This window comes from Amia ocellicauda, chromosome 1 (assembly GCF_036373705.1).
Source record: "Amia ocellicauda isolate fAmiCal2 chromosome 1, fAmiCal2.hap1, whole genome shotgun sequence".
NCBI classification, from domain to species: Eukaryota; Metazoa; Chordata; class Actinopteri; order Amiiformes; family Amiidae; genus Amia; species Amia ocellicauda.
The window spans coordinates 8,130,736-8,191,683 of NC_089850.1; the positions used below are offsets into that span (position 1 = coordinate 8,130,736).

At 39.0% G+C, this 60,948-nt stretch overlaps 2 protein-coding genes across 4 annotated transcripts; one reads left to right on the forward strand and one right to left on the reverse strand.

Annotated features, from left to right (window-relative positions):
- Positions 1-6,406: 6,406 nt before the first annotated feature.
- Positions 6,407-32,032, forward strand: LOC136758064 (testis development-related protein). Its single transcript, XM_066712446.1, has 4 exons — positions 6,407-6,778; positions 12,228-12,275; positions 25,511-25,623; positions 30,093-32,032. Exons 1-4 carry the CDS (start codon positions 6,692-6,694, stop codon positions 30,460-30,462), a joined length of 618 nt encoding a protein of 205 aa, XP_066568543.1. The 5' UTR covers positions 6,407-6,691; the 3' UTR covers positions 30,463-32,032.
- A 738-nt stretch (positions 32,033-32,770) lies between these two features.
- On the reverse strand, positions 32,771-58,585 carry fbxo25 (F-box protein 25). Of its 3 annotated transcripts, none has more exons than XM_066712558.1 (11): positions 58,491-58,585; positions 57,917-58,066; positions 41,426-41,529; positions 40,712-40,761; positions 39,991-40,083; positions 39,159-39,252; positions 38,649-38,833; positions 37,877-38,056; positions 37,104-37,247; positions 36,075-36,101; positions 32,771-33,644 (listed from the first exon to the last, which is right to left on the reverse strand). In XM_066712558.1, exons 2-11 carry the CDS (start codon positions 58,048-58,050, stop codon positions 33,555-33,557), a joined length of 1,101 nt encoding a protein of 366 aa, XP_066568655.1. In that variant the 5' UTR covers positions 58,051-58,066; positions 58,491-58,585; the 3' UTR covers positions 32,771-33,554. The 3 variants fall into 3 exon arrangements, with proteins under 3 accessions (XP_066568655.1, XP_066568599.1, XP_066568730.1); XM_066712502.1 differs by having other exon boundaries at positions 37,877-38,059; XM_066712633.1 differs by lacking the exon at positions 36,075-36,101 and having other exon boundaries at positions 37,877-38,059.
- Between the last annotated feature and the right edge of the window lie 2,363 nt (positions 58,586-60,948).

Sequence of the window (60,948 nt, forward strand, 5' to 3'; positions counted from 1 at the left end):
ACTAGTTGACTCTCTTTACCTAGTTGTATCTTTTCAACAGATACAGACACAAGGACACCACAACATCAGAGATCAGAGATCGAAAAATATGCTGTGACATCATGGGGGTGCTAACTCTGGAGCTGCTTTGCTGGAAGTCAATGGGGGAAATCAGAAAAGTCATGAAAAAATCATAAAAAAATAACATTTTATGCATATTCGATTGCCCCATCACCCTATTTTTCTGAAAGATCAATCTGTTTGTAGTCATAGAAAGGTTTTTTCACCACCCAGAACTGTCACAATTATTTTAGATTATTATTTTATTTGGAGGACTGCCATATAATCTACAGTGGACTGTGAACTGCGTACGTGCGTTCTCCAAAGAGCTTTTCTGATTTCCCCCACTGACTTCCAGCAAAGCAGCTCCAGATACTGTTTTATTGGAAAGTATTTTACATTTCAAAATTAAAACCTTAAAACATTTTAATACTTATGATTAAAAAAAATTAAAAAGACAATTCTAAAATCACTTAAATTTTTTAAAATCTTGTGATTTAAAATGTGATTAAAATTAACCAAAATACATAAACTCAAATAAACATGTGCACTAAATCAATCAAACAATAAACTTGTGATGAAAGGCAATACTGCCAAATGAAACATCATTAAACAATAAGGTCAAATGCATTGAAATAAACTGAAAATGCATCAGACAAATCAAATAATAAAACAATAAAATAAAAACAAAAACAAAACAGTATGATGCATTTCAAATTAAAATCCAAACGGTCAATGCATTTGACAAAATAACAGAACAAAACAACCAAAAAGATACCCAAACAAAACTAGTGCATTTAAAATCAAAACATTCTTTAAAAGCAATTAAAATTCATTTTTAAATTCATTTTTAAAAGCAATCATTCATTAAAAGAGGTTAAAAGATCTTGAACTCGGGCTCCAGCAGGGGGAGATGGCCATCACCGGAGGTGGGTCCCATCACGGGATCCTGAGCTCAACCAGATCTTGTATGTGCCAGTTCTTAAAGGCTTCCTCCTTGCCCCTCTAATGGACCTCCACATTGACATAGTCTCTTACTAATACCATGCCCTTCCGCGCGATGACAACTGGGTCCAGCTCCTGCTTGTTAAACAAACAGATGTTCCGTCCCTTCCACAGGGCCTGTTTCACTGCACAGACGACACACCACCAGCACCCAGATATGAGCCTCTGTCTCCCTTCCCAGGCAACCCTTATAGGGGCAGGTGTCAAAGAGGGCCAGGCCCCTTCTGTGCATGAACACTCGGGTGGGGAGGCACCGACTCACAGCCATCCAGGAGACATCTTTCTGCGTGTTTGTGAGGCAAACGTGCGTAGCGTTAGCCCAGATAAACCGGCAGGTTTCGGGAGGGAAATCTTCTATCCGGCTGGTCTCCTGGGTAGATCTCATCTGACTACAGATGGTCTTATAATCCCAGGAGGCCAGCACGACTTTATGGAGGCCTACTTCGAGCGCAAAGGCTCGGAGCGCCCTGTAGAATGGCGGGGGATCCCACAAGTGTGGCCTGGTATTATCCATGGCGCAGAGGCTGAATGGTCTCAGGCTGCTGGCAAAATAAAAGCGGTTCATAAAACTCACTTTCTTGCCAGCAGCCTGGATGTTCTTGACCACATATGCCAGCTCCTGCGCCTTTATAAGCCGCACAATGTCCGGGACCCCCCTGCCTCCATCCAGGGTACCCTTCCCCATCTGCACTCTTTTCAGCCTCTCCATTTTGCTCCCCCAGACAAACCGAAATATAATTCTGGTCACTAATTTTGCGACGACCTTGTCTGGGGGGAAGATCATGCCAATATAGAGAAGTATCGGAAAGACGATGGCCTTTAAGATCAGCACCTTACCAGCCATCGTCAAGGTCCTTGTGCTCCAGCCGTGGATCTTCCTTTGAACCTTGGATAAGGCTTCCTCCCAGCTCCGGGTGCCCGTGTTGGTCCCATCGATTGTGATCCCCAGAACCTTGATGGACGACTTCACAGGGAACACGGTCGGCGGGCCCCGGCCGACAGGCCATGCCTTGGAGAGGTAGACCTCGCTCTTGGCCTTATTGACAGCGACCCCCGTCGCCCTGCAGAAGCTGTCCAGCAGTTCCTCAACCCTGGCCACGGACAGCGCGTCCATGCAGACCACGGCCACGTCGTCCATATAGGCCAGGGCTTTCAGTTGCTCTCCGCCGGAACCCGGGAGATGGAAACCTGTCACCTGGACGTCCCGGCGGATCACCTGCATGAACGGCTCCAAACAGAGGACGTACAGCAGGGCCGACAGGGAACAACCCTGTCGAACCCCCGACCTGACCGGAAATGGTTCGGTCAGGTGGCGGTTCACGAGGACCCTGCTGCTTAGGCCGCTGTAGATGATCTTCACCCACTTCCTCAGGCTAAGAGCGAGACCCATCCTCTCCATCACTAGCTGCAGGTATTCGTGGCCCACTCTATCGAAGGCTTTCTCCTGGTCCAGGCTGATTAGGACCAGGGGAAGCCCTCTCTCGTTCGAGTAGGCCACAACAACCCTGAGCAGCATGGCGTTGTCGGCCGCCGATCTCCCCTGGGCACCACAGACCTGGTTGGGACCCACAACTTGAGGGAGTGGCCGCTACAGCCAGAGCATCAGTGTTTTGGCCAGTATCTTGTAGTCGGTGCACAGGAGGCTGACCGGCCGCCAATTCTTCAGATCTCTTGGATCTCCTTTCTTATGAAGGAGAGAGAGAATACTCTTCTTCATAGAAGGTGCCAGTCTACCCTCTCTGTACACCAACCCCAAGACCTGGGCCAGATCTTCCCTAAGCACCTCCCAAAAGATCTTATCGAATTCAGCAGGGATCCCATCGGGACCCGGTGTCCTTCCAGAGTTAAGACTCTTTATCACCTGGGAGAGTTCAGTGGTGGTGATCTCTGGATCCTCCTCCGCCTCCTCGTCCCCCTCGTTGCGGGACTCCAACAGGGACAGAAAGTGATGGATCAGATTTTGATCCACCACCTTCTGATCGTACAACTCCCTGTAGAAGTCCCGCACCACTGTCTCAACAGCCTCTCTGCCCTCCACCTCCTGCCCTGAGGAGTCGATCATGGAGGACATTGAAGGCCGCCTCTCCTTCGTTTTCTTCAAAGCAGCTCCAGAGTTAGTACCCCCGTGACGTCACGGCATATTTTTCAATCCCTGATTTCTGGTAAATAGAATGAGCTGAATGTAGCACCCCCTTGGGGTTGTGCCAAACTACGCCACCCTCTGGTTAATACAGGAGAAGAGGGGCTCCTGGGAAATGACAGTACGTTTAATTAGAAGTCCATTCAAATAAATGAAGTCCAGCAAAGTGATGTAATTTGGTTTGAACAAGGCTAGACCTTCTCATGGAAAGTTTTGAGCTGGCCATTTCTTAAAGGGTCACCATCCCTTTTCCTCACAGTATGTATGTACAGACGGATGACAAATTAAAGGAAAAACCTGAGTAAATGCGTGGAGGAACAGAATGAACGCAGATGCCTCCAAACAGATGTACTGCATGATACAATTATGCAATTAACATCCTATCCTGCTCTGTGTCATGTATAAAAATGAGCAGACCCAGTTGACCTTGATTTTGGATCAAGATGGCAAGAGGAAAGGATCTAAGTGACTTTGAAAGAGGGGGCATTATTGGGGCATGAATGGCAGGAGCTTCAGTCACAAAGATGCTCAACTGGGTAGTGTTTCAATAGGAAGAGTGACTAAAGTTACATCAGCATTTAGATCTATGGGAAAGACATCAGTAAATAGGGTTGGAAATTGTGGTCGAAAGTGTACATTCATGACCGTGATGCTCGTGATGCATTACTGCGATATGTAAGGAAAAACAGAAAAGCAACTATTTCCCAGGTGACAAAGAATGTCAATGCAGGACGTGATCAGACTGTGTGAATTATGTGAATCATATGCTATGGTCTTCGCAGTCACCAGATATCAACCCAATTGAACACCTATGGGAGATTTTGGACCTCCATCATCAAAATACCAAATGAGGGAATATCTTCAGTAGAGTTCAGAGACTCGTACAATCTATGCCAAGAGCATTGAAGCTGTTCTGGCGGCTCGTGGTGCCCATCACTTTACTGAGACTCTTTATGTTTTTTTCTTTAATTTGTCACCCGTCTGCATATACATATAGATTGCAGTGAAGTACTTGGATTAGATTTTTCAAATTGACTAGATTAAAATAGTCTGCGGCCATGAGGTTTCTAAAGCAACATGTCTGAATTGATGAAAAACAGCACAATATATATATGGTGAAAAAAATATATATTAATTTCTAATATAGGAAATAAATATTGAGTTTAAGCATTTTAATTAATTTGTGAATCTCAATCTGTAAACAATACATTTTCTCTTTGTAACAAAATGGTACTTCTATGAATCAGTCAGAGCATGTGAATTGTAGACCATAGCCATTAGGCATTTACCATTGCAGATTAAAAAAAAAAAAGCAAAAACAAGTTCTTTGTGTTACACAATCAAAGAGACATATACATCACTTATAGGGATTCATAACTTACATTTAAACTATGAAAGATGTTCATGACATATTACAATTTACTTATAATGTTCTAATCATAGACTCAGTGTGGTGGTATATTATTTCAATGACCCTGTATTTCATGCTCACACATTATTTTTATTTGAGTTTTTCTTGTAATTTAATTTTAACATTGTTTCAGTGTCACAAATTTGAATCCATCTTCAAATAGAGGCCTGCTTCCGTACCCAGTGTGACATACGCTGATCAGCCATAACATTATGACCACATGCCTAATATTGTGTAGGTCCCCCTTTTGCCGCCAAAACAGCCCTGACCCATCGAGGCATGGACTCCACTAGACCTCTGAAGGTGTGCTGTGGTATCTGGCACCAAGACGTTAGCAGCAGATCATTTAAGTCCTGTAAGTTGCGAGGTGGGGCCTCCATGGATCGGATTTGTTTGTCCAGCACATCCCACAGATGCTCAATTGGATTGATATTGAGGCCACCTTCTTCCATTGCTCCGTGGTCCAGTTCTGATGCTCACGTGCCCATTGTAGGCGCTTTCGGCAGTGGACAGGGGTCAGCATGGGCACCCTGACTGGTCTGTGGCTACGCAGCCCCATACGCAACAAACTGCGATGCACTGTGTGTTCTGACACCTTTCTATCAGAACCAGCATTCACTATTTCAGCAATTTGAGCTACAGTAGCTCGTCTGTTGGATCGGACCACACGGGCCAGCCTTCGCTCCTCACATCCATCAATGAGCCTTGGCCGCCCATGACCCTGTCGCTGGTTCACCGCTTTTCCTTCCTTGGACCACTTTTTATAGGTACTGACCACTGCAGACCGGGAACACCCCACAAGAGCTGCAGTTTTGGAGATGCTCTGACCCAGTCGTCTAGCCATCACAATTTGTCCCTTGTCAAAGTCGCTCAGATCCTTACGCTTGCCCATTGTTCCTGCTTCTAACACATCAACTTTGAGGACAAAATGTTCACTTGCTGCCTAATATATCCCACCCACTGACAGGTGCCATGATAACGAGATTATCAGTGTCATTCACTTCACCTGTCAGTGGTCATAATGTTATGGCTGATCGGTGTATGTGTCACACACAAACACCTGGGAAATTGAGATTCCATTTAATCCAGTAGGAGTCTAACCTAGCAGGCACAGGACACACAGCAGGCTACACCCTAAGCAGCATGTCTTTGGGAGGTGGGAATAAACCGGAGCACCCATGCAGCCACAGGGAAAACATGCCAACTCCACACAGGCAGATACCTTATTTAATCTTATTTCTGTGCCTGTTATATTTGAATAAACCTTTTTATAGAATCTGTAGAACTGTTGTCACCTAAGTACCTCCAGTGTGATTAATTGTATAGCCTTAGAGCAGATTCATATGTTCTGTTGTGTACTCATTAAGAAACAAGGTGCACCGCGTAGAGTTGTCATGTGTTATTAGGAAGTATGACAATCAGAAATTGGGAGATACTCAAAAGGTATCTGAAACATGAAATACCTATACAAGGGAATGAAAGGAGGGGGAGGCAGTTGTGGGGGAATCGCAAATACACATTTTCTTTCATATGATTAGCAACTATATTTCCTGTGCAAGAGGAGCTTGGAAACAAGTTTGACCGTATAAACGCATTATCTGATAAATACGCATGCACTGCAAAGTTTAAGGTATGTGAATTTAGAAATAAAAAAGTATAATTGTACCTTTCTGTATTAATGTTTAATGTTATAACTACAGCCTAATTCGCTCCCATCACCTCCCAGCTACAACCCACCGCCACTTACCACGGCAACCGCAGGGCCAATGAGCGGGGGGCTGCCAGCGAGGGACGTGGCGGAGGGACGGGGGGGCTTAAAGGTCACAGGTGTCTCAGTAGAAACTTTGAAACAAACTAACCATTTTGCGGCAGTGACTGCGTGAAAAGTAATCTCTCCTGCGCAGCAGCATCAGGGTGTTCATGGCCGGTTTCCAACAGCGCAGGAGCTGAGCTGCGCGCCGGCGAGGCTGTGCTGCCCGGGAGCCTCTTGTGACACAACCCGGGATTGAGCTCCGCGGCTCGGGGAAGGACCCGGCTGTCCTGCGCGCTTGGGCTTCACTTTTCACAGTCCGGGAGAAACTCGCAACACCGAAATCATGTGGAAAAAAAGCAAAAGCAAGGTGTTAATAGATGATGCGTCGGAGGAGGACGACACCACGTTTCAACGGCAGTACACGAACAAGGTAAGACAGGAACAAAGGACCGTGAAAAGGGCTCCCAAGAGAACTTGTTACTGTGATTTATGTTTAGGATTGAGTGTGTGTGTGTGGGGGTGATCATTGGGGTTGTGTATTATGGAGTGGACTCCTATGTATACATATTAAAAACGCAAAAGCGAGTTGCAGGACAGCATCGCACAAGTTGTTAAAGTCTGACAGCGTCGCACTTTTAATGTTCAAAATGCTTCCGTCCTTTGTAGGCTCCTTCTTCAGAAGTTGCACTTAGTATTTTTAATTAGTAATTATCAAGGTTCCGGAGTAGATCTGAAGTATTATGTATTTAAGCCACGACAGCAGTTGGTTTAATTGAACACAATTGGGTTAATGTTACTGTGATTTAAAAAAAAAAAAAAAAAACTACATTAGTTGGTTATGTCTTTCGTAGTTTCTGACAATCCATTTTCGTTAGAAACTAAACTAAAGTTGAAATATTAAAATGCATAACAACCCTACGTAGTGCGTGTGCGCGCATGTGCGTGCGTACATACATGTGTATGTGTGTATATAAATATACTTTACCTTGAAAGTCCACAAACATTAGTGGATGTATGAATGAAAGCCTGTTTACGAGCAATTGCTTAGTACCCTGCAGGGGTTTATTGTGTTCATCCAGGCGTGAGACCTCATGTCAGTTCATGTCCCATCTGGGGTCTTTTATAGGGCAATTTCAGGGCAGACTATATTGTATTGACCTTCGGTTTAGAAGGGGAAATCAGTGGGAGCTGATTTGCTTTCTGTGTTTTCATGCAGCTTACCTTTTTTAAATAGTTATATACACACATACACACATTGTATGGATGTAATTATATCTATCTATGTAGATCAGGGATGCACAACCTGCAGCCCATGACCACTTCTCCCATCCCCCCAAAAAATAAAAAATAAATAACTTTATTATGTATCAACATGTTACTCCCTTATTACATTGTTGATATTTATTGAATTATATTGCTATTTTTAAATTTAAAATCATACCCGGACTTGCAGCCCACTGATTAATTTAGGTTGTGGCCCCTGATCTAGATAGATAGAATCACACCAAATAATCTTGAAGTGTCTTCCAGTAATGCCCTCAGCTAAATTACCAATGGTAAACTAAATTACTTGGGATGAAGCAGTGCAGCCATTTTGTGCATAGGCACTGTTTGCCACCTAGATTTGGTTATGAGTTGGGCAGGAGATTGGCATGGGAAATGAATGTTGATTGAATCAATATTGAGGGAGTCTGTGAGCGACTTGCTTAACCTGTATGAATTGCTATAACTCTACCACTTTTACCTTGTGTAATTGGATGTTTATTGTCCTCAGTGTAGATGGAGCCTTAGTAATACAGACAACTAGTGATTTACATCCATAGATGTCTCCAAATCATGTATCTTTTTGGTCTGTACTTTATTGTTTGGTACTAAATTGAAGTTTTTGTTCCCTAACATTGTTTTGATTAGGTTAATTCCTGTTTGTGTAAGAACACCCAGTATTGTAAGAATTACGTAGGGGGATTTCAAATCCAATTAACTAAAAAGGGGGGGGGGGGGGGGGTAAAGCAGTGCAGTACTTGACTTGGTTATAAGATTGGTTTAATCCCAGCTATCTGATGGATTTTTGGGAATTCTAAATCTGGAATGTCTGGCCTAATTCCTAGTTGTGAAATTCAGTTGGAGAAGCTCTAATCCTCAAACAGTGGAAGGAGCAGGGGAGGGGGGGGTTGAGATTAGTCTAGCCCTGATTTTTATCACCCCCCCCCTTTATAGTTTGTGCTCTGTAATGCAAATGTATCTCTAACATAGATTTTTGTACAGATTTTACTAAATGATGGAAGTTGTAATATAGGACAAGTCAGACAGAGTGCATTTCTATCCTATCCTGACTTGTGTCAGTAAATCTTAACTTTTGGTCATTAATCTGTTGATAGTTTTCCTTTTTTAATATATATGTATAATATATAAGAAGTAAAGATTCTTGAAACCTTTTTTCTTCTCTGACTCTCCCTTCTTCTTCAGGGCAATAACCATGCAGTAGTACAAGATGTATATTACTCTGTCAAAATGTTATCCAAAATGAGAGCCTGGATTAAATCAGAATTTTGATACACTTCCCAACTGCAAATTCCATTATGTTACACCCCCCACCCCGGTGAAGGCCGAAAGGCTGAAATGTTAACAATGAGATTATAATAAATAGTTTTTGGAACTTTATTAAATGTGCAAGTTATATATTTAACCCCCCCCCCCGTTACAATTTGACCTGTTACATAAAATTGCTATTTAAATTAGCATAAAATTTATGTAGGAATAAAGTATGTAGGGTTTAGATGTAGACTTGGAACAGATGGGTTATGAGGAGGAGACGTACCATACTTACAGGAATAATTTGTAACAAATTGCTGATCAAAGGCACTATATAAATACTATTAATAATTAATAATAATAATAATATTTGCCTAGGGTTGCAATTACACCCAGAACACCCTGATTATGATTTAAGCTAATTTCATATAATTTCTGCAGGTAATTCAATTTAAAAGTTGTAAAAACCCCAAAATACACTTAAATAAACTTGCATGTGTGTTATTGTGATTAAAAAAAATGTATCTTTCACAATTTAGCCAGAACCTTGGCAGATTTACAAATCGCATGTTTTGCGTAGAATCTGCCCATCGGCTTGATTTAAGAACTTGCCCATTGATTTTGCTGCCAGAGGCGGCACAAGGACAGATGGTAGAAGCTTAAGGTGGAAAGACGCAACAGTCTAGCAATACTCACAGCATTGTGATAATCACATAATAAATCGCAGGGAAAAAAGTTTGTATTAGTTTTTTTGTTGTTTTTTTATTGACCTTCAAAATACTCGCCCTGGAATAACAGATGACCTTAATTTCTAGCCCTGGTTCTCGTTCCATATCTGGAGGAGTGCTGTTGTCTCCCCCTTGGACGATAAAATGCCACGTCCAGCATTGGCCATGACTGCTTTGATTTTGAGTGCCGCAGATGAACTCCAAAATTCCCCCCAGAGGGCAGCCAATTTCCCCCTTTTTTCACAATTCCCAGAGAATTGCATATACAGTATTGCTGTACTCGTGTATATGGGCCTTAAATGTCCCATTAATTCATATTAACTTGATATAATACTGAAAATTGTAACTAATGTAACTGTAATATATGGGTGTCTTACTGATTAATACTTCTGTCCCAAGAAAAATATTGGCAAATGTTATTTCTTATGGTTAAATAACTGACTTATACAGTATTTTATAAAGCAAACTTAGGAATTTTTATTTTGCGGTTTACTGTATACTACAAAACGAACATGGCATCTAACTGATGAAATACAAACCCATTCGTTGCAACTTGCACTACACACAACTGAAGAGAGCGCTGGCGCTTAACTACAGAACCCAGTATTATTGGCGAGTGGGGCAGTCCATCGTCACTTTTCGAGGGCAAGCTTAATATTTTAAAACATAATGCACTGTGGGAATATTTAAATGAAGAAAATAACCCCCCGTTTTTTAATTCAGTATGGTAAGTTGAGAGGGCCAAGAAAATAATCAGAAAAGCGATTTGTGAAAGCAAGCGAACCTGGATCGTTTAGTGTTCACAATGCACAGGTTAAGTGAACCACACCGCGGACCTGAAACGAACCATACTCGGACCACCTCCTGAGATGGTCTGAGTTCGGTTTGCTTTAGAGGGGTCGAAGTTCGTTTGGAGCATTCATAGAGCATTTGGCAAAAATGTCATGCATCCCAGTTCACTTAAAACAGCTGAAAAGAACCAAGTGTGAAAACACCCTTAAATTCCTATGGATTTATTTGAAGCAAAATCTAAATCAAAACCCAAAGTAAGTGATTAGGCATTGGTGTTCAAAAGATTAGCAAAAAAAAAAAAAAACGAACAAAAAACAATGGGTAAAAAGTTATTTTAATGAAAGAATGCCCAGCAGGCTTAATCCTTAAAAAAAAAAAAAAAAAATCCAAGCAGACAAGTACAAGATTAACAAAAATGTTATCCTGCAGCAGAGGTGTTTTATTATGTAGCCCAGAGTGCTTTGAGGTGTCTAATATCCAAACTAAAGTGTTATAGTATTATCTTTTTTTATAGAAATATTACTTATTTGTGTCTTTTAACATGTTTTTATTTATGTATGTATTAGTACCTCTGGGTAGTGAGGGCAGGATCCAAGATAATTAGAGGCAAGATCTTGAAAAACTGCTTTGTGCTCCCTGTTCACACATCTTTTTTATCAGAAACTCTACACTTTAATATCGTGAATGAGCTCCGCAACCTCAAGCTTTTGTGGTGTCTTCCTGTTTGCCCTTTGATCTCATGTGGTGGCAAATTCTAAAGCAGGGTTTGTTCAGACTTGTCTTAGGCTTGTGTTTTAACAACTTCAAAGAGCTATCCTGGTGGATTGTTGCTACATTTTCAGTAATGCATTAATTGTCACACTCTCTTGATTGAATGCATTAAAAAGTGACTCTAAGTTCTTAAGACAGTATTCAGTGGGGTTTGTTTGTTTTCCCAACAGACTGCTTAATATGTATTATAGAATAACTGAGTTTTTAAACAGGAAGGAAGGGGAAGAGGTCATGTCTGAACTTGAACTGAACATTGCAACTGCCCTAATCTAATTTTAACTACAGTTAAAACTGCATACAGATATGCAGTGTTTTCTTGTATAATTTGACCTGTTACATAGAATGTAAACATTCTTTATATATAGGCTATGTGTGTGTGTTCCACTTTTGAAAAGCTGGAGGTACACCTACTGAACATGACGGTCTGCAAGAACACCTCGATCTTAATATTCTACTGTGCGTGCCCTATGCCAAGTATATTGCAGGCTATTTTTATTTTATTTTTTAATAAAGAGGCTACACATTTTATTCAAGCCCTGACCTTCAAGAAATCTTCCCTGCACCACCTTCCAAATATGTTCTGGAGAAATGATACTGTCCAAATTCTTCTGCAGGGTGCCAAATGCTTTTCAGATAACACCACTCTAGTGTTTTACAAAATTGTATTTCTATAGTTTGCTACACATTTCATATACTTTTTAAATCGTTTAATAGAGCTTTATGAAGGCATATGTTGCTCTCATTTTTATTGTGGGTGTTGTTTTGAAGCTGTAGATCAAAATAACTGTTGTGTACTTGTTTGTTCTGTAGGGTTGTTAAATAAATAAATAAAACCATAAACATTGAATTGTATCAAACTTTAAAAGACTTTGAAAAGGTATGCAAGCCTAAAATGAGATGTTAGAGTCTCAGAGCTGCCTTACAGTTATGCTGTGTTTATTTTAAATGTTCCATAAATAGTAATTTTATACAGGAAGAAGGATGTGTACAGCAGTTTGTGTGTGCGTGTGTATGCTGTTGCTACCATACTAATTGTTCAATGGCTTTTGTTTTCAGAATAAAGATCCAGATGGTGAAGAGGAAACTGCAAGCCCTGATTTAAAGGTAACAGTCCTTTTGCTTTTGAGTGTTGTGCCAAATATCTTGACGGAATGGCATTCTCTCCAATGGTTTTCATTGAAACGTTGATCTGAATCTTTCATAGCTGGGAAGCTATTTTTGTTGGCTTTTTCCAACCTATTTTGTCTGCTGCTTGTTGTTCCCAGAGTAGCATTGCATTTCCGTCTTGATTGTTGAAACTTCTCACAACACACTAGAAATTGACATTAATCAACACAACCCTCTCTTTTTTTTTGAGGGGTTGAGGGGAGGGCTATCGTTTTGAGTGGAAGAAATACAATTTCAGTACTTATAAAAGTGAAATGTATTATGTACATTTGTAACTCTTTGTATGTCTTCAGTGCTGATACTTTTTAGGCCATTTTTAATAAAGAAGCAAAAAAAAAAAGGGCAGTGCATCATATGTGCAATATAAAGCTTGATGAAGGCTTTGGAAATGTAATATTTCTGTTAAGATTAGTTATGTTATTGTGGTTCTGTCACGGTGTCAAATGTGCTCCCCTAGTTATCCCCTAGCTACTGTGCCAAAAGCTATTTAAGTACCCCTATATCGGTGAAGGTCAACTCTGATAGTTGTTGAATGCTGACATTCATTACTTCATCCTATATTGTGAACTTTGATCACCAGTAGACCTAGACCTATATGTTTTTCCCTCACCTCAGTATAATAAAACATGAATGTCTTTTTAGACCATTAATATTTTTAAAATCCTAATCCATCTGTCCCAGAGTGTAATCTATGTATTAAATAAAGATATTGGTCCCTGTGGTTTAAGCGGTCCTCTTTTCTTCTTGCCAATTTGAATCTGAACACCACTTAGCCACAGTAAGACATTAAATAATGCTTTTAAAGCTCCTCTTTACCTACATTCCCTAAGTTATTAAAACTAACAAAACAATAGAATTAAAATTAAGTGTGTGTGTGTGTGCACACACACTACTGGTCAAAAGTTTTAGAACACCTACATTTTTCCAGTTTATTTGCAGTTTAATGTCTCAATGTGCTCTGAAATTAAAGCATAGAACAAAAACAACTGGAGATAAAAAAGAAATCATGGAATCGTGTTACGACAAAATGTAACCCCTTAAGCTGACAAACCCCTCTGGTACCCTTACAAGGGCACCAAATCCATGTGCTTCTCTTTAATCCCATGTGTACTCTTCAATGTTGTGTTGTTTGCCATCCCATGAAAGCTGAGACTCAGCTTTGAAACGATGTGAAGCATTCTCTGATGTGTAAAAAATAGTTTTTTATACCCCACCCCTTGCATTTATGCCTCCCCCCCAGGAATACAAAATCTCAGAAAATATTGACAATTATGACATTCTGGAACCAGTCTACTGATGAAAACCAGACCATCCACGTTTTGGTTGAAGCAATACACCCCCATGGAAAACTCTGTTTACAGGTTGTTCTGAACAAATCAAGCCTATTTGCAAAGAAATATGATTGAAACTGAGTGATCTGTGACATGAAACTAAATCGGATGTGTTTGAGAATGAATCGCGCTGGTAGCCAGGAGAAGACGCTTTCAAATGATGTGCGCATTATAGGAATACACTGTAACTTTTTTGCACAGGAGCTGTGTGTAACACTGCCAAATAATGCTTAAGAGGGTGTAGTAACATAGTATACAACTCTGAAATGTACATTGTTTTTCATAACCTAAACTTTTTTTTTTAACCTCTGGCAGTTTACCATTTCAGGTTATTCACTGGACTTCAACTGCTTAAATTTCAATAAGAACTGGACAAATGGGAGTGTTTGTATATGTGTATATAATATACAGATGGTTTTTCCTTTAATTTGTCACCCAACATAAAGTGTCTCAGTAAGGTGTTGGGCCACCATGAGCCGCCAGAACAGCTTCTATGCGCCTTGGCACAGATTCTACGAGTCTCTGGACTCTACTTGAGGGATTCTTCCAAAAGATACATGTGTAGGGCTGGGCAATATACAGTAAAAAAAAAAAAAAAAAAAAAAAACTATATACTGGTATTAATTTACGGACCGGTTTGTACTTTTACTATACCTTCATATCGGTATTTTAAAGTTTTCTATTCTAAATTGAATAATTTACTAATTACCGTGTCATTCAGTAATGGCATTTAGCTACCTTAATCGCGTTTGCATATCCCACAACTTGCTGCGCCGGCTGCTTAAGACTGCTATCTGACATGATACGCATCGGCGATAGTGTTTATGCAACACAGATTTCTGCAGATCTGTGCAGATTTGCGTGGCTCCACCAATGGGATCAGTTGGATCCTGCAGAACTGCGCAAATCTGCGCTACAAGAACAGGACCACCTTTATTCACAAACCCTGCAGAAATCGATATAAAAATAGTCCTTCAATTACATTATTTTAGTTTCTATTAAAAAAAAATTGAATTGCCAATCATTTAAGTAACAACTTAATTATTGTGCATCATTTACATTATATTTTTAAAAATAATTGATTAATAAAACACTGTGGATGCTAATTACAAGTCTCGATCTAGAATTCTATATCTATTGTTTTGACAGTGCTGTTCACAGCTTCATTGTGTAATGAAAGGTGACATTCGCCTCTGCTAACAAGGGGGCAATAGTAGTTTTCATTCAGCTTAACACATCCCTCTTGATTTCTGCATAATCTTTTATCTCACAGCCACAGCTCTCCTCTCGCAGCAGCTTCTCCATGCTGTGCTGGGCTGTGCGATTCTGCGCAGATTTCTGTGGGCGGGGCTTAGTGGCGTCACGCAGAAACACTCCAAGAACACGCATCTCTGAATCTCTGCACAACTGCGTTTCTCAGTGCGATTCTGGTTTTGGAGTGAATGCTGCCTCAGCCAGCTATCGAAAATAAATTCCACGTGTATTGTATGTAAACATAAACAAACAAACGTGATGAATGCACAGTGAATGAAGATGAGATGGAAGAGAGCAGTGTGGGTGAAAATTCACAGCACAGTGACCCAGTGAATCTGTCCCAAAGAAAGTGTGGACATGATTTGGTTTCACGACAACTGACAACTGAAATGTAATTCAATGTCAGTTGTGTCCGATTATTTTTGGTTCACAGTATAATTGGGTGAACGTTGTAGGAATTACACCCATTTTTATATGTGGTCCCCCCAATTTTAGGGGCTCAAAAGTAATTGGACAAACTAACATAATCAGTATAAAATGGCAATTAAAGTCATACCGTCAAAAATCTGGAAAATACCGTGATACTGTATTTTGGCCATATCGTCCAGCCCTATACATGTGGTTGAATCTCCCTTAGGTGTACAATTGGGTTGAGATCTGGTGACTGTAAAGACCATAGCATTTGATTCACATAATTTTCATACTCATCAAACCATTCAGTGACCCCTCGTGCCCTGTGGATGAGGGCATTGTCATCCTGGAAAAGACCACTCTCATCAGAATGGAAATGTTTCACCATGGGATAAAGGTGATCACTCAGAATAACTATGTAATGATTTGCAGTGACCCTTCCCTCTAAAGGGACAAGTGGACTCGAACCATGCCAGGAAATTACCCCCCACAGCATAACGGAGTCTCTGGACCCCCTCACTGTAGGGGTCAAGCAGTCAGGCCTGTCCCGTTCTCTTGATGTCGCCACACATGCACTTGCCCACTTGTCCAGAACACTAGCCAGTTGAGCGTCTTTGTGACTGAAGCTCCTGACATTCGTGCCCCAATAGTGACCCCTCTTTCAAAGTCACTTAGATCCTTTCCTCTTGACATCTTGATCCAAAATCAAGTTCAACTGGGCCTGCTCAGCATTTGTATACACGCCACAGAGTATAATAGGATGTTAATTGCTTAATTGTATCATGCAGTACACCTGTTTGGAGGCACCTGCATTCATTATGTTCCTCCACTCATTTATTCAGGTTTTTCCTTTAATTTGTCGCCCGTCTGTATATACACACACCAAAACAATCCTCTCTGGCACTTTGTGATACATTAATGTTTTCATGTTCTGAAACCTATCATGCTATTTAAGTGATTTCTTCATGTTTTTGTTTGAATACTGCCTTTTTCTCAGGATTGCAGCCTTTTAAATGATTGATTTTTGACGCTGATTACTCAATTTTATTTTGAATTCTCAAAATGTGTATGATAATCCTGGAGTGACAAAACATCCCCGGAAAAAAATGTGTAAACATTGTAACATACAACACTTTTTTTGTTTGTTTTTAACTGAGGGTTACTAAGGCCAATGGCTCAAACTTTTTCACACTGTGTCCCAATTATTTTGCAGACCACCACAATAAGAACCAGACAGCCAACATTCCTTTTATTGCATTTAAGAAAAACGTGTGCATAAAGGAAAACATTTAAGTACCAATAAAAATGTGACACAGATTTAATTGAAGAATTTTGAATTATTTTCTTAATATTTAGAGTTGTAACGAAGTTTGAATCTACATTTGTTGACGTTGGATAATGTTGACAGACATTTTTAGCAAATCCAAACTTTGTGCACATGCATGAAGCCTCAAAATAAGAGATCTTGGTAAACTCTTGCATAGTTTGGCAGTGTACTGAACATTAATGTACAGTATACTCTTTGAATTTCCTGGGTTTATTTCAAGGAGGCCTACATTTCAGTTGCTTTTCATGTTGTCTTATGGAGATGTTTCTGTTGTAGTTTGGGCGATACACGATGTTATATCTCTTGTTTAAATCTATCTTTAATCATTAAATATGCAAAACTAACAAAACACATGCCAGGTTGTCATGGTAAATATTTAGTTTTACCTGACTTATATTATACCTGAGTATATTAAATACAAAATAACAATACAAAAATGCCTCTAGTATTCCTGTGAAAACAATGTGCAAAATAACAAATACTTGCTGTCAAGCTACATTTTGATGAAAAAGAAGGGAATACAATCAAGCCTGCAGAATAGACTTCATGAAGCCGCAGAATGCAGCACATTACAGCGCATGTCGCGTGATTACTAGTACTTGTGTTGTTATCTATTGTGACTACTCTCGGGCCACTACTCGGTTTCCCAGATACAAAACAAAACCTAAACAAAGGAAGATACTGTCTCGGAGTCGGTATAGCAAAGCAGGGGTCAAATGCGGAATTGTAGTCGTCAGTCGGTCCAGGTTGGGTTTGTTATTTGGGGTCTCGCACAGGCAGTGAAAATCTGGGTAATCAATTCGCCTCTCTCCTCGTCTCTTTGGTAACACACCAAACACCCTCCTCGCATTTCCCCTCAGGTACTTTGCATCATCTAAACTGAAGTGGAGTCCTTTTATAGTCTGCCGGTGTGTGTATCCTGAAAAAGGGATATCCATCGGGTCCTTACATACCTCCCGTTCTGCACCATGCCCCGCACAGTGTCACACTATCTATAGATTGATAGATAGGTAACATCTCAAGTAAAGGTAATCATGCAACGTGTGTATATATATATATATATCTAATATACATAATTGGACAGTGATACAATTGTCATCAATTTGGCTCTGTATGCCACCACAATCGATTTGAAAGGAAACAATCAATATGTGCTTTAAGTGTAGACGTTCATCTTTATTTGAGGGTAGTTACACCCAATTTGGGTGAACGATGTAGGAATTACACCCATTTTTATATGTGGTCCCCCCAATTTTAGGGGCTCAAAAGTAATTGGACAAACTAACATAATCATGAATTAAATTGTGAGTTTCCATACTTGGTTGCAAATCCTTTGCAGTCAATGACTGCCTGAAGTCTGGAACCCATAGCCATGCTGGGTTTCTTCCCTGGTGATGCTCTGCCAGGCCTGTACTGCAGCTGTCTTTAGTTCCTGCTTGTTCTTGATGTGTTTTGCCTTCAGCAAGTGAAATGCCGCTCTATTGGATTCAGGTCAAGTGATTGACTTGGCCATTGCAGAACATTCCACTTCTTTGCGTTAAAGTCTTGGGTTGCTTTCACAGTACGCTTCGGGTCATTGTCTATCTGCACTGTGAAGCGCCATCCAATGAGATTTGAAGCATTTGGCTGAATCTGAGCAGATCATATAGACCTAAACACTTCAGAATTCATCCTGCTGCTTTTGTCAACAGTCACATCATCAATAAATACAACGGAATGCATACATGCCCATGCCATTACATGCTTCACAGATGAGGTGGTATGCTTTGGATCATGAGCAGTTCCTTCCATTCTCCATACTCTTCTCTTCCCATCATTCTGGTACAAGTTGATCTTTGTCTCACCTGTCCATAGGATGCTGTTCCAGAATAGTACAGGGTTCTTTAGATGTTTTTCGGCAATAATCTTGTCTTCCTGTTTTTGGGGCATACCAATGGTTTATATCTTGTGCTAAACCCTCTGTATTTACTCTGAAGTCTTCTCTTGATTGTTGACACAGATACACCTACCTCCTGGAGGGTGTTCTTGATCTGGCCAGCTGTTGTGAAGCCTTTTGGTGTTCCAGTGCGTTCTTTCTTTTTAAGAATGTACCAAATAGTTGATTTGGCCACACCTAATGTTGTTAATGCCACACTTGAAATCAAATCTAGAACTTATCTGCTTACCTGTAATTGAACTAATGAGGGAATAACACACACCTGGGCAGGCTTGAAATGTAATGGATGGAGTTAGATGGAACAGGTGCATACAACACAAACCATGCTCCTTTCGCTGATTTTACTTCCTGCTTACATCATCAAAATGCAACTGCTACTAGCAAGAGCTTTGAAGCTGCTATACTAAATGTCCAGCAGGGGGAGCCTAGAAGAATATTAAAGGAACGGCATAATATGTTCAGTTGCATATACACCGATCAGCCATAACATTATGACCACTGACAGGTGAAGTGAATGACACTGATAATCTCGTTATCATGGCACCTGTCAGTGGGTGGGATATATTAGGCAGCAAGTGTACATTTTGTCCTCAAAGTTGATGTGTTAGAAGCAGGAAAAATGGGCAAGCGTAAGGATCTGAGCAACTTTGACCAGGGCCAAATTGTGATGCTAGACGACTGGGTCAGAGCATCTACAAAACTGCAGCTCTTGTGGGGTGTTCCCGGTCTGCAGTGGTCAGTACCTATCAAAAGTGGTCCAAGGAAGGAATAGCGGTGAACCAGTGACAGGGTCATGGGCGGCCAAGGCTCATTGATGGATGTGAGGAGCGAAGGCTGGCCCGTGTGGTCCGATCCAACAGACGAGCTACTGTAGCTCAAATTGCTGAAAAAGTTCACGCTGGTTCTGATAGAAAGGTATCAGAACACACAGTGCATCACAGTTTGTTGCGTATGGGGCTGCGTAGCCACAGACCAGTCAGGGTGTCCATGCTGACCCCTGTCCACTGCCGAAAGCGCCTACAATGGGCACAATATTAGGCAGGTGGTCATAATGTTATGGCTGATTATCAGATATTATTAATTACTTTTATTTTAGTATTCTAATTAAACCGCTAATTCTTAGTGAAGCTGTGCCTCCGTTGCCAAATCGGACGAGGCGTGTGCATGTGCATGTGCAATATATAATGTTTAAAAAAACAAAGTGGTGATAATGTTTAGCACCAAATTTGTATATTAACATTGGTCATTTCTTTCTCCGTATAAGATTTGGATCAAAAGGCTCAGTGCAAAAGTTTTCCTCTCTCCACATAAGTTACAAAAAAGCAATGCAATTATTTATTTTTGTTTAGTGGGGGGATAATTCACATCTTTCATGTAGGAAATGGGAGTGTTAGTGTTAAAACATAATTGCCTAATACAAATAATCTTGGGGCTGGATGAGTTTCTGGAATGGCTTGAAGGCATGTTGTGTAGCCTAGGAAAATGGCTGTAGACAGACAATGCTAAAAGCAAACATGGATCTTGGGTTGGAATTAAGAGACTGGGAGGTTTTGTTAAAACTCACTTAACATTGTGTGACAAGATGTTAACAGAACTCTGGTATTGTGTTAATGTGTCTGTGCTAAACAAGATCCAAATGAGCTGCATTATCAGCAGCTGGCTTGTATACTGTAATATCTGCTTGTGGAAATGCTGCCTTTTTTGGATATCCAAGCCCCTACATGCGTTTTGTTGATTTCAGTTAATCGAAACCAGCCGATTTCGATTTTGCAGTCTTTGCTATTAATGCTTTGTAATACTGGCATTGCATATTGATTTTTGTATTGCATACGTGTGTGACTGTGTGTAAGTTATTGTGCAATTGAGACCTTAATAGTGTGTGATTAGTGTTTTCTTGTAACATGAGATCCAAATCACATAACTGGGTAATGTGATATTTAGTTTTAGCGCATAGCAGCAATTAAAGCCTAAATGTTTGCTTTTAATTTTTTAATACAATGCCTTGAATTGACAAATAGTATAGGTAGTAATTATACTTGAGTTTCAGGGCACTTTAAAGGGCTTTTTAATGTGCCAGAGAGAATCATCTATGTAAACAAGGCCACACACACTTCTGAGAGAGCTTTCCTGCACTTTCTAGTCATATTTTGTAGCCAGCTTATGTTCATTTTAATTTTTGTATCAAGTATCATGGGAGGATGTTGAGCTTAAGAACCTGCCTACAATCGCAGGAATAAATTGTTTAGAAATTGCAAAACGGGACTTTACCTAGTATACTGACAATACCACCACTGATCATTATCTTGCTAGGAATTGTAAACTTCAGCTGCCAAAGGGTTCTCCCATATTTAGTTTTCAAAAGACACTGCAGTTGTATTAAGGATGTTCAAGCTTTGGGCATCACAGAAATTGCAGAAAAAATAAGCAAATGATCAATAGGCCTATACCTTTTAATTGTAAGAATTTGGTAGAATACTGGGTTGTGAGCTAAGCCCTTCTGTGACAGACTGGTGGGAAAACTGTTCTCTGCAAATAAGCGACTCTTGTGGTTTCTCAGCTGCCTTCTTTTGACCAAATGCATATTGCAGGTCCCTCCAGTTCAATAATGGTTCCAAATTGGGGCATAATTGAATATCTGTAGTGTAGAGTACATAATAGTACATGCTTCATTGATATCATTATTCTGGGAAGATCTTAGTCTGTAGTAAATATTATACTCTTAAATTAACATAAGAGTCAAAGAGCAAGAACAAATGCAAAAGTGCCAAATAAGGAGGCAATTTGGGGCTACTTGTTCATTTTGTTCCTTGTATTGTAAGGACCTATTTTAGAGAATAAGATTCACTTAAGAATGGTATATAATCTAGTGAATATGATTCTATAACACCCAACTGTAACAACTGTTGTGTAAAATGCTTTATTTTCCTTCCTATACATTCTTACACCAGAGCTTTCATATAACAATAGCCTATGTTGTAAATGGTTTCCTTTTTTTTTGTGTGTGTATTGTGGTTTCCTGCTGCTTGTTTTACAGTCTTGCTAAATGCACAGTCAAATAACATGTTTATTACTTAAAAGCCCTGAAACTGTTTTTAGGTGACAAAACTTTTCCGTTAATGCCCGAGATCTGGTAGTACTGCCATAAAAATGCATTTGATTCATGTTAGAGGGGATCAGTCTCTTGCTCTTCCTCCTCTCCTGGTTGTGGCATGGCAGGTATCTGAAATGAAATTTGCTGGTATTGACTGTTATTTTAAAACATTTGCAAAAAAATCATCTGGTGGTGGTTCATTTTTTTTTTTTACTTTATTTTTTACTTTGGTTGATCAGGGTATCCGAAGGATTATCTCACTCTGAAAACCCTTGTGTTAAGCACAGCTTCACCTTCATTTGCTATGTTTAGAAATGTGGCCATTATTAAAAGGAACCTGAACAGGACCCTTAAGTTTCTTTAATAAAATGTACCCTTAAGTACTTTTTTGCAACCATTAGGTGCATTTACACTGCCATTTCTGATCCGGATCAAATGCATCGGGACATTTGATCACGATCAGTGGCGTTACGTTTACACTGCCATTTGATCAGGATCAACTTTCAGCCACAATGGGGGTCCTCGCATGCGCACTAGCAGGTATACCAAACGTCATTATATGCATTTATTAAATTAGTCCTTTAACATGGATATATAATATAAAAATACAACTTTTATCTTTTGCAAATTATTCTAACAAGTAAAACCAACGCGCACACATTTTTCGCAAGCGAAGCATTTTAAATACATATACAAACATTTTGTGCAAATCTAAAATAAGTTACTGCCACAGTCTCTAAAACAAATGCCGCCGCAGTGCATGCTGGAACGTCAGCCGGTCGAGTGTTTACACTGCCAGGATCAAATGCTACCGATGCATTTAATCCGTATCTGTACCATCTCCCTGAGAGGTGCATTTCATGCGATCGCCGAGCATTTACACAGCCATTTCTGAACTAGCTCAAATGCAGTGTAAATGTGCCTAATGACTAACTAATTAGGGAATTACTAATATTATATACTTAGGTTGATCACGTAACTTCCGTTAAGGGATTTAACTTAAGATGTTTTATGCCACATACTTAAACTTAAGTACCAGATGAAAACTATAGGAAAAAAATCACTTAAGTTGTTTTTCTGCATCTGGGCCTTAAATGATGTGATAAGATCGCTGCATTGTGGCGTGGGAGAACCGGGTTTAAGTCCCCGTTGTGGCCGGTGTAGGAGACAATAGTTTCCGGCCATACAAAACTTCCCACCCCCCTTTCCGGTTCCGTCTCGTAAATTTCTACGCAATGCTGAGCATGCGTATTTTTAAACCCGAAAACTCATATGAGCAAACTTCATTTCCCAGCAGCCTCTGCGTATTGACCTCAAAATCTCCGGGAATGTTTTGGAATAGTGCAGGTAAACTGCTGTAATATAGTAAATATTAACCGAGTGGTAACGCGGTGAAATAGAAACGGCTTGTTTCCTAGTGGCAATGTTTTCTTTCATACTTTTGACAGTTTGGTCCTTAATAGCATGTCAAACAATTAAATGCATTTTACAGCGGCTCACAGATGATACATTTAATTTAATAGTTTACAGCATCAGAATGTATAGAAATTGAGGCCCAATATAAAACAACCTTTAATGTATTAAATTGACATTATAGTGATACGTTTAATTTGGATGATTTTAATTAAATATATTCACACCATTAGTTACATGTATTACATACAATGAGATGTAGTATGTTGTATGTCTGTATTGTACTTATTACTGTACTTTATTAGTCAAAAGCGAGGCAGGGTGGGGTGTGTTATTTTTAGATGTACAATTCATTATTATGGCTACAGACACGCATGTGGAAAGTATGTTTCTGTAATGTATTAATATTATAGGTCACATTCTAAACAAATCACTTACACACCACGTATAATTTTCAATTTCAGAGTATAAAAAAACAAACCAGTTAGATAAATAATCTAACATAAATGTGTATTCATTTTATAGTATCATATCTTATTTAATAATTGGCATCCACCATACTGCTGGGAAAACAAATATTCTACTTTAAAACGTAAGTGCAGTTTTTGAGGTCAATAGGCAGTGTCCGCTGGGAAATTAAGTTTGCTTATATGAGTTATGAGTGTTTAAACACGCATGCTCAGCCTAGAAATCTAAGTTGGGAGGACGTTGTGTGTTAAGCCTGATGTTACAGTTCTACCTCCGTGTACATGTGCGAGGGTCCTATGCAGATGTTCGCACAGCTGTCTGCCAACATACTGGTACGTAAGGTTGACGCGTCCATACGGGGCAGTGTCGCATTAACGCATCCCAGAACTCGTTTTCTATGGTTCACCTAGGGTTGTAATGAATTTAAATCAACAAATACTGTTAATGACATGTTACAGAAATGACACACGCACGCAAACTGGCAAATCGCATCCCGTTTGTGCAGATCTATATTGTCTTGCTATATAGTTGGCTAGAGACTTAACACTAGAACCACCACAGCCGCTTTTTCAATTCAAAAGTAAACCTCTCTGCATATGTGAATTACTCCTGCATATCCGTTCTTATGTTACTAAATATTTGAATGAAACGTCATATAGGTGTTTCAGCTGTAAACTCCTCAAACTTAAGCTATAAATACTTACTACTTCAACCGCCAACCCGCAGTTTATGCAGGCTATACTGAAGATAATATATAGCCCACAGTCTGATGTTTGCAATCCAATTAGTAATTGTGAAAGATTTATAATCATGTTGATTTGTGCAACGTGATTTTCTACACGCATTCATTATCATCATTGTGTTGTATTAGATTTGCCTGTAGCTTATTGCCTGTCCTGATTGTCTCAGCAAGTTTCTTTCCTGTGGAATTCAGTCTTGATCACGTTGCACACCCAGGTCTCTGGATCAATGCCTTGATCAGTCACCTGTTTGATAATTAGGCCTAATGCAAATTATTTTCTATCAGGAGTGCGCGTCTGCTTTAGCTGAGAAGCCGCTAAAGGGGAAAACTACAATCTAATCTAGCTTTGGATTCAGAAGGAAACATTGAAGACAAAGGAAAGGTTTTCGGTTTCATTTGCAAGTGGGCAGTGTGAGTAGTTTACAGTATCATTTGTGAGCACAACACCCGTTTGCTGTAGCGATTTTATAATTTAGTGTTTTTGTTGTTTTTAATCTACCGATTTTAATCAACTAATGCTCATTGATTAATCGACTGACAGCCCTACTTTATTATACTTGATTTATCAGTTAAATTCCAGTGTGAAACGTTACGAAAGACTCAGGGAGGTTTGTGCAATGAAAGGTCTACAGTCGCAGCTGCAATGCGTGGGAGGCAGCACATTGCACATTACCATTCTTTGTATGCTCTTACGTTTATTGTATTTATTTTGTATTTTTGGACCAATCTAATTTGTGTAATTTACCTTAAATGTAGAGTGCTTTTTTTGTGTCTATTCCCTAGCCATAGCAAATGAGTTTTCTTTTAAGGAAATGCATTAAAATTCATCCTGAAGCAACTGATTATAAAAGCAACTGACAGTCCCTTAACCTTTCAGATTCTTATTGGGTTATGCTGTTTACATTAACCTCCTGATATGTCATTACCCAGGGTCTGATGCAAAGCCTTCACTGTGTGAAATTATTAGATAAAGAATATATACTTGTCATTCAAAGCCCTCTTAATAGGTTTGCAGCAACTGCTTTCCCATATTTTGAAACCCTTTTAGCAATATAAAGCCACTCATTTTAAAGATTGCCAGGTGCAGGAAGTTCAGTTAATATCTGTCAGACTCCGCAGGAACACTGGGGCAGCGGCTACTCTTGGACGTATCTAGAAATAACCCTCTTTTTATTTATGTTTTCTACTCTCTTCCACAGGAGAAGGGTAAAAAATCCAAGACTAAGAAAGAAAAGAAGGAAAAGAAACCACTTTTTGTTCAAGACGATGAACACTATCTGTTGACTGGAGTCACACCCACAAATGGAAAAGGGTAAATGACCTTCAAAATGTTTCCATCGGAATTAATTTAAGTGTGTATAATCTTGACTTTTATGCGCCTGGAAAAATCAAGATCTTTTTTAAGAAACTGAATGAATACTACAACTCCATTGCAGTCAAAGGGGTTTCAGGAATAAAAGGCAGACAATAAGAACTATACTGACATTCACATGTGTGGTGTAATATGGAATAAAGATAAGAATTGGAATAACCCATTGATCTGTGTGAAAATTTACCAAGACCAAGATCAACAAAAGTAAAACGCAGAAATCTGGGCTATGCACTAAGCAAAAACATTCTAGCTCAAGATAAAAACAAAATGAGTGCTTAACTGAGTGAGAAACTTATCTGCGCCTCATACACCTGTTTTGATTTTTGATTCTGGACAGTTCTTTCTAAGAGCAGTTACTTTTCCAAATGAACTGTGAATTAGAATTGAATACACTTTGCCTTGGACTTGGAAAATCAAGTCATCTTTTAGTTCTGTGCCCTGTTATACTGCAGCCACTTTTGCACACATACAGGTATCTGTCAATGTAGTGATCTGTGCTTCATGTAGGAAAATGCTGACTTTTCTAACAATATATCTTCCAAAGTACCATTCCTTGTTAGAGGAAGCGAAGATTCTTCTAAGATTATATTTTAATGATCCTATTTTCTACAGGCCAATTCTTACATAGGAGTAATTGGGGTTAAATGCGGTTTCCTTTTTTCTTTTTAAGTCCCAGTCAATTTTGTCTTACACTTGGTATGTTGATTGATTAATACACTTCACGTCTGGATCATATCCAGTCTATTTTTGAATGTTCCCAAATTGTCGGGATGTTTGTTCCAGATTTTAAACAACTCTGTGTGAAGAAGCGTCTCCTGTTTTCTGTCTTGAGTTTATATCTGAGAAGTGCAAAAGCTATAATTACAGGAAGCGTATGAAATGCACCCTTATTCATAATAAAGTTCATAAAGCCCCAAATGACAGATGAACACACTTACACTCATTCCTTAATATTGGAAATAGTATTCCTTATAGGGTGGTGTGTATATTAGTGTTAAATAATGCAGCATGGCTGGGAGCCTTGTATCAAGGAAATGCCATCTATGAAGCTGACCTGAGAGGTGAGGTCAAATAAGATGTTTCTATAATGGTTATGCTGTAAAGCATGAAAATGCATGTTGCTTTGTGGTCATGTGTAACCTGTTGCATCAAAGAAACCTCAAACATTACAACTGATATTTATTTATTTATTTATTTAATTAATTAATTAATGTATGTTCACTTTACCTCCCTTTTTTTTAATCCCCCCTTTTCTCCCTAACACCACACATTTTGGGGATAAAAAAGCATAATGTTTTTAATTGTGTTTTTTTATGTCTAACTTTCATCTGTAAGAGTTGACAAGTGTGTATGAAGGTATAAGGTATAGTGGTTACTTGGCTGCTTTATAAAAGGCGATGGTGTCTCCAGTAAAGTTATTACACTGAAGGGCACAACCTTGGCCAGATTATTTTCTTCTGCTGGAGGTGATGTTGTATGTGGATATTTTATTGAACTCTTCAATAAGAAATGCATGTGTTTGTGTATGCCAAACTATCCAAGAGGTCATCTACAGTGTATGAGAGAGAATTAAAACTAGTGATGAAACCACATTCCTTTCAGACTGATTTATACTCCCCCACTGTCCTTTCCTTGCCAGCCCTCAATTTTCTCACAACAGTGCCCAGTTAATCTTGTTTTGAATAATATTCTAAGCCAATAATCCAGCTGTCCTGCCAGTCAGTTCAAGATTGCACCATTAAAGAGACACCACAAACTTTGCCAATATCCACCATTTTCAGCATTTCTCCATCTAGTGGAAACTGAGCTTTGAGAGAGACTTCCCTGTATGCCAGTATTGAAATTGCTGGTCCAGGAGGCTGATTTAGTGTGCATCTCCCCTCAGACTGGGGCCAGGGCAATGACTTTTTGGGCTTACTGTGACTTCACTAATGCGGAGAATGAAAACCAATGTCTTTTCCCTTTTAAAATAATATTACATAAATAGGTACACTGTACATATTGTCTGTGATTTAGCTCACAAGGATCTTGCTCATGAGTACAGGTTGTCCACCATTGTTCTAGACCAGTGCTACTCAACCCCGGTGCTCGAGGACCCCCTACCCTGCTGGTTTTTGTTCCAACCGGGCTCTGTTACTTAATTGAACCCTTAATTTAACAAATGTCCTAAATCAGAGCCGTTTCATAATTTTAAACAGTAGGTGTTGTAAGGCAAGTATAACATTTGTATAAGGAACTTAACTTAAGGAACCAACTTTTTATCAGTTACACAAATTAAACCATCAAATGTTATCAAATTTGTACTTCAATTAAGGGTTCAATTAAGTAATGGAGAGCTCAGAATCACTGACAACACTGTTACCTTCAGATTAGTGAAGACCACTATCGAAGGCATCTTTTTTTTTTTTTTCTGCAGGCCTTCTCCGCACAGTCCATAATTTTTATTCATTTTGTCAAGTGAGTTCATACATCAAGCTGTGTACGCCAGGTATTTGAGTTTGAGCCTTTTGCTGGGAAAGCATTTCAAACATTCAGGATGTAAAAATGAGCCTACCATGCACCAAGGTCACATGTTGTGTATTGCATAACACTTATTTTTATTTTATTATTTGAAATCCCCGATATGGTACCGTAGCTGTGAAATGTAGCTTTTCAGCTGTGACTTGTTTAACCAGACCGACCAAGACTTAAATTCTTACCATTCTGACAATGCCGTGTCATTGAGTAAATGCTAATGATGATCTCGGAAAAGGTTTCGCAAAACACCATGAGAAACCACCAAATGGCAGCAATGCAAAAATATAATGTAACGGCTTTGAGAAGTCTACACCCCTGTTGTATCAATAACTTAGTGCTGCTCCCCTTTACAGGGAGAATTAAGTGGAACTGGGGCAAAATCCCTTTTGTTTATCACCGTGCACAGCAGTTAACTGACTGCAGCAAAAGCAGTGCAGCTGAAGGTTTATCTTGTCTGTTGTCTTTATATGAGCCACAGAAGGCTGCCTAATCTGCTAATTCATTTGGTCTTCAGTGAGCTGTCAGCTGCCAAATCCCAAGAATATTCTCGTTCTCTCTCTCGAAATGGATATGGATATGTGTCCATTCAGATTCAGATCATTCAGATGTTGACATGGGGGAGAGTGATGACAAAAGCAGTGAGCACAGTCAGAGTGGACAGACAGCCCCTGAAACAACTCTTAACTGATGCCTCTGGCCACTATCCTGTCCACCACATCCAGCTAATGATGCCACACTTCACAAAAATAATTGGATTGCATTGGAGATCAAATTATTTTCCCAAGAGTCAAGTTTGGTAGAATTTGTGCTTTTACATAATTTCTTACCTTCACTTTTTGCTTGGTTTTATGCTCCACATAAACAAATAACTTCTTATCTTTATCTTGACACAAGAATGCCAAGATAAATATGTGGAATATCTGGTCTGTATTTCTCCAGTTCCCTGTCCAATCAAATTATTTATGTACGATTTCTAAGTAGTGCACTTGGTTTAAAAAAAAAACAAAAACAGATTACTGTGTAAGATGACTGTGAAATTATTCATTTTTAGTTCAATTTCTTTTCGATAAGCTTCTGTGCAGTCCCATTTGCACCTTGCTCACAGCAGCAGACTGGGCTGCCTGTTGTGTTGCTTGCACCAGGTGTTCAGCATTCCAGTGACTTGCCAATATCAGGCAATTACTCCAGTGCAATTTGATTGAATTATTAGTTAATGCTCTACTCTGTTATGTGGGTTTAGTGTCTCACAAGGCAATCTACAGAACCAGCCTCTTAAGGAGACCATGATGTAGGAATTTTGTATTCAATGCCACGTTAGGGCTAGTACATGAAGTGATAAGTAGGTAATTTATCATTATGGTGATGTACAGGAAAAAGTGGAGATGCTCTTAAAAGCAAAACCAAGCTGACAGACGTTGAGTGCTTTTGATTTGTGTAGTATACAATAATTAATTTTATAACAGTATATTGTATAACTGTATAGAAAGATTATTGTAGTTACCACAATAAGAGCAGATTGCTATGGTTACTCGGTGAAACAGATTCAGATCACCAGATAAATTACACCCTTTCACTGATGCATCACACAGTTGGTACCTGGGGCTTAAAATCATGTTTCAAATCCCTCTAGACAGAACGAGACTTGTCTCACTCCCACTACATACAGAAAACGTCAAAGGTATAAATCACGTGATTTTTAATGTTATCGCTTAGATTTTGTAAGTCGCCCTGGATAAGGGCGTCTGCCAAGAAATAAATAATAATTAGTTCTCATTGGGCATTGGGAAATAACTTAATCATTGCTGTACAGAACTTGTTCAGTCTTCGTACCAAATTGTATTATTGGAACGTTTGTCTTTTGGCCTCGCTCTAAAAGCCAACGTGTCTTCCAGGTCCACCAAGAAGAAGAACAAGGAAGATGAAAAAAGTAAGATGTACCTGGAGAAAAGCTACTGCTTCTGGGACAGTGTGACAATGACGATGAAACAGATCACCCCCACCAAGAAACTGGATAAGATCGAAGGTTGGGAGCCTCCACAAGTCCCCGAAGTCATAGAAGAACACATGGCTAGAGACACGTTTGCACAGCTTGCTGAAGCAGCCTCTTGGCCCGGACTGGAGGAGGACACATCAAATTATTCCAACTTGACCGACCCAGAGAACTCGGGCTCAAAATGGAGCATCAAAGCGAAAGGAAAATTCGCCGGCATGAGAAGACGGAGCAAGGGGAGTGTGTCTGAAAGTTGGGAAGGACTCCGATAAGTTCTTCGCCACTTTAAGATGGTGATCGCAGAACACCTGCCTGAATCTTTGCTGCCTATTAAAAATATACAAAATTAATGATTCTCGTAAAATTTAAAAACAAACAAAAAAAAATAATAACCATTGCAGCAAAACCTATAAAGATTGCAATCTGAAAATGAAAAGCCTTATGCTGCCTTTTTGACATGTCCACTGGCCTTTATGATATTAATTATATTTCAACATGCAATAGATTTTTTTAAAATTGTATAACCCCATGTAAAATTTTGTGTGCGAATACTGTCTACCTGCTGTTTTGTGATCTTATTTAAAAAATGTTTTGTACATGTTTTGGTTTGAAGTCCTCCTGGCAGAGGTATTGCACCCTACTTCTCCTACCTGTAACACTACAAAGGAGAAATTTACAGGTTTTCATTTGGAACATGAAATGTATTGTAAGATTTAACCTACCATGTGCTTCTCCCAAGCTTATTGTAAAATGCTTAGCTTATGATATTGTATTTTTTTTGACTCCCAGGAACCTTCTGAAACCTGAATCTTGAAAATATTTTTATACTATAAGGGCAGTTTTTTTGAGCATTAAGGTGGTATTTTGATGCCTGTATGTCATTTTATTAACCTTGTAGAGTGTAGAACAGAATTACCACTGCTAACGTATTAAATAAGTGCAGTATATTTGGGGAGGAGTCGGCTTGAATCTACCAATATCCATAGCTCTGTTTCCACGGAAGAACAAAAGGCTATTGACTGAATATTATCAATCAAATCGCACCATTTGTTATTATCAGACATAACATAACTTTGAAATCCTTTAGAAATGTTCCATTGTCTAGTTGCAGGAGCTGTAAGGACTGTCACGCCTATGTTGGGTGATGTTTTTCTATATACCATGTAAAACTACTGTCAAACAGGGCTTCTCCATTGTATCGTTTTTCATGATTCACATTTCTATGTCACTAGTCACCGAGTAAAGGATTTCACTTTCCTAGGTCCAGTGTGCACAATTTATTCAGTTTAAGCTCTTGCTCTGATAATAGTGCTGTGATTCTTAACTGCACTTATTAACTTTCTGTATGACATAAATACCCCTTAAATGAAGGCAAAATATGCACTTTCCCTTAAATGTATCCTAAAAACACCTCATGACTGGTCCACCAATCTGAAATTACAACACATGTAAGAACTAGGTCACTGTGCCCTAAATTCCAATCCATTCATGGAAGTCTACACAATTGGGTATTCATGTTCTGTGCACAGCAGAGATGCTGATTCATGCTGATGCTGATTCATAATGTGCAATTCTGTTCGCATTATGAATATGATAAATACAGGATTGGGTACAGCAGTGTATGGTGTTGGAGTATTTCTGGCATTTATGGAGAAGAGAAGGTCATATTTTGAATAAATACATGAGAACCTTGAAAATGTGATTCAATATGTGTGTTCCATTCCATAAACGTCCATCATGGTTGTATGTTGTAATTCATAAAGAAGGGTACGTATTCCCTTCACACAGCTTTCCATCTCTGTCTCAATCTTCCAACAAAAATAAAAACGCATTTCTTACTGATATGGGTTTTGACATTGTCTACATTATTTTTGCGATGGAGCTTTTGCCACACTGCTGTGTGTGTGTTAGTTAAATTGAAATTACAAATGCTAGGTGATGTTACTACAGTAAACAATTTAAATGTACTAAGCTAGAAAATATATGGAACATATGAAATAGTCATTTTGTGCAACAAGATCTTATATAATTGATAATGAGGGTGATTTTGATCAGTGGTGTCTGCAAAAATGTAATGTGTACAATATATCAATTCAATCCACTATCTCTTTAAATTTGCAATTTGATTTAGAAACACAAGAAGTTTCACAAAATGTGGTTTAAAAGAAAAGTGGTTATATCAAGTACACTAAAATAACTACAATACATAATACATGAATAAGCAAGTTGTATAGTTGTATGCATTTCATTCTTAATTTATTTGTATTTGTTTAGTTGAGCATTAGATTGACATAGATTGAACTGCACTCAACATTATTGAAAAGACTGCAGGAAGTTCAAAAGCCTGTCCTGAGTCTTGGGCACTATAAACCACCTGGTGGCGCCACATGCATAAAATAACTTAAGTGGAAACTTCCTTAATCTGTACAATCAAGTTTTATGCATGGCTAAGATTTATAGAATTAGCATGAATCCTGGCTTGCTTTTTAACTGGCAAATAAGAAAAAAAAGGATGTTATATATACAAAAAAAGGTGTAGAAGACCACAGTAAAATGTTTGAAATGTCTTATATTCATTAATTATATTTAGTATATTTTATTTGTAAATTGTACCAACAGTTTATATTCTCCTATCATTATACATCTGTTACTGGAATGATAGAGGAAGATTACAAAATATTTAAAGAAAAGGATACAAAATAATTTTCATAAATAATAGTTACAACTTTTTTTTTTTCCTGCATTCTTGCAGACATAAAAGTATTTCATACAAAGCTTTGTTCTGTGGTATTTTTTTTTTTTTTTTAGTGTCAAGGTCTCAAACATACTGGGCTGCATTCATCACCAAGTTACACAAAGGGATTCACCAAATCAACACATTGAACGACCCACGAATCGACAAGTACTAATCTGTACCCTGTCATGGTTTCATGTATTGTTAGAAACCACTTGATACCATTTAGAAATCAAAACATGATTGGGTACAACTTTAAAATGTGGGATTTGGGAGTGGGTCAAAGTTTTGATTTGGTCTAACCCAAAGCCAACATATTGACGTCCTCACCAACATGGAACCACCAAGAAACAATAAAAAATTTTTTAAAAAAAGTGTCAGTGTATAGAAGTGCTTTTCTGTCTCTCCTACAAATGTCCACGTGGTCCAGAACCCATCTTCTGACTTTTCTTCAACATGCTATAGCCTTTTCATTTTTAAATTATTTGCATTCCCTCATGTGTGGAATAAGACCCTCACTGAGCCCTTAAGAGGGGGAAAAGAAGAAACTAAAACTAAACATATTGCACATTAAACAAGTCAAGCAGCACACAGTTTTGCCTCTCTCAAACAAAAGAAACAGTGGACAATCTAAAACTTAAAGAGGTCAATGAAGCGCTGCGGGGAAACTGGCATGAAGCAGTTGTCTGGATCATTGGCAGTACAGGGATGTCCAGAATCCTAGTGGAAAGAACAAAACAAAATCAGAAAATAGTTGGATTTTGAAATAATTGATTTAATTTAAAACCAATATAACAATCAAGGACAGTATAAAATATCAAGTTTGATGAGATCATTGTTTCATGCAGAATGCATCTGATATGCCAGTATCAACACTGAAAAGTGTGACAGATTTCTCCTGTTTAGTCATGGCAGTTCTGCACCCTAGATTTACATGAGCCAGGCAGACAACAGTGCGAACAATTCCAGCAGGAGTTATTTATTAATTATTTTCACTCGGTATATTGACTGCAATTTATTTATAATGGATTAAAGCTGTCCTGGTTATTATGTAATTAAATAATTTAGCAGTCACATTCATAATAGGTGACTTATATGGTTTTACAAACACCGTTTTTGGAGGGATAAACTCCATTCAGTACCCAGATGAAAAATGTATTAAATGTTACTGTTAACAAAAGGAAAACATGCCATGACTCTGTAAAAGTACAATACAAATTATCATTCAGATAAAAATGAGAGCAGCATTTTTCTGCTTGAAATAGAATAAACAGTCTAAAACAAACAAAAAAGATTCAGAAAATGTTGGCGAGAAAGTACACGTTTCTGCTCACAGTGTCAGAAGAATTTAAATAGTGACCTGAAGTGTGAAGTTGTGAAACCCCCTTCACCATACCCCTTTCTTACAGAGACTACAAACCTCCCCAGAGTGGAGTTGGACTCCAGTTTCCCCCATTATTACTCCTCTGACCCTCGTGTCAACCTTCCACCTTACATGACCCCACGGAGATGTTCACGAGGTGAGCCTACGCCCCCTCTGTTCCTTGCTCCACCCCACCTCAAGGCAGCCCTGCCTTCCTCACTCTCGTACCTCAAATTCATGCCACCTGTGGGCCTCCAGGAATGCTAAGCAGACAGGGATGATCAATGGGAGCCCATAGTGATGAACAGCTCCCAGCTTTACCAGCTACTTTTACTGTCCCTAGAAGACCCTGCTGCCTGTGAGGAAAGTGGTCCTGCTCTGCCCCAGAAGGCTAAGCCTGCTCCTAAGATGCAACGTGAACTGGTATGTGAAAACAGTTAGAGGCAAGAAGAGAAACCATACCTTTAGACAAGGAAAATGTCATAGTGTCTTTGGTTATAGTGTTTTATGCGTACATGTTGTGTGCACAGTTCCTTGCAATAATAAAAACTAAACAATCTTTTGCACCGTCTTCATGGTTAGCCTAACAAAAACACAACCTACTGTAATTCCCATTAATTCATCCCACCTGAGAAATACCACAAACGACTAATTTAACAGGGCTGAGCAAGTAAAGCCTTTTCATGGGCATGTTATTGACTTAAACAGAGAGCCACTCCTACTTATTCTCTCAGACTACTCCCAGCAGGCTGGAGGAGACTCCCAACTCTTGTCTTGAGAACTCCCTTCATTTATGGAGAAAATTAAACCTGTATGTACATGGCCTATGGATCACCAGATCTTGACTTGAGATGTAGAGTGTTATTTCAGTACAGTCTTGAGTATTTGGTACACCAAATTGCTGAAATACTGGATATGGGCTCATTTTGATCATATTTTACCAGTGTAATGCTTTTCTAGCCTTAGAGTTTATTCTAATTTACAAAACACACACAATTTGCATCATAAATGAATGTGGGAAAACCATGTGACGATCAGCTTTAAACTGTCACGTAAACACCGCCATAGAGAAGTGTCCTGTGACCCTGCTGTCACTGTTTCTAAGGCAATGATGTACAACAACAGTTTTATTATCACAGTTCCAACCAAGCGGAATTAAATGCTATCTGTAAACCCAAAAAGTAATGCATTGCTTTCATAATAGTGGGAACATATTACGGCGGAAAAAAATGCAATGACAGTTTGCCAAAACAATTATTTCCTGCAGAGAAAAAAATGCTAATTATTTGGCAGAAGCGATTTTCAAAGCTTTTTGCTCCAGGGCAAGCTTTGCTCCCTCTTTTCTGTAAGTAAAATGTAAAATGTTGAATGTGCAGGTACACCAAGAGAGAAAATGGGTATACAAATGTGCTTTATTACCCACTTTAACAGATTTTGAACATTAGAGGTCATTTATTTATAAAAAAAATTTTTAAAAGCTTTGGAAATGGCTCTGTAAAACTCTGCATTTAATTTAAGAAACCAGAAAAAAAATCCATACCTGAATAGCAAATTTATATATATATATATATATATATATATATATATATATATATATATATATATATATATATATATATATATATATATATATATATATATATATATATATATTTGTAATGCATTTTGAAATGTTGCCATGTAAAGCAACATTTATCTTAAAAGTAAAAATAATTGTTGTATGGCTTACAAATGTCCACACCTGACAACAGAATTACATGCAGCTGTAATGAAATCATATTGAGTACCTTGAATAATAAAGCAAGATGACAGTCCTTTTGAGATCAGGGAGGAAGGAGCAGAAGGGGAAAGCATGGAGGGAAAACATGAAAGGTTAAAGATTAGCAAGGAAAGGTGGGTTTGCTACCGATTAATAGCAATCCATTTTAGTAGTTACAATATAAAGAAGTCTAGTTTAATGTCACAGGATTCTCTGTGTATCTACTACCAAAGGTCAAATTTAAAAGCCTTGGACAAAAACTATGTAAATGCAATGGTTAGCCAAAGACTGGGCAGCAACCCAGTGCTTAAGCAGCCCGTCTTTTCAGAAGTACGAAGCAGTCATTCTACAAGAGTTGTGCAAAGAACTCAGTTTTAGTGATCTCTTAGAACAGTCAAGTAACACCTACTCTTAATAGTGCTATTTATAATTTGTATTAAATTTGGTACTATATGTGTATGTGTGTAAAACAATAAATAATATTAATCTGAAGTTAGATTTCAGAATATTTAAGTTTGTATTGATATTTTTAGCTTAATAACATCATAATAAACCTTAAGATCCCAATGTGATGCAATTGTTATGCATATCTAACAGGCTTAGCAAGAATATATTATCCTAATTATCCAGGCCTCTGCATGTGACGTATAGATCAGGTTGCGTTCTGAAGGGTTAAGCATATCTAGAGAATCTAAGAAAAAGGAAGGGGCTGAGGAACTGCAACAAATGCCAGAAAGAAGAAAGCAGGGTGCTTATAAACAAGAAAGAAAATATACGTATTGCAGGGGAGAGTTTAGGTTGGGGGCCACCAAGCTTTCATTGAAGGGGAGTCATAGCTCTTAGTGCAAATTTAAAATGAGGCTATAATAAGACTAATTGTATGTACAATCACATGAATGGCTTACATAAAAATATTTTACCAAAAAAAAAAACTAAAATGTTATTTTTGAAATGCAAGGGGGGGAAAGCTATCATATATGCAACAAAATAAGGTACTTGATACTTAATAGTTGTATAGATGAATGCGATAACTAAGTAACAACTTTGTTTGGCTTACCTTCCAAAACAGAATGCTACAATGTCGGCAGAATTGCAACGTGTCTCCATACTGTTCCTTTTTGGGATAATACTTCTGAAGGGTAAAGTACATCAGTTTCCAGTCCACATGGCCCTTTTCGGATAAAATTAAATGTCTACAGAACTAGAAAAAGAAACAAAGGGGCAAACACATTCAACACTAGTGAAAAATAGTACATCAGAGTTGAAATTGAAACAGCTGGTTTCACCGACCTTGATTAACCCTAGTCTTTTAACTACCTAAAATAACATTGTATTAATCTTAATTATAACTAGTATTAATCTGGGTCTGTTAACCCAGCACAAGCTGAACCAAGATATCTGGGGTTGGGGCTTTTTATTTCGTATAGGGGGTTTCAGAAATTGTAAAACTGACAATGTCTCCATTGATTAGACAATGATTAGTTCAACATTCTTAACATGCAGGTTCGTGCTGGGAGTGTACGGACAAAGTGTAGGCATCCAGGTCTTTTTATACTTGAACTACCCTCTGGTGGCCGAACTCTGTATCACAGAGTATCATTGCTGCAAGATTTTCAAGTCACGCTGTATATCAGCCTTTAATATCAGATATTATTCCGCAAACAAGATCTAGATCCAAGATATTCCTCACTGGAATTTCGATTTGTTTTTGTATTCTTAATCTAATGAAACATACATCTATACGTTTGTATAAAATATATATATATATATATAGACACACACACACACACACACACGCACAAACATATATATGAATAAACAAATTCTTACATGCTTTTCAGCAAAATTAAATTGACACAGCTTTTTCCACAGCTGCCGATCTTCGCTCAGCATGTGCAAAGTCGATGTCACTTGTCCAAGGTTGACAATATCCCAGCCATCAGAAAACCTGTACAGGATGTTGTTTTGCATGTGGAGAGGGAGGTCGCTTAATGTAACTCCATTTGTGATCTGCTGTAAAACATAAGAACAAGAACTAAAAAGCTAAATTTTGCAACAGATGGCACATCTCAGCATGCTTTTTTATGGATTTATAATGTCATTAAGGAAACTTTGTTTTGTAATTAACATTTAATATAAAACTCCATCTTCATTTTCATTATGAAACTTCATTCTATTGCATAGCAACGGTAAAACACACAGGAACCAAGAAGAAAAAAATGTATATTAAGGATGTCTGTGAATCTGAGGCAACTTAATTTTAAAGGAGGGGGCATTTTATAGTGTGGGGTAGAATACTATACCATTCCAGGCCTCCCTTGGTTACAATTTGCTGCTATAGTCAAAACCTCAATGCTTCATCACTGTACATTTATTTTAGTTACCATGATAGTTAATTCAAAAGAAAATTGTTACACCACTTACAAGTTGGCAGTACAAAGACACACTCATATTTCCTTTATAATGTGTCTTCACATTTAAATTCTTAAATTCAGACTACAGGTATCATGGCACATTTACATTACAAATCCAAATTGAATGCATAACATTTATTTATTCTTATTCAACAATTGCAGAGAAAAAATGGTTCCTTCAAACATACCTTGGGTATCTGAAGGTTGTTTAGCTGCTGTTGCCAGTTGAGTATGGTCTCCAAACGGCATACCCAAATATTGATGTTGCCCACCAGCACTGACTTTCCCACTTCTCTTATGAGGATGCAGAGAGTGGAGCCGAGGTCCTGGAGAAGATCTTTGATCAGCCGAGGATTCTGTTGGTCATCTAAGACTGCATGCAGAAAGACAAAACGCAGGTAATACACCAGAATATTCACAAATTCTCAAAAAAAAAGTATGATTACCATACAATCTCCTTAAGCCAAATAGTAACAGCCTCACCTTAGATAGGACTTAAAGCAGTAGAGAGAACCCGAGAAAGCTTAAGAACAACTTGAGGTAAAGAGTACATCAATGAAATGTGACTTTTAGACTACGCCATGTAGATGTAGCACAAATTAAATTGTGGTTTGGCCTCAGGTTATCAGTAAAAGTTATTACTATTTCTAAGATGAGATACAGAATTGTAAGATCCATTATCAGGTCCCAGTTCTCACCCTTTCGCACTATTTTCTCAAGAACATTGAAGTAGTTTTTCTGTGCTGCTCCACTCAAAGAGGTTAACTGGGATTTTGCTATCAGCTGCAACAACTGTGAAGAAACAAAAGTATTTAAGAATAACCCCAATACGTGCTCCTTAATACTAAGTTACATAACCAATTGATTCAATTCTCCATTAGAATACATGACAGTAACATTTCTTATCACAGGTCAGCCATTTCAGTTTCATATACAGCTCTGGAAAAAATAGAGACCACTCCAAGTTAATCAATGTTATGTGGTCTCTTAATTTTTTTCCAGAGCTGTATACCCCCAACACAATACCTCACTAAATACCTAATTATTTTGAGATTTTGTTTTCTTTAATGACACACATAAGTCACAATGTCAACAATTTATTTAGCTTTTCTATTCCACAATTGATTTGCAAATATAATTACAATTAAATAGTTCCCCCAATTTCTATTCACAGAGGCAGAGACAATTGCAGCTGTGATTCAATTTAAAAGTGTCAAATCAGAACAGTTAGGGTCATTACATACCCCTCCCAGAAAACACCTTACTAATGATCAAATAATTGTATGTAGTAATAATAGCAGAGGCCTTCATCCAGCAATGGCTCAGGAAAGGCTGAAGATTACAGTGAGATCAGTTGTAAACATAATTTGTTTAAAGGTTTCAGTTATGTAATATATATAAAACCAAATTCTAAAAACTCTACACCATGTAGAATCGAGATCATATTTGCAAAAAATGTCCAATTGCTGCGTTCCACTTATAACTGTACTCAACCTCTGAATAAAATAACAAAATAAGACAAGGTCTTACTTTTACAACATAGTTAAATCTTCGGATGTCTTGTATGGCACTGGAAAAATCTAAGCGGTTAAAAGCTTCTCCCAATGTGCAGTAACCATGCCTCTGAGGGGGGAGAAGAAGAAAAAAGACAATCATTAGCTAATTTTACAACAAAACAACAGGAAGAATATTTTGTGTTAGAACAAGTGGAAAACCTCAAAATTCATTGAAAGAAATGTTCCAAATTAAATTCGCAGGCTGCAAAACAGAAATGTAGGGTTGTAAAACACTAACATTTAAGAAGCCAAGTTGCTTTAAGCCTGAGACACAAAAATGTGAAGGGGAACATCAAGCGGTTAGCTAGTGAATGACAAGATTGGTGGAGCTGTATTAGATTACTTGTGTTAACTTCAATTGAGCCTCATACGATTTAGAAACAGAAAATGAAATGAAGCATTTGAGTTTGGCAAAGTGTCCAAGATTCCACTAAGAAAAAGATAATAATCAAGCCATTGAGAATATTAAGAACCATTCAATGAATTTGCATAAATAAACCATCCTTGCCATTCACAAGAAATGTTATTTTGCTTCTGGAATTGTGCGATTACTATGTAATTATGTAATTTTTAGAATATATAATTTTGATTTCTTTATACGATTTGGAATTTAATCTTAATATTTTTTGTTCAGGAACATTTAATTTACAAATCATTTAAATCAAAATTGTATTACTTAAATCTGAAGTACTTACTTCTCTTGTGCTTTCCTTTTGAACATAAATCCACTTCTCTTGGTAGAAAACTTGAGAGAAAGGGAAATTTAAAGAAAAGAAATAAGAAAAGCAACTAGCTACTTATTTTTTTTTCCCTTTACACATAAGAACATAAAGATTCAAAGGTGACCATTCAGCTGAGCTCAGATTATTTTGCCAAAGTAACATCATGCAGTTTATTATAGGGTTACACTGAGTAAACTACATGCTACAAAGCAGTGAAGAATTACAAGTCAAACACATAAGGTTGGAAGAAGATTATGCTGTAAGCTTTCCCAACAGATGGGCAATGCTGAGGGGGCATTTCACCACACTGATGTGCACAGGACTGCATATTCAATACACTGCAGACATTTTATTGATCAACTATGCGATTGTGCTTTGTTCAGAATATTTTCTTTAACAACACAATTGCCGTCTGTCTTTGTAAACTGGTTGTTAGTAATGCACCATCCTCATTTCAGAGAGCAATTGTGCTTGCTGTCAAGAGGGCTGTTCTACAGTGATGTATGTGGTTTGTCTCCAGACTAGGGCCTTGTAGCGCTCAAATAGCAACAACCTCCAAAGCATGCAAAGTATAAACAAGTAAATCATGAAGTACATCATGAGTCACACCTCTACCGATAGCATTTCATTGCAGACACATATGTACTACATTCTGATGACTGAATTACGCACACATTAAATACTTACACTGCGACTTGGTGTTGTTGTTGAAGCGATCCTTTTTCCTCTTCTTGGCAGCAACTTCACACACATCATTCGCAAAGCGGTTCTCTTTGTTTTCATCGTGCAATCTGATTGGAAACAATGACATTGTTAAAGAAGGTTGCTCTCACTGTGTAGCCAAGAAAATGAACTTTAACAGTACATTACTAGATCTGCCTGCAAATACTGCAGACACAACAGATTATTTAATTTAAGCAAGGATTTTAAAACGTGCACTAGTAGATAGATAGGGGAAGGAGAGGGTTTATTAGAATTACTATTCATACATTAAGTCTCTTAAAAATCAGGGCATAGTTTGTTAATTCAGCAACTTCAGCTTAAACAAGAAGTATGCATTCGAGTGCATATGGGAGCTCGAGCTCGAGAACAAATAAATCTTGATAAATGCAATAGCACTGAAATATGTTTAAAGCAGTGGAATGTTGAAAAAAAACGAACACTGTGACATTCTAAGTAGTCTAAATACACCGTCTACTGTGAATTCAAAGTGCAATGTGAAAGAACTTTTAACATTCTTTCGAAACAAAATAAATAAATCTAGCCCCCGAAGCAGATCCCTCAGAAATCAATCTTAGTGGAAAAAATAGAAAGATGGTGCAAGTCCCAAAAAGATTAACAAACTAATGTTTTCTTCTTTTCAAACAGCTGTAACATTTTTAAACCTCTAATTTTCTCATTTCAGGGATCCATTCAAAAACAACGGTTTATAATTTATACTGTTCAACTTCATCAGAAAAAGAATAAAATCATGAAGTGTAGTAAAGCTGGTACATATTATATCTCATATTGGTACATACTGGTATGAAAAACCCTGCCTGCTGTATTTAGAGGTTAAGCTCATGAAAAGTGAAGTAAAAGAACAAAGTGGACAAAGCCTGACTGTAATCTGTAATAAAGATGAAATCGTCAGCAAAGAAGTAAAGTAGATTTTTGAAATCCCCCCCAGATGGGAGTCTCTTAATCCATCAATGAAGAGGTAACCCCCCCAGAGATGAAGGTCATTGAATTTCAACCGTTATTTGCTTCTCTAAGGACTGGTTTCAGAAACTCAGATTAGCATTAATCTTGGACTACCCAATGCTCTTTTATATAGAACAGTCCAATACGAGTGATAATCAAAGGTCTGTAAAACCAGCAGAAAGTGAAAGAACAGACAAGCTGTCAATTGTATAGCGATTGTGCTAGTTACTGAATTAAATCTGTCATTTATAAGTATAAAGCACATAAGACAGAAATCTTGGGGGACTTGCTTAAGAGAAAAGGAGGGAGGGCTTGTACCAAATACTTGCCATAGATCTTAAGACCTTGTTTTTATCCGACACTAAAATAGCATTGTTTCTCTAAATTCTCAACATTCTTTTATGTCTGACTTCTACAGAATGAAAACATGAAGGGTAGCAAAAGAGCACAGAGTAAGCTTTCTAACCTGAGAATTACTGGCCGGCAACCAGGTTGTATAAATCATCAACTGCAGTCAAGAGCCCCAGCAAATACATTCAGATACTGCTATTGTAAGTATACATGGAGGGCAAAATGAATTACTGATCAAAAGTACAAATCTGTACTTTTGTATGGGCCCCGTTTTTAAAACTGGTTTTAAAGAGCAAGTTGCACCAAATATTTCTTATAAATAATAGTAACAAACAAATCTATATATATATAGGCATACTAAATGAGGCCTAATCTACAGACAAAGCTTTGTCATGTTCATTACAAATCAAGGAATTTCTGTAAATCACCACTGTATCATTAACGCTTTATTTCTTTCACAGTTGGAATGCCCTTAATGCAGCTGAAAAGATATGCTGCCAAGGCTCCAGTAGTAATCTAAAACCCAGCATACTACAAATACTCAATAACAAATTAATAATAATAAATATAAAAGAGGTGACAGCTTTTTTGAAGTTGAAAAGTCAAGAACAGCAAGATACAAAAAACAGGTTTGTCACACAATGGGTTCAACTGATATTGATGGCACGAAGATTGAGGCAAACTGAATGAACTGAACCATACAGCACAAACAACTGTGGTCTCTTCCGTTTGGATGGCTGTCCTTTAGGGAAAGCAAAAAAAAGGCAAATTCTAATGCTCTGCATAATCCATAGGACTCTGATACGGAAATAGAAATGAAGTTCAGATTCATGAGCCAGTAAGATGTATTTAAATATTTCAAAAGTTTGTAAAGTAACCATATCCTCGTGATTTGTTTTCTTCAAGAAATATATCAAGCCAATGAAAAAATATACTTTTTTCACATTTTGTTGAAAAAAGTATATGAAATTAGATTCTTTTTGGATTATGTTCCTTTTTCCTGGACAATGAGAATCTTTAATCCTCTTTCAAATAAGATCAATCACGTTTAATTGTATATAGTGGAACACCTTTCAGAGCATGTCACAACATAATAAGTACATCATACAATGAATACATCATTTAAATGTTGCAGTATTGCTGAAGTGCAGTAAAATGCATGAATTACATTTCATCACGCATTAAGTTTGAGGATTATAATGCTAAAGTACATTTAAAAAACAAACAAACAAACATTACAACCTGCAGCAGAGGTACTCATGGTTGGTGACACACATCACACACATACACTCCTCGCTTGCTTTCTATCACACAGCACTCACAGCAGCTTGACTGGAGTTTGCCTCCCCCCCCAGTCCCCATAGATTCCCCCATTGACCTGCCGTGACTATACAAGATAATTATGGGTTTTTTGTTTGCACTTGCACTAAATCATTATTATCAATAATAATAATAATAATAGGACATCCAGATATGCTCTGAATTTAATAACAATGCTTAAGTAAAATAAACAAAATCACCCCCTTTGTGCACAGTTTTTTCAAAAGATAAAAACAAAGCTTACTTATGGAAATCAAAAAGGATAAGCCGGCTACACACCTGTTTTGGACACAGCAGAAGTAATGTACATAATACGATTAAATCTGAGTCTGTGACGACCTCCATACATACAGATAATTATGGGTATTGTGTAATATTTATTACTACTACGTCCACAATGTGGTGTTTGTATTGCAATACTACGCGTATGAGCCTCGTTGTTCGTCAGTGGCACAGAGGTGTGCACTGCTATAATACTGAGGAGGTGCACTCGGGCTGTGTCCAGCCTCCAGTGCACTGCACAGTGTGGGCTGATGCCAGATGTGATGTGTGTGTGTATGAGTAACAGATCGTGAAACATGGCACTCGCCTCTGTCCAGCACTGCCTTCAATCATCCACCTGCAAAGTCCTGTCCCTTTAATGGGTTATTAACAAAATGGTAATGACTATGTAATTGGAAACATGAGATGCAAATATATTTGACATTAAAGATACACATATCGCAATCGAATCCGAATTGCGTGAAAGCCTTAGACTGAATATACCAGTTTTTGTGCGATATTAGCGTGACACATTCTTCCAAAAACTGCGCGAAACTGTGTTCAAACAGTGGGGATAATAGCGCACTGTGGAGTGTCGCAGGCGGGTTTGGGGCACAGGAAAACAATGCTATATTCCAATATCGCGCAAAGATTTGCACCAGGTTTGAATCTCTCTCCTTTTTTGGCCAAGTCGCATTTTTCTTGCGCGGCACTATATATATTTTTTTTTCCAATAATGTACTGCAAAAAATAGTTGTCAGGCAGTCTCACGCACAAACGAAGTGCCTTGTTGGTCCCGACCGCACCTCATCAGCCTCCACGGACCGCTGGATCTGTCCAGAATGACGAATGTCCACACAATGTGAACACGCCATGTAAACACACCGACCGAGTGATGCATTCTGGGCATGGCAGTTTTCTGTAGGAAGTTTGATGAAAAGTTTGTGATGAAAAGTTTGTGATGAAAAGTGCATGACAAATTGACGGAATAACGCTCCGCTCATGTGAACAAAGTTGAACCGACTGGTTTATCGCAGCCTAATAAAGAAACCTCTACAGTCAATCCACAGTAACGTGCAATCAAATTAGAGACATGTCTGAATCAGTAGCAGATTTGCTGCAAGAAGCAGCAAAACAAGGAAAGTGATTTAATTATATTTCACAGCAGTAATGTGAAACTTAAAAAAAGAAAGAAAAACTCCACAAATTTTGGTATCGATATACACAACAATGTAATGTCTCATGTTTCTTTTTCATTACGTTTAGTTAATTTAACTTTGTTGGAGCATGTCAAGACTCAAATTTCAGATATTCACAAAGATGCCATCTTAAAAGTGTATAACACACAACCTGACGATCTGGTCATAGTGCAAAAACGTACCCGAGATCAGAGTTAGTCTAAGGAGAAAAACATCAATCATCAACCTCAATCATTAAAAACAGGCTAGGCCTATATATTAAAATATGAAATTAATACAAGCTATTTTCTTTAAACATGGAACGAGTGCTGCTATATACACCAATCAGCCATAACATTATCACCACCTGCTAAATATTGTGTACAGTGAGGGGAAAAAGTATTTGATCCCCTGCTGATTTTGTACGTTTGCCCACTGACAAAGAAATGATCAGTCTATAATTTTAATGGTAGGTATATTTTAACAGTGAGAGACAGAATAACAAAAAAAAATCCAGAAAAACGCATTTCAAAAAAGTTATAAATTGATTTGCATTTGAATGAGGGAAATAAGTATTTGATCCCCTATCAATCAGCAAGATTTCTGGCTCCCAGATGTCTTTTATACAGGTAACGAGCTGAGATTAGGAGCACTCTCAGATTCCAAACTCTCCACCATGGCCAAGACCAAAGAGCTGTCCAAGGATTTCAGGGACAAGATTGTAGACCTACACAAGGCTGGAATGGGCTACAAGACCATCGCCAAGCAGCTTGGTGAGAAGGTGACAACAGTTGGTGCGATTATTCGCAAATGGAGGAAACACAAAATAACTGTCAGTCTCCCTCGGTCTGGGGCTCCATGCAAGATCTCACCTCGTGGAGTTTCAATGATCATGAGAACGGTGAGGAATCAGCCCAGAACTACACGGGAGGATCTTGTTAATGAACTCAAGGCAGCTGAGAAAACAGTCACCAAGAAAACAATTGGTAACACACTACGCCGTGAAGGACTGAAATCCTGCAGCGCCCACAAGGTCCCCCTGCTCAAGAAAGCACATGTACAGGCCCGTCTGAAGTTTGCCAATGAACATCTGAATGATTCAGAAGAGAACTGGGTGAAAGTGTTGTGGTCAGATGAGACCAAAATCGAGCTCTTTGGCATCAACTCAACTCGCCGTGTTTGGAGGAGGAGGAATGACCCCAAGAACACCATCCCCACCGTCAAACATGGAGGTGGAAACATTATGCTTTGGGGGTGTTTTTCTGCTAAGGGGACAGGACAACTGCACCGCATCAAAGGCACGATGGACGGGGCCATGTACCGTCAAATCTTGGGTGAGAACCTCCTTCCCTCAGCCAGGGCATTGAAAATGGGTCATGGATGGGTATTCCAGCATGACAATGACCCAAAACACACAGCCAAGGCAACAAAGGAGTGGCTCAAGAAGAAGCACATTAAGGTCCTGGAGTGGCCTAGCCAGTCTCCAGACCTTAATCCCATAGAAAATCTGTGGAGGGAGCTGAAGGTTCGAGTTGCCAAACGTCAGCCTCGAAACCTTAATGACTTGGAGAGGATCTGCAAGAGGAGGGGGACAAAATCCCTCCTGAGATGTGTGCAAACCTGGTGGCCAACTACAAAAAACGTCTGACCTCTGTGATTGCCAACAAGGGTTTTGCCACCAAGTACTAAGTCGAAGGGGTCAAATACTTATTTCACTCATTAACATGCAAATCAATGTATAACTTTTTTGAAATGTATTTTTCTGGATTTTTTTGCTGTTATTCTGTCTCTCACTGTTAAAATACACCTACCATTAAAATTATAGACGGATCATTTCTTTGTCAGTGGGCAAACGTACAAAATCAGCAGGGGATCAAATACTTTTTTCCCCCACTGTAAGTCCTCCTCTTGCTGCCAAAACAGCCCTGACCCGTCGAGGCATGGACTCCACTAGACCTCTGAAGGTGTGCTGTGGTATCTGGCACCAAGACGTTAGCAGCAGATCCTAAGTCCTGTAAGTTGCGAGGTGGGGCCTCCATGGATCGGACTTGTTTGTCCAGCACATCCCACAGATGCTCGATCAGATTGAGATCTGGGGAATTTGGAGGCCAAGTCAACACCTTGAACTTGTGATTCATCAGACCAGGCCACCTTCTTCCATTGCTCCGTGGTCCAGTTCTGATGCTCATGTGCGCATTGTAGTTGCTTTCGGCAGTGGACAGGGGTCAGCATGGGCACCCTGACTGGTCTGTGTCTACGCAGCCCCATACGCAACAAACTGCGATGCACTGTGTGTTCTGACACCTTTCTATCAGAACCAGCATTCACTTTCTCAGCAATTTGAGCTACAGTAGCTCGTCTGTTGGATCGGACCACATGGGCCAGCCTTCGCTTCCCACGTGCATCAATGAGCCTTGGCCGCCCATGACCCTGTTGCCGGTTCACCGCTTTTCCTTCCTTGGACCACTTTTGATAGGTAGGGAACACCCCACAAGAGCTGCAGTTTTGGAGATGCTCTGACCCAGTTGTTTAGGCATCACAATTTGGCCCTTGTCAAAGTCGCTCAGATCCTTACGCTTGCCCATTTTTCCTGCTTCTAACACATCAACTTTGAGGACAAAATGTTCACTTGCTGCTTAATATATCCCACCCACTGACAGGTGCCATGATAACGAGATTATCAGTGTTATTCACTTCACCTGTCAGTGGTCATAATGTTATGGCTGATCGGTGTGTATATATATAAAGTTGATTTATTTTCAATAGTCAGTTGTAAATCAATCAGCACATCATGTTGCATCAAAATGGTTCAGCTTTGCATTCAATGCAGGCAGCTATAACAAAAACAAGCGAGCACTCAAGTTTTCAAAATAGCTCCAAAACTTTATTAAAATCACTTATTTAATTATTTCCAGGCAACCCATGCTGATATTGATTGTTGCTTTTCTAAAACCCAAAATACAGATGCTCGGAGAACCTAATTCTGATGGTTTAGTGGGAGTGTTGAAATTCCAGGGTGAACCACACCTATAACCCCGCCCCCGTATGTTAAAACACATCCAATCTCTGCCCCTACATTGCATTTAATTTTCCATCGGGTAAGCCATCGGGAAAATCAAAACACTGATGCACTGCAGTGCAATGTGTGCATTACATTTAATTTAGTCACTACCATCGTGGTGCTTTAAGAAATGTAAAACATTAGTATTACATTTAATTGTGTCATTAAAATACTACAATGCTATTCATCAGGTATAAAACATCTGTAAAGCAATATGCTGATAAGTTTTCTATTTCAACATATGTATTTTTTTGTATTTTGGCACTAGAAAGCTTCCATAGAATGGATTTATCTACAGCAGAAATCAATTCTCTTTTTTGTACTGTACAGTGAAGACACAAATCAATATTAAAAACATCCATTTCCAAAGAGTTAAAACTGCATACACAGCTTACTTCTTCAGTCAAGTATGTGCTGAAGGAAGCAGAATAAACTACTACCTTTTGATTTGTACTAGGCCTAATTGTGATTTAATTGGTGTAAAAGCCAAGAAGTATCTTCTCTCTACTTTGGGCATTTAAGAAAAAAAAAAATCTAAAAACATCTTTCTAAATGTGAGAAATTACATTTTGAAAACAGTCTGTCACCATTTCACTACTTGCAATATGTATTATTTATATTTGAATTAAAACAAATCAAGAAATAAAAACTCCTGTAAAAATCACTGTGATGCAAGAATTACATGCTATACATTATCCATGCTAACATTGAGTAGGCCTGTAGCATTAACAAAATAGGGCAAATATTTGCACTGTTCCCCCCCCAAAACAAAAACATTTTCTCTGACCTAGAGCCACATGGTAATAAAAACTTCCTAATACCACCTCAGCTGCACGCATCTAGGTAGCTTCATCATGGGGTTTACTGCGCATGTTATCTTCAATCCTAAATTACCCTTTCAAAGGAGTAGTGTAGATCTGCCTTTTCTAAATGTCACTTTTGATTTGCTGAATATATTGTAAAGTCACATTCTTTTTTATATATTACAGTTAATTTAGGGTTATATATATATGGACATGTCTTCTCCTTTTGCTATATATATATATATAACCCTAAATTAACTGAGCCGTTATGGGAAGCCTGTATTTTCTTATTCTGCCTGAGAAAAGGTCAGCCCTGCAATTTCTTAAAAGACTATAATACACTCAGAACGTAGCTTCCCTTTACACATATTTAAAACTGTCTAAATTAGCCTGTCTTCAGATATACAAAACTTGAATTGGAATTAGAAGCACATAAGTAATGCAATACTTAACGGGGGCAAGATATTCTAAAGCGATATAAAAGGGAGCAACTAAGTTGGGAAAACATGTCCATCTTTATTTGCCTAAATGTTCTCCTCTACCATTCCCTTCTCCTCTTGCTGAAGGCCAGAGTTTGCTTTCAAAGCTGATGACTGCATGTTATATGTGACTGCACAGATAAGTGTCATTACGAGGAACGTTAATCAGAGACAATTTAAGTGTGAAAATGGGTACTGGTAGCCTTCATTCACCAACTGTATAAAACTGCTTATTCTGAAAATCTTAAAGCAAAGCAGAAGTAAATATAAATCTTAAGGTGTCCAGAAGAGTATATTTTGCATTTCAATACTTCTATCTAACAGACTATATAGCGTAGGTAACAGTCTTGCAACATTCTTGTGTGTACACTAGTGTGTAGATAGATTTACAAATCGATTATACAGTCATTATCATTAAGTGACTTATGAGAATTAACTTTTTGGGGAATAGTTACTCTACAAGATCTTGCCAGTTCCATTAAGACCCTCCATTACCACTCCCCCAAGACTCACATGGTGCTACATTTTTCCAAGTCTTGGACGTTGCTGTGTCCTTTGAACCCTATGTACAGCTACAAACCCTCCTTGTTTGGTTATACAAACTGCAAACCTATGCAAATCAATGCAGTGTGATACAGAGAATCCCAAGAGAAAATGTTCTGTTCCTAAATTAAACTCTTTTAAATGAAGAGTGGAAAAAGTTAATGTGTTCACATCATAGGTCATTGGTGACACAAATACAAGTTTGTTCTTGATAACTTTTATTTTTCTTTCGAATTAGAAAGCCAGATCTGATCCGTTACCTAAGGTATCACTCGTCATCCTAATAGGAGTAACCATTCCCAACACACAGGGCTGGGACGGGTACTAAACAAACCCACACAAACCCCGCAGATCTTTTTTAATGTGCTTCCTCTATACACTTCCTTCCACTCAGTCAGCTTTTATCAAGAACTCTTAACTGCACTTACAGGATACGTATAATTAGACTTGCTCTAATCAGAGATCCCATGTAAGAAAAATAAAATCAGTGAAATTAAATAAACTATTCATTTAAGGAACATTAGAACTCTTTTCCTTTTGTCTGCACATTTTTATTCAAGTCTGGAGTTACCCAAAATGCATAAGGACTACAAAAAGACTCCACTACACAAAATCCCCTGCATAAAGTTTGAGGATGCATTTACATAGATTCAGCAGGTGGCCTCTTTCAGAGATGCTTTCAGATGTAGGCTAGTTATCTTTCTAGTCGGAAGCACTGCCCAAGGGGCAACCTGATCGAAACGTTACTCTATCAAAGCTGCCATTGGCCCCTGCGCTCGTCACTCAGAACAGGTCCCTTCCCACATCCCGTTCTATAAAACATGACGTCAGCGCAGGTTCGTACGCTTTTGCCACTTCGCCTGGACCGAGAACGTGAGCTCCCTGCGTCTTGTTTGTGCATTAGACCGTATTATTATTGTTTACAATAATTATTATTAGTGTTCGGTTGGTTGACTTCACGGCTGTGCTGCCACCACCATTTATTTGTACTATTAGTTATTATTGGTAGCTAATCCAACTCTGTTCCGTCCATGCTCCAGGGCTCTGGTGCGCTTTCGGTTTCATTTTCGGCTACAAATAGCACACTTTAAAAATAATAGCCGTGTTTATATAGTGCCTTATATATTCCGACTGCTTGCTGTGTTGGTTTTTTGTCCACAGGGCTTTTTTCTCCACAGCAGGAGCGCTAGCAGCGGCAGTAAAATCTGAGGCCCGGCTGCCCGGCCTGAGCCTCGGTGTGTCATAAGAGATCTCACCCACGTGAGGTGCTCCTCCGCCGGCTTGCGCCCGCACTACAGCCCACAGCTGCGGCAGTAGAAGATCTCGCAATCTCAGTTAACCGAGAACGAGCACTGCGTGCAGGCCTCAGTTTTAGACCCCACTATGGCTGGTGGTCTACTACCCTCGGCCCCGTGGACCCCGGACTCCGCGTCACCTGGTGTCCCCGGAAACCCTGGCACACACGGTGTGGTTAAGCCTACGGGCCTATGCGGTGCTTGTATCCAGCACCTGGTGCTTGGTATACACAGTGTTCAGTCCGGCAACAGTAAAGGTTTGGCGTGGTTGGTGTCGCAGCGCCCCCGTGTGCATAAACTTTGCCGGGTGGAGACGCACTTACAGCGGCGGGCCCGCTAGGCGCTCCACTTGTTGTTCCAGATGTTGTGTGCCCCCTGTGCAAACACTGATCGGCGCCTCTGCTGCACATTTCCCTGTACACGCACTGTGCCGCTTGCAGCCAGCGCACCTTGCCCGCCTGGAGTGGGGAGGTCTTATGCCCCATCTGTCTGGGCACCGACAGCGTCCAAAGATCCCCCACTCCTGGATCTCTGCCTCTCCCTGAGCCCCTCCGTCTCCTACTCCAGGGCTGTAGGCACGCGAGTGACAAGGAAGAGTGGCGGAGCGACGCCCCCATGGCTCCCTCCCCCTCCGTGCCATCAGTGAAGGAGGTCGGGCTCAGCAAACAGGGAGCGCGATGAGGCCATCCTCACTCTCAAAAGCAGGATGGACCAAATCTGCGCTCTCCTGGCAGGCAGCGCAACAGGTGCCGCCCCCCCTACACCATGATGCTCCGCCGCCGGCTCACACCGCGCCGGTGGAGACTGAGGGGAGTTTGTCTGCCCCATCCCAGGAGGAGGGCAGCAGACGGGCCACCTGGGAGGAGGACCACCTGTCTCTGGGTCCTCACGAGGACTCAGAGCTCGAGGCAGAGCTCATGGAGGAGGAGCTGGTCGCTCCCACCCCTCCTCCTCCGTTGAGCGAGGACGCCCCTCCTGCTCCCACAGTACAGGACAGGGAGTTTGACGGAGAGCCTTGGCAGCTCCCAGTGAGAGTGGACTTCTTGTCCCAGGTGCAAGGCACGCTTTGGCACCCCAATCCGGTCCTCCTCCAACTCTGGGCCTGGCCCCTGAGCAGGAGCGGTTGATTGCCTGGGGTCTGTCGGACGTGGTAGTTCGTTCCTGCGCCCCGTGGTGTATATAGTTCATTCGTACGAAATCTAAATTGTCAGCACAATAGAACTCTTCCACTCTGTACTGTTTAGTTGAGTTGGATGCTCTTGTGTTGCGCACTGACAGCATGAAGGTCTTGCTGGCATGCGATATGTATATATTGTATATTGTTCAGCTCAGCTACTCTGTTGACTAGCCAGCTATGTATTATGTTGTATTTTTCTCATTGGGTCTGTGGCCCCGCTCCTATTGGATCAGGGGTCCACTGCTATGATATTGTGCGGAGGCCGCACAAGTGCTTGATTGCCCGCGCCAGACATTGTGCAAGTAGATTACGGCCTCGTTCCTAGCTGCACTAGTAGAGCAGCCGGCCTTGCTCTTGTAAGTGGAGGGCGTAAGAGTTAACCTCTGTTAACCTCTTTGTATATGCTGATTGCAGACAGTTCCCGGTAGAGCGTGACTACGGTCCTCGCTCCTGGACGGCTCAGGTGTGGCCCTACGGGGCCCCTGAGGTTACTGTTTGGAGTTGTGTTGCCGAGGCCCCCTAGCGGTCGCCTCGGGGCAGGCTCCTTTATCAGCTCGCTGCCTCCTCCCTTGCCACGGTTTTGTTATACAGTAACCCCTCCCTCTTGGGTAGTGCTTCCGACTTGAAAGATAACGATAGGTTGCGTATGCAACCCCGGTTATCTGAAAAAGGAAGCACTGCCCAAGGGTTGCAAGGTCATGCGGGAGTCCTGGCTCCCGGCAAAAGAGGACGAACCTGCGCTGATGTCACGTTTTATAGAACAGGATGTGGGAAGAGACCTGTTCTGAGTGACGAGCGCAGGGGCCAATGGCAGCTTTGATAGAGTGACGTTTCGATCAGGTTCCTACGGCAGTGCGCAGAAACCCCTCCCCCTTGGGCAGTGCTTCCTTTTTCAGATAACGCAACGCATACGCAACCTATTGTTATCTACTGAATAGTTGAACGCAAGTCAATTTATTCAGCCTCATTGGACAAGTTGTCCTTCCTAATATTTTAATCTTTTTAGGGCAATACAGTGTTAAGTATAAGCCTAACACAGCATTGCACTTAAAGATATTTCAGGCTTTATCATGCACTTAATTAGCTTGACTACCAGGATATGTTTAAATTAGCTTAGCTCTGTGTATGCAAGAACACAGAGCAGCGTTGGTGGATTAAACTCTTGTGCTGTGAATAGAAGTAAGAATACTTAGAATTAGCTTAAATTGAATAAAAACTCATGTTCAACAACTTTGTTAAAACTTAGAAAATTGAAGCAGATCAAGAGATAACTGAAGAAGTCAAGTTATGTCTACCTTACAGAAGATAAGTGAAAACGGGAAGGGATACATTTGGAAGAAACCACTTATGTAAACCACACGGTATTGAAAGGAAATCCACCCATCGACTTGATCAATGCAAACTACCAATACTTAAGGCTCTGAAACCTAGTCACTAAATCTAATAATGACCTTGATAAAGGCTGATAAGATGGGATATAGATATACATTACAGATTTAAATAGGCCTAGATATGAAACCTACAGATAGCTACACAATAATAAATTATAATTATAATAAATAAATAAATAAATAATGGTTTGAGAAAAGGCAAAGTATTTAAACAGTGTTCATAAAACATTACTAATCTAATGGAGAAATATTAACAAGCAAATTCATCTTTCTGATAAAAAGCATTCCAGAAACAGTAGAAAGCCAAGTGTATCAATATAGGCCTAATGCATGCTAACATTCACTAGGGAATGCACCCAAGAATAGCTGACAAATAACCCAGAGGCATGTTTATACAATGTTTGATTAGTCAGGTTATTGTAGAATGTGTTTATGTAGCTGATAAAGGTCCCTAACATTGCAGAATCCTTATATCTCACCAAACCCCTACTCACTCCCCATCACTCTGGGTGAAGTAAAGTTGCAAACAGACTGTCAAGCAGATTAAATATTATTTTTATTATAACCTGATTTCTTAGCAAACATCCTTATCAAGGGTGACTTAATAATGTGATATATTGTAACAATTGTTTTGCATTTGTAGCCATTTATACAGCTGGGCATTTACTGGAGCAATCTAGGTAAAGTGCCTTGCTCAAGGGTACAACAGCAGTCTCTCTCACCTGGGATTATTATTATTATTATTATTTCTTGGCAGACACCCTTATCCAGGGCAACTTACAAAACATAAGCACAATACAAAGTGCAAAACATTGAACCCATGACCCTCCGCTCCAGAGTCCTAACCACTACTCCACACTATAAACATCAGTACTGTACAATAAAATAATACAAGCCACAACGGGAAATAAATTGCTATACTATACTAATTAACATTAAGTGGGTAACATGATGAAAAGCAATTCTCCCAATCTAGCCTATTATGCAACAGCGGTACCCATGAAATACATGAAGTCAATGCTTGGCTAACAGAGGGGAGAGAAGGAAAATTCCAGGCAATTTCTTGAATACTAATACTTTAAAAAAAAAACTTAAGCACAAGAAAATACTACTGGAGGAGTGAAAAGGTGGAATTATCACAATGTAATAGATTTCCCTAAAAATGTTACTTTTCATTGTTCAAAATGACAGGAACTGAATGCTCAATTACCTTCCTAAGATATTTATAGTATTAAAATATGACATTTTATTACAGTTTCATTCACCATCTTTATGAAGTACATTACCTCAATTTCAAATTACACACTAGTTTAATGGCATAAAGCAGAAGTTGTGGCTCTATATAATTTTGCACAAGCTGGAGATTTTCTTTTCGGATGGATTATCCAAAGCATGCGTATTACTTCTTGCAATCTGCCTTCATTATACCTCTTCAGTAGGCTAATAAGAGAGAAAAACTGGAGAATTACAATGCTCTGTCATGTGTAATTCAGAGTATTCTCTCATGCAGAGCTTCCCACACTGCCTACCTTGCCCATCTGTAGGCTAGTTCCTCTCTAGACTTCTCACCCTGTCTGACTTTTTCCAACCCTTTCTGCAGCCATTAACAATCTTTTGTTTGCTTTAACATTTTTATACATACATGTGTGTGTGTGTGTGTGTGTGTGTGTTTTTCTAGAGAATTAAAGCCAATCAGGCAAATCAAATCCATCATGAGTCTCAAAGATCTTATAACAAATTACAAAGGATTACTTTAGGCAATGACAAAGAGACTAAAAGTCCTTCATTTTATTTTCTTCCGCCTTAAGTGTTCTTCAGATGCCAGAAGTAAATACTGACACAAACATGCACATTCCCCATTTAGGAGCTAACCACAGGCTGTTAAACTGGGAATCATCCAACAGAAAGCTTAGCTTATTACCTTACAATGCATACAACTGAATGGATTAAAACTATATTTTTAAATGTCCAAAAGTAGCAAACTCATAAATACCATTCATACTGTAGGAAATGGCAGTAGAGCTGCTTTCACTGACTTTCTAAACCCCAAGTCAATCAAGATCTTTTGCTTCCTTTCAGGTGTTGGATATCTTGAGTGCACCTGCTACATTGATGGTAGATAAAAGGAGAGTTTTTTTAAAACAGATCAGCAGATTGGTAGAAACAAAACTGTGCATATTAACTCTAGCTATAAAACCATGCTAACTCGATGATTTTGTCCTCAGGCTTCCACTGACAGAACATACTACATTTGTAATAGGACTGAAAGTAAATGAAAGAGTATCCCATAAATTCTACAGAGAATTGTGTTCCTCTCATTCTTCACACGTACTGACCTTCCAAATAACAATTATTTAAGGAGTGACATTCTCTTTATGCTGCACATTGAGAAATTGTGCTGTCACAGTACCTTCATTTTGCCTTATTTATAACATCATTGTCAGTGTTGCTCTAAGTTACAATCAATGAAAGTAGCTCATCAGAAGCCATCCACTGATCAAAATGAAGTAAAATGACACCACCACCTGCAACATGATTTATTTATGGTTCATTCATCCTACTATCCCATGGCTAACCAAGGACAATATAAACCTATTCCGTTCAGCATGAGAGAAAAGAGACCAAATCTGAATCAAAATACAGAAGGGTAGGCCTTACACCTTGGAAAGCCACAAGAGGGGGAGGAAAAAAAACAGCTGTGACAATGGTGATATTCCTCTTTCTAGATCAAATCAAACTTTGGCATACCCGCCATGCACACAACTTTAGCCTATGGTGTTTTAATGCATTGTTAGAAGCCACTTTCTACCATGTATATATAAAAAACGCACAACTTCATAATTTGCGATGGGCACAAGTTGTAATTTGGTCTAGTCCTTTGAAAAGCTAAACTCAAGGGAAGAAGTGTCTTTCAATCACTGTATATAACATGCAGGATTAACCCCACAATCCCGCTACAGCGGCTTTCAGCAGATTAACCACTCAGGTGCCCCAAATCAGGAATTCAAATAATAATGACAAAAGACTGTACTTACTTTGTCTTTAACACTGAACTATCTGTCCACTTGCTCACTGCATGCTTAACCCAGAGATTACAATGCTTAGCATGCGAGTATGAGACACGTTTCAATTGTAATATAACAATAACATGTACAACGAAATGCTTAAACAATACTACAGGGTTAACTTTCTGTTTCTGAATGTTCTGAATGAAAAACTATTTGTATAATGCATATAGATGCTACTATACCTTGGTGACAAATATGACATGCGGATACAAGATTGTAATGGGGAACCTCATTACATCTAAAATGTCAGGTTAATCGCTCTAGTTCACACTTGTGACAAGAGTCTGGTAATCGCCATTTCACATGAAGGCTTTCCTAGGCTGTTGTTTAAACGATACACTTCAGTTAAAGTCTGGCATCAAAAGCGAGACAGCAACGATACGCTTGTACCGCATAGGCATCTACTGAACTGACTTGGGTTCACAGACACACCAAACTGGGGATTAACTCCCAGGAGTCGACATAACACAGGGAAGGTACTTGGATTAGACCACTTTTAAGACTTTTTTTTTACATGCACATGAAGTTTACAACTGCACATCGGCCTAGACTCCGAGTTACTCCTTACTCTCCCAAATCGAGCTCGTTATTGTTCCCCTCCAACTCCAAACGATGGCCGAGGAACTCGAAACGCTTCCAGCCGTCCTCCGTCTTTATCCAACTCCATCCCGGCGATCTCCAGTCCTGGCCCAAGAACGGCATCCTTCCTCGCCTCGCACTGGGCAGAAAACACGGACACACTTCAGTTTCATCTGGTGACGATGTGCACAAGTTCTGCCCGTGTGAGATAAGCGCCGCCATCGCATGTTTACTTCACGTAACAGTTGCAACCCGTACGAATAAGTTAACGTGTGGGGGGCGATTCAGATGAAAAGCAAAATATATGCACACACATGACAGTTCTGCAGACTAAAACATGGAGTTAGGCGACATCGTCAGGAAAAGAAGCGACAAAGAAACTGCGCTGATGCACACCTCGAAATTAGTTGTGAAGACAAAGAGATCACTTCAGATTATATACAGTGGTAGTCGTAAGTAACATCTATGACCACCGCTATAAAATGTGAAATGACACCCTCAGTAAAGTAGTGGATCCACTACTAAAAGCGACCTAAACAGTAACACGAATCGCAGTTGCTCACCACGGTCTTTCTCTTTGTTGTTTTCTGATATTCGGTCTCTCCGAGACTTATTGACGGAAGTAAACATACTCTCTAAAGGAATCCCAAGTGCTGCTGTGCCGGTTCTGATTGGTCGCGACTTGTGTATTTACCGTGTTGCCACCCGATTCGCGAGTTGCCATTGGTCCGTGTGGCTGTCAATCATCCGGCACTGCGCGGACCCCGTGACGGCGAGGCGTGCACATGTGCGTGTGTTTTGGTTGCGGGAGGCGGAGGAGGCGCGGTTTGCGGTGAGCTGGCAGTGCCGTAGGGTTGCTAGTTTGGGAGAAATGTTCCTATTTATGTATTTAATGTATAGAATAGATTCAACTTCTAAAACAGGGGTGTACCCGCGGGTGGGGGTTTATACCCAGTTCTCTACCAGCATTGCAATCTCCAATCTTCCTTAGTTTAGCAGAATACCTGGGACACACTACAAAGTTCAGTACAAGTAAAATATTTTAGAACATGTGTGTTATATAACATATATTACGCTATTTGTTATGTTTTTATTTCCACAACATTTTCTGAGATTAAACAAAAATTGCATTTCAGACGTATCCTATCCGTGTCCTTCATAATCAGGCTCAGGCCCAGACTATATCAAATCTTGACCCACCCACTAATCACATATTAGAAACCCAGTTCATGGTGGCATGCCTGATTGAATCCAGTAACTGTAATGCAACCATGCACAAAATAATATAATAATTACTTTAATAGAAATGGTGAGGTGATGTGTTGCTTACATCATTAATTGGTTATAAAACCTAAAACGTTAGAGCAAGTAATGATAACTAATAACACTAATAAAAATGTTAATATATTTACTATCCCACATAAACCACACTGTAGGGGATCCAATGCCTATTGTACTTCTAATGATTTGACCAATTTGATGGAGGCCTATTGTCTTTCAATGGATTATACATTTCTGCAGGCCATGTAACATGCATGTGCATTGCTACTGTAATATTGTGCTATAGATTACTATGGACACATTTATATAATTATGATTGTCTCAGACACAGGTGGTTGTAATATCCACTCATCTCAAGTAGCAGAGACCAGTGTATCAGTTTTGATCCGTTACATTATGAACTGTTAAATACTGATGAAAGCAGTTATCCATTAAAACTGATGTTTATGTATATCCATGTGTTGCAATGTGTTCCAACACCTTGTTTAACAGCCTAAGTTAAACAATACAGTGAATAATTTATTTACATACTCATTAGCAATTAATTAGTTACTAATTGGTTACCGCCAATTAGTACAAAAAGTACTATAACAATTCATTATTATAAATCAAAATCAATACACATCACACAGGCAAAAAAAAACAAGTTTTGTTAATGTCATCCAAAATAGTTAATACTTGAGGTACTCATGCAACCTGATGAAGATGTAACACATTGAAACATTGCTGCTCCTAAAACAAAGGGTTATATTTACCGAACAGGTTTTGGTGTTAGCCTCTTCATTTTAATAATTCTGTGTAGATATTGAGTATTATGGAAGAGAGCAAGAAGTGATGTGAGACAACATTTTTCTTCTATGAATATAAAATATAAACAATGTTAGCCTTAGATGCCTAGCATATTAAATTAACAGCCTTGCTAGAACTCACATATATGTGACTTTCTGTATTAAGCAAACAACAGAACAGACATACCTTCCCTGGCTACCTGTCTTTATACTTTCTTCAACATACTGCACCATCTATCTTCAATCCCTATATTTCCCATCTCTCAGCTGCCGACTGCTTCACTTTCACCTTACTCTTAAATCAGGTGACTGCTCATTCTCCTCCCGGACTCTCTAGCATTGGACACAGCTAACAATATGATTAATCTCTACACTTTTTAAACTATATGCTGTCATTATCAGTATAGTGCTACCTCCCAATGTCCAATACAGATTAGATCACAAGCACCTATGGCAAGCCGTTGTGACATTTAATCCATAATTGCTGATATCAAGAATTCAATTTCTGATATCAAGAATTCAATTTTTGATATCCAAAATACAATTTCTGATATCAATAATACAATTTCTGTACAATCAGAAATTGTATTTTGGATATCAGAAAAAGCATACTAATTAGCATCCGGTTCTATTTTTGATATGAAAAATGTATACTAATTAACATCCGTTGACGTGTAACTTAACCCTTTACATTCCGCCCCATTATTTTCAGATCTTTATAAATACATGTATCAAATACGTTTAAAATAAAAAAATTCAAATGTGTTAAAACCCTGAGAAGCATGGCCTAAATAAATACATTTTATGATTTTTTTGGAGCTATAAGTAAGTGTGCGGGTATTCTTTAATTTTTATTTGATATGATCTTTTTCGATACCCAGCACCTTCTAAGGTATTCAGATGTGCTTGTGTAATCTTTTTTCTACAAACTATCAAGGAGAAACACACAAAT

Coding starts and splice junctions, on each gene's coding strand:
- LOC136758064 (XM_066712446.1), top strand. CDS start 6,692: ATGTGGAAAAAAAGCAAAAGCAAGGTGTTAATAGATGATGCGTCGGAG. Junction 6,779..12,227: donor AACGGCAGTACACGAACAAG/GTAAGACAGGAA, acceptor TTTTGTTTTCAG/AATAAAGATCCAGATGGTGA. Junction 25,624..30,092: donor ACACCCACAAATGGAAAAGG/GTAAATGACCTT, acceptor CGTGTCTTCCAG/GTCCACCAAGAAGAAGAACA.
- fbxo25 (XM_066712502.1), bottom strand. CDS start 58,050: ATGCCGTTCTTGGGCCAGGACTGGAGATCGCCGGGATGGAGTTGGATA. Junction 38,834..39,158: donor TGAGAAAATAGTGCGAAAGG/GTGAGAACTGGG, acceptor TTCTGCATGCAG/TCTTAGATGACCAACAGAAT. Junction 37,248..37,876: donor TTAATTTTGCTGAAAAGCAT/GTAAGAATTTGT, acceptor TTCTTTTTCTAG/TTCTGTAGACATTTAATTTT.